At 41.8% G+C, this 72089-nt stretch overlaps 1 protein-coding gene across 1 annotated transcript; it reads left to right on the forward strand.

The window, feature by feature from the left end:
• Positions 1 to 3178: 3178 nt before the first annotated feature.
• Positions 3179 to 60471, forward strand: LOC134209558 (uncharacterized). Its single transcript, XM_062685555.1, has 3 exons — positions 3179 to 3408; positions 54106 to 54173; positions 54329 to 60471. Exons 1-3 carry the CDS (start codon positions 3179 to 3181, stop codon positions 60469 to 60471), a joined length of 6441 nt encoding a protein of 2146 aa, XP_062541539.1.
• Positions 60472 to 72089: the final 11618 nt, after the last annotated feature.

A 72089-nucleotide genomic window follows, 5' to 3' on the forward strand; every position in this document is an offset into this window, starting at 1 on the left:
TAAACTCATCAAAGATTTGATCCGTCTGCGAAATATCACTCGCAGGCAGTACCAACGTACTGGGCTACCTGGGCTTAAGACCCGGTGCAATCGCATGACTAAAATTATCCAGGCCAGAATGGTGGACCTCAGAAATAGTGATTTTTCCAATAAGATCCGCGCTCTCCCAGACTGTGCTAAGCCGATCTGGAAATTGACCAAAATTCTAAAATCCATGCTTCGGCCCATACCACCTTTGATCCCACTAGACAACAATGACTCTAAGGATCGGTTGATAACTGCAGAGAAGGCAGCCGAAATAGGTCGCCATTTCGTCACCTCACACAATCTTGGACAGAACACCATCAGTCCACATGAAGCAGCGTGCATGCGAACAACATCCATTTGATTCCAAACGACTTTTCGGAGGAGTTGAAGATCTCAGCTGGCGAACTGACGGCCTATATCAAATAATCAAAAAACATGAAGGCCTCAGGCTTCGACTGCATCCTGAATCTCGAGCTCAAATACATGAGTGCTCCATTCTTTGAACACCTTTCGCCGATCTTCAATCAGTGTATGCGACTCAGCAACTTCCCCTCGTCCTGGAAGTCTGCGAAAGTCATTCCCATCAGGAAGCCTAGGAAGGATCCTTTTTCTCCAAAAGCTATTGTCCCACCAGTCTTTGAAAAAGCAGTTTACCACCGTCTACTTGAGTCTGCCGAAAAATATAACATCTTGAGCGATGAGCAATTTGGTTTCCGACGTGGTCGAACAACCGTACACCAACAGACCCGAGTCACCAAAGTCCTCAGACGGAACAAGCATGTCTCTCACACATCCGCCATGCCCTTACTCGATGTCGAGAAGGCATTCGACAATGTATGGTATGATGGTCTGGTGTACAAACTACATCGCTACAATCTTCCCAGCTACCTAGTGAAAATCATACGCAGCTATCTGTCGGCTAGGACATTCCGGGTCTCAATCAGCGGAGCAAGTTACAATACGCACGATATCGTCGCAAGGCTTTCCGCAAGGTAGAATCCTCGGGTCCCTGTTGTTAAACCTGTTAACCTCCGACATGCCAGAACCTCAAGAAGGCGGCACTTTGTCACTGTTCGCAGATGACACCTCTATCGTCTACAGGGGATGATTCATACGACCGCTCGTGGCAAAACTCCAACGAGGCCTGGATGTCCTGACAGATTATTTCACCAGCTGGAAGATCTGTATCAACGCGGCGCAGACCCAGACCATCATCTTTCCCCGCTCGAAATCCTCCAGGCTTGTTCCAGCTGAGGACTGCAAAATCATTCTCAATGACACGACAGTGGAATGGGCCAACGAGGTTGACTACCTATGCTTGACCCTCGACAGCAAGTTTATTTTTCGGCAACAGGTTGACAAGACGGTGGCAAAGTGTAACGTTTTGTTGGAACTGTTGTACCTTTTGATCAACCGCCGGTCATCATTGTCCCCGAAAAATAGGCTTGCTGTCTACAACCAAATCATCCTCCCCGTGATCGAATACGGCATGCTAAAACCCATCACCAAACAGTGCAGAACAAATTCCTGAGGATGATCCTCAACACCCCTCCCAGGACACGAACTTCTGAGGTCCACTGTCTGGCAGGGATCAAACAACTTAACGAGCGCTTTGGTGAGTGTATAAAACGGTTTAGGGATTGTTGCATGGCGTCTGCCCAGCAGGCTATCCGGGACCTGTCCCGAAACTAGAATAATAAATTTAGTGTGAATATTGTAGTTAGGTTATCAAATTTTTAGTCTTAAGTTAAAAAATATTGCAATGCAATTGTTAGGACTAGATTTTCTTTTTTTAAATAATTAAACATCACAAAGATGAAGGACCTCATGGTCGAACACTTCAAATGTAAAAAAAATATGTAAACAACAATACCTGGAAAATAAAAATGAATTTTACTACTACTAGTCAGGCAAAATGGTTGCAGTAACTTTATACTGACTAAATATGGTCACATATAAGTTGTCGGAACCCATGTGGAGCACGAGTGCTGCTAGAGTTGTAACTGACCAAACATAATAAAGTGTTCACTGTAGATTTTATGATAAAGTGTGCCTCGAAAATACGTTGAGGAGTTGGATATTTAATCTCTAAGCCAAACTTTTACAAGTCCAGATTTTTTGAGTTTTCCATTAAATAAAAGTTAATATTTGGTTCTGTCAATATTTTTCTTCCTAAAAAAATATATAAAAATATTACATAATATAATTACATTATAATTTAACGCACTTTTCTTGTAATGTAATGTAATGCTCATTTTGTAGTTTAAAGTGATGAATTGATTGTGTACCAGGTTTTGCCCCATCTTAGTATAACGGGATTTTATTTTTGCTCCATCGCTTTGTAATCTTTTTCCGAGAAAAAATCGTAGTTTATTTTGGAATTATTTTAATATCCCATAATCAAAGTTCGTTTGCAGTAAGACCGAAATCCTTGTGCATGAGACACAAACTGAAAGCCGTCATTCTAGTATTGTATTGACTGCCTGATCCATCTAAAAAATGTATCATTTTTAGGCTAGGTAATTTTTTTTTAAACAAAGTTCACACAATTTTCTATTTATCGAACGGCATCCTGGTTATGCTTAGTAAACTTCGCAATTGCTATAAAGCTTGTGAAATTTAATTCTTGCGTTTCATATTCAAAATTACATATAGCAAAGGGATGGATTGTGCATTGAGCATTTGCCCAACCCTTGTACAGAATCCTGAATTACGAAAGAGTAGTTTTCAGAAAAGTCAGCGATTATTATGCAATTTCGCTCTGCAATAAAGTTATGAAGAGTTAAATCAAACAGTTTTCCAAAAAATGTATCCACAAACTCTAGTGCATCCATTTGCGTTAAATATAACGACAACGATCTGTTTGCTTCCATTGACTGAATTAAAAAAAAATCTATATTTTTAAGAAGATTCACAAGCTTCATATAACCGGGCAATGATCACAGGTTTGAACCAACATTTCTCTGTAGGGTTGTCACGGAGCGTTTAAAAAACGTCAAAATACGATTGTACATTTTCTGGTAGAAGTTTTCTATCCTTCAGGGTTTTAAATATAAACTTAAATATAAATATAAAGTTTATTATTATGGAGCATCTAAACGACTTCGATTAGGCTGATGATATTCCCCTACTAGCACAACGGCGCTCTGATATGCAGAGTAAGCTGAACAACCTGGCCGAACGTTCCTCAACGGCGGGTCTCACCATCAACGTCAACAGGACCGAATCGTTGGATGTAAACACAAACAATCCCTCCAACTTAACGGTAGCCGGGCAAGCAGTTGAGAAGATCGAAAACTTTAAATATCTTGGCAGCCAGTTAGCGTCGGATGGAGGAACCAAGATCGACATAGAAGACGGGCTGCTTCTGCGAAGCGAAATGTATGGAGATCCAATCAGATTTCAAATATTCAACTCAAACGTAAAATTTGTGTTGTTATACGCCAGTGAGACTTAGTGTGTATCAGCAGAAACTGCCAGTATTTATCAACCGATGTCTACGTTTTATAATTCGGGCCTGGTGGCCTCACAATTGGATCTCAAATGCTGAGCTTCATCGACGATGCCGTCAAAAACCGATATCGACAGAAATTTGAGAGCGTAAATGGAGGTGGGTCGGCCACACATTACGAAACAGCGGAGACGAAATCTGCAAGCAAGTGCTGGACTGGAATTCAGCAGGACATCGCAGCAGAGGCAGACCCAGGGGCTCGTGGCGGGGTAGCCTCAACAAGAAAATATTTACTATTATTTAAACATCTTAAATCTTACTATTTTACTTGAATAACATTTTTTTCTAAGACCTGTAACTGAAAATCTTTTCATTCGTGCCAAAAGATTGCAGATATTGGTTCAAAAGTTATGAAGGTCTGATTATTTTTTGAAATGCCGTTTTTTGACCACCGTATTCTGAAAATGTGGCCCTAAGAGCTAAACAAAAAAAATACGGGTCTTATTATTTTCGGTAGAGATCATTCATACACAAATTTTGAGCAAAATTGGAGACATTTTTTTTTCAACTCGATTCTATTTTCATGGAATCGCTGTGATTAGTAAAACGAAGATTTTGAATGATTCTATGATGGCTCAATTCAGAATATGTATACTTGGGCACTATATCAACCTTGATTGCTTTGAATTAGTTTCCACTGGACAACACGTCAACATGTCATTTTCTTTATCTTAAAAATAATTTCCTTCGTAAATGTTTAATGCAGAGCTGATCCTTTGACTCAATATGTTTTATACGGTGTTCCCATCTACTGCTGGCTGTCCGTCCATCTGTCGTTACTTATCTTATATCACTCCACTGGCGAGACAGAAAAAAAAAGAAACAGAAATCTCATCTTCAATTTAGCTTCTTATCGCCACCACCACATGAGGGAGGACATACTCGGAAAAGGGGAAAAAGTTTGACTTTTGGGTATACATTCTTGTTTCACAAGCGAATACCCAAAAGTCCATCAATATCCATTTAGCTTCGGTCCTTCTTGAGTAGTTGATACACGAGAATCTATTAAGAAAATGCAGAAACAATGTATAAATTATGAGCACGAAGATCCGTGTTGGACACTCGGGAAGACCAGTGGAAAAGTGTTAAGTAAGCAAGGCTAGGGAAGTGACCAAAAAGTCCATCAAGGAAGGGTCAACTTTGGCCGAGACCTGTGTAAGTTTTTTTTTGTTTCTGCCTTGTGTGGAGTTTATGTACGAAGAGCTACTGTATCTATACGCAGAACTATATTGCATGTATGCTGGGAAATAAATGGCTGTTATTTGTGTTGTTGCCCCGAAGGTATTTTTCCATCATTGATACAAACCGTCGGTGAACTGTTGTCAGGTTGTTTTTGTTTGTGCATCTTCGAATTCAGAGCAAAGAATAATTCACAATGTACATATTTTCTCCACGGGGTGCAGGGTTGTAACACGAATAGTATAAAATATGTTTCACAGAATGAAACATCACTTGCTCGGATGCAGATGCGATTTCTGCTGTAACGTTCTTTATGGAGGAGATGTTTCTCCTGATAATTTTTTTATTGATTTATTGTTTACAGTCTTGTTTAATTCATATTTCTTCAGTTGATCGCCTCAAATCTCTGTCTTAAATGAATGACAAAATGTTGCGTAAAGTTGAGAAAATATTTATTATGCAAATATGCAGAGGGCCATCCGTATACCACCCAAATAATACGGAACAGTTCGACAGCTTGTTTTAAACTGTTTTATTTTCTCGATTAATATGGCGAGTAAGTATTTTGAGATTCAGATTATTTTTTTTAAATTTCGTGTTGTGGTTGGAAATCTCATTCAGTCAATTGAAACAGAGATTAAAACATCACATAAATATGGATGGATATATTCAGGAGCACATATTGTAAAAATAAAGAATGAACCCGCGATATCAAGAGAACTCGAAGTTTATTGCGGATAAATTTTCACGCTGAGCTCAGACACAGACGGCATTATTCGGCAGCCCACTGAATGGCGCAAAGAAACAAAGTGAGTCAAAGTGTTTGCAATAGTTACGTTATACAAGCCGGTTCCTTACCATCCTCCATACACCCAACCAGCGGATGGCTGTATAATAATTGGGCATATACAATTTTGGAAGATTTTAATACAATAGTTGTATTGAATTAATACAGATTTGTATTATTTTAATACAATATTTGTATAAAAAGCTTACAGAATTGTATATGCCCAGATTTTATACAATAATTGTCAGATTTGTTTTTTGGGTGTATATACGACGGGATTACAGCAATAGTCATGCAATCCAACATCGGGCCAGCAATTGGAGCATTATAATAGCTCTGTTTTATTCACTTCGACCAACTCACACGGTAGGGAGTTGATTCTACAAGCAGCTACTGATTGGACACTTGGTAAAATTAAAAAAGGCAAAATGCAATTTACACGCCAAGCAAACCAAAAAAATGCTTCACCTACTCAATGTTGTGTTAATCTGACCTATTTTCGTTAAATATGGCACAAATCAAAAATATAGTGAATAAAGCTACATACATACTTCATTAAAGCTTCTGTCCGATTCACGAATAAAAATCAAATTAAATTAAAAAATGACAGTTTGAAAATTAGAAAAAATCATTCGGTCATAAGATCGGATGGGGCTACCCAGAAAGACCAATAAGCTATATCAAAAACTATTCAATATCAGTCAACAATAATCTTGCTATGCTTCGCTTCTAAATTTGATTTTATTTTAATTCGCAAATCGGACCGAAGCCTAAAATGACGATTTAGCATTAGCATTGTTACGGTGTAATTCGTAGATTGGACACTAGTGACACTCATGTTTTACTTTTGATATCCTTATCTAGAATGCTATAAGAAATCAAAAAAGGGAGTGCTCCTTGATTCCATTCTTAAACAAAAATAACAAAAGCATGATGATTACTACTCCTGGCCACGCCCATCTTCACCGTAACTAGGGAAAGGAAGAAAGTGTTGATGTGGTACTTACTTAACGAGTAAACAGCACTCACACAGAGAGGTACATAAAGTTTCTCGCATTAGTCGTAACAAAAATAAAAGAAGGCCATTCTTGACTTTCACGAAATCATCATTTCATTGAAGTAGATCTTTTGGGTACTCTATTTTTGTGTTATCTATTTTGCCTTTCTCGTATCCAGTATTCCGCGAGCGGTAATAGCCGCCAGCTTGCTTGCTAGTCTCTGACTTAACGTTTGTGGATGTCAACTGCACCCACCGTTCCGAGCATTTTGATCAATATGGTAAATAAGAAGGCGTCAGCACCTTATTATTGACCACATTGGTCATAATGCTTAGAACATCTAGAGTTGACCGTGCAGTTGACCTCAACAAGCGTCAAATCAGAGAGTAACCCACCGGATAGCTGGCAGCCATTACCGCTCGCGGAAAACCGGAAAGGAAAAAAAATCAAAAATCTTGATTTCTGGAGATCGTGATAGATCGTCGAAAGAATAAATTATATCAAGCCTTTTTACAAAAAAATGTCAATTATCGACGATAACATGATTTCCTGTTAGCTTTGCGAGCAAAGCCAAATACGTGAAACTGCCTATCCGGAGATGGCAAATACGATTTTTGGTTGTGCCTAGTATGTTGTCAAATGAGAAACATTCTCGGCTACCTGGGCATATAGGGGAACTGTTCCGTTTTCCATCTCACTGAACATATATTCATCTCATCGCAAAACAAAAAAATACAGCACCAATCTCGTTGCTTCTTTTTTCTAACAATCGGAATCGAACCCATGACCATTCGCTTATACTTAAGGCGAACGTGTGACCAACTACACCACGATACCCCCCCTTTACCCCAATTGTTTAGTAGTTCTAGTAACAACATCCGAATAATGTGATTGAAGGTAACAGCTGTATTTCGCATGATGCCAAGTTACGCAGTACTTACTGTACACGCTCATTCACACTCACACAGTCACTCATCCCGTATGAGGTTTACTAGGGTGCTCTCTATGACACAACCACACGCTCGCTCTGACTCTGATTCACCATATGAGTCTCACTTGGGTGCTTACCCTTTCCGCGCCATGTGAGACTAACTTGGATGCTCACCCTGCCACCTGATTCACGCTCTAGGACACCAATTTGAGACTTATTTGGGTGCTCACTCTGAGGATGTGTCAAGCGGTGGAGAAGTGGAATGCAGTTTCGACTGCAATCACTCAGATTGTCTGCAGTTTGTAGAAAATCTTGCACGCCAAGCTGTAGGGGAGACCGTGGGTGGTTGGCCGAGTTTTGCTTTTGGAATATCTGTACTAATTCTGGCTCGACTTTTCAAAAAATGGTTTTCACTGTCATAAATTTACAAGTCTTGGGCACTTTTGTGACAAATTTTCATCCATGAATACAAATTGAGAAAAAAATTATAACAAAACAAATGCGGCGGAAAAATTCGGCGAACCAACCCCAGGGCTGGGGTAGGTTGGCCGAGTTTGTTAAAATAAGTGAAACACATCAATCAGTGGGCAATGTTAAGAAGTGGAAATGTAGTGTTCATAGCTTTGTCATTTTGAGGCACGCAAAACAATCCTAACTTTTTACTTTTTAGTCTTTTTAAAACATTTTTAGTAAACTTTTTACAATTCTCGCTTTCATTTTCTCTGCCAGAATATACCTACATTTGATATAATTTTCTCGGCCAACCTACCCCACGAGATCTTTTCGAGAGCAATCACAATTTACAATTTACAATTTACCCAGAAACATTTATACCGTTTTGAAAGATTTTCAATACCCTCTCCAGCGAACCACATATTTAGAAATCTGATGAATATTGATTCTTGTTACAAATATGACATTACCTTAAGAAACATTTCCTGACGGAATCCGTTCAATTGTTCAGCGTTTTCGGGGCACACTACCTACTGATTCAGTTATGAGGCACAACTGTCATTTTTGTTGATTTAGCTTTGCTGCGTTGCAGCATGCGTGAAATAATAAAAATGACATTTGTGCGTTGTTTCTGTATCGAGTGGTGTGCCCCCGGAAACGCGAGCACTTTTATACTTGGATTCCGTCAGGAGTGACCTTAACAAAAATTAACTCACTCCCACCAAAACAGCAATAAAACGTGATCCTGGGCAAACGAAAACACTAAAATAAATGAAATTACATCCGTACATGGGCGATCTAATACTTCACCCAAATCATTATAATGAGCCTTAAATGTCCCTCAAAACGTTTTCACAAAAGCCACTCGGTGAACCTGCCCCTTAGGCCAACCAGCCCCGCTCTCCCCTAGTCGACAAGCACCACCTTACTATATACTGTATACCCAAAATACAAATCTGACAATTATTGTATAAAATCTGGGCAACTTTTTGCTTCCTCATACGAAGCATGTCCTCCTTTTGGGATACCTTTGCAGTCACATCCCGCCAGGATATAGGTATATAGATATCCATTAGCAAAACTGCCTACTGACAGTTTTTTAAATACGTGTTTGATATGCTAAAAACCTCTCATAAGTACAGCAGATGACGATACGTTAACTCTCAATGGGGCCGAATAGTCTTCGGCCCCTAGCTAAGGCTAGTTCTCCGACTGGCTGGCTGATCCACCGCTACGGCGTTGTCTCGATCCTTCCTCAGCGGTCGTACAACAAACTTCCTCACTCGAATCGTCGTGGGTGGTTCACCAGTTCCGGTGAAGCAAACTTATGCCCTGATGGTGCCCCGACTATCGGTGGATTTCGTAAGGAACGCTTCCACGCATTGCGCCGACTTCGTCTTCTGGTTGTGGATGACGTCCGCAGTGGGGTTGCCCTACTTATCCGAAGCGCTTAGTGAAATCTAATTTTGGACTGATATTAGCATTAGCATTAGCATTGAGCAGTTCGCACAAATTCGTAGGTGGTACAAGCCAAGACTATTGTATGAGAGTAGCATCCTCTTCATCCGTTACCACAGATATTGATTTGGGACGAATCTCTATCTCTTAGATGAAAGCAATGCACTCTCCAATAGTCGAGATCTGTCCTGGCCACGTCCTTGCGAATGTTGAGGAAGGGGAAGGATGGTTAGTTGGACACCTACTTGAGAAAGATGCAGAGAACTCTACGACCTGTCATAGGTGCCACGGAAGGTTTTGGAATTGTTAGTGTCGAAGGTTATAACAGTAGGAATCGTTTTGGTAGAACGTGAAACACAGAAAGAACTAGGATAGAAATATAAAGTAGGAAAGGGACGAGCCTGGAATTGAACCCACGACCTCCTGCTTATAAGGCAGAAGCGGTAGCCACTAGACAAATCTAATTTTGGACTGATATTCGCCATATTTTGGGAGAGCATCAATCTCACTGTTCAGGCCGGCTCACACTGTAGCACTTTTTTGATTTTTCATTTTCGGTTTTTGTAATATGTTTTTAAATAAAATTGTTTCTGCGTGTAAATTTGATAATGATCGAACATTGAGTTTAAGAGTTATAACGAGAATGGTCGTAGGAACCGTAAATCATTGGAGTTTTGGTTTTGGTCCCATACGAGAAAGGCACTGCTAGGTGAATTCATTTGAAATTCATTCATTTTCTTTCTTCAAAATTCCAAAAAGTGGAAACTCTGTATTTCGAGCAGTAAATAAGAAATCTTTTATGTGAATAGTAAATTGCGATTTATTCTAAGCATCATTTATTTTTGCTTTGTGCAAATCACGTTTCGTAAATGTTGATGAGTGATGCAGAGCAAAGTACGCTTCAAGATGTCAAACAAATTCAATGTAATAAATAATTTGATATCCATTCACACCACCTATCTCTTACCCGTACCAGTAGTAAGAGATTGTAAATTCTGCGGCAATAATTATTTTACTTCTCCAGATTGTAAAGGTCATTACGAACAGACGTTAAAACATAAAAATAATTTTCCTCGCTACACCCTTTAGTCATTCTCAGGCTTACTATTAGCATTATCCAGCAAGAATTACCCGAAGGACCGGCAAACACGATTTGAAATGTGCAATTGCGGGGAAAATAAGGACAAAGGGTCTTCCAAAAAGCATGCCGAATTGTTCGTTTGCGGTATGTTTGGTGTACAGTAGGGGCCGAAGGCAAGCGAACGCGAACGTGGTGGCAAGATGATTACCATCGTATTGCACACGCCATATCGACCGAGGTCATTAATAACGAAAGTTACGCTAAAAAAGGAAACCTATACCTCTTCCCATGAAATTCCCACATCCGTCGTCCGGCACAATAAACTTCAAAAACAAATATTTATGTACGACCGTCCTCAAAAATCATCACAAGGACGAGGGCACAGACATCCACAGAAGCGTGAAACGATGAAAGGGATCATTGATCATCGATTGCGTTACGCGTTTCCTTTTTCTACATAGTGATTGAAGCAGACTTCACCGCATCCAGCCATACGACTTACACATAGTACCATCACCCGTTTGATGAGTGGAGGCGGCTGTGTCAGCGAGGAAATGCAGGCTTCCATGGCTATCATTATTGTTAAATTAGATACAATTGCACAGCTAAAGCTAATTGACACGTGGCCACTGTCAAATCGCGCGCAAAGAAAGCGCCAACATGTACAAACATAATTTAAATAATAAATAACTGACGCGTGCCTTGTTTGTTTGTTGCTCTCGCCCCGAAGAAGAAGGGAACCGTGAATGATGATTTTATAGGTTTTCTCGTACATGTGATCGCAACCGGGAGAGGGGTATGTAACTTAAAGTCACTTTTGTGGATAATCGATAACCCAGACTATTCTCTAGGTATTGCTTGTAGTATCATGGTAATGTATAGATAAAACAGATTTTAAAATTACGCCTGGCCTTTACTTATTAGAAATGTATTTTACGGAGCTGATTCTGGCTGAGTTCCTTTTATCTGTTTTTCGCTCCTCAGTGTAGAGGCAAATGGTATGAAATTTTCAATTAAATGGTAAATTGAAAAATAGTTTGATTTTCATTATATTACTTTGTGATGGTAGCTTACTGAAGCCTTTCAAATACCACGAAAAATGGTAAAGAAGTAAAGAGAACGGTATTTTTGGCAACGTACCCGGCATCGAAATAAGGAGTATGATTGGAAACTTGGTACTTGGAATGTCAGGACCCTAAATGAACAAGGACGAGTTAGCCTTCTGGCTCGTGAATTGCAGAAGGTTAGAGTGAACGTGGCCGCTATATAAAATGTCTGGTGGATTAGACCCGGAGAACGTGAATTCAGAGACGTGGTTCCCACGACCAACACTGCCTTCAAATATAACATCTATAATGGTGAAACTTGCAACCAGATACGCCATGTTCTGGAAGACGGGCGGAATTTCTCGGATGTTATCGAGGTCCGAACATTGACTTTGATCACTTCCTCGTTGTCACAGCGAACGAAGCATTAGAATGTACAGCGATTGTTGGTAGAAGAAGTATTGGCTGAATACCGTTCGAAGCTCGAAGAACGGATAAGTGCAATTAACGTTAGCGATAATATCAACTATCTCTGGGAGTCCATCCATGGAGCGTCCATCCATGGGCGATTGCATCGATCGCAGCCGACACCACTACATCCGATCATCAAGCATAGAATTACAAAAAAATGCGCCCTCTTCTTTCATGCACACCCACCGGAAGCTCTCCTGTTGGCGATTGCATGCTGTGTAGGTAAAAAAATGCGAGAAAAAATGCGCGAAAAAAAAAGCACGTCAGTACGCGCTGCTGTCACAAACTGTAATGACTCGCACACAGAAGGCACTCCTTTTATGCACAAAAAGAATGGCACGTGGCAATGCATTCAGATGTCCGTGTTAGGAATGCACGAGATTGATTATATGTGACATTTTTATTGGCCTTGACAAGAATTGAAATTTTCTATCGCTTATCGTTAAAAATCTTAAGTTTCAATGAAGTTGGCAAACTGCTGGAGAGTGTCCGAGTCGATTGATATATAAATCTTAAAAATCTATCAAAAGATAAATGCGCTAGTAACGTTCGAAATCTTCCCTTTCAGCGTAACGCTCTTGATTTCCAAAAATCTAAATGACACCCAGTATAGTAAAGAAAGACGTAAGTCCTACGTCAAAAACATTGTATTATCGATTCCGTAGAATATAAGCGTTTTTCTCCAAAACTATTTCCCTTACCTGATAGAGGAAAGCTTATTCTGTCTGATTCATTCATTTATTTAGCTCACATCTAAACAGATACCATTGAATCAACAATTGGACGCCACAATACACGGTTCAAGGACGCATCTCTCCATCGTCGAATGCGCCCCACGCTCGCCAAGTCGTTGTGTACCAGGTCAGCCAACCTCGCTTGCTGTGCTCCAAGGCGTCTAGTACCTGCCAGATCGGAAACGAACACCATTTTTGCAACATGCGCTGCCTATCGTATCCTTCCGGCTTTAGCTACCTTCTAGATCAGGGCTGCCCAACGTACGGCCCGCTGGCCGGATGCGGCCCTCAGCTCCATATTTTGTGGCCCGCGTCGTGTAAGAAAAATAAACTCAGATTCGGCCCGCCAGCTTTTCTATCTGGCTCAAGAAGCTCATTTTTATTATTCACTAGCTGACCCGTCGAACTTCGTCTCGCCAAAAGTTAATTGAGATGATAAAGTATTCAGAGCGGGCAAATGTAAATGCAGAGCATACGTCAAAACTTTTGTTTTTTCCACATGCCAAATTCGGTTTCATTTGCTTGATTAATTCTTGCGTAATTCAGATTTTTTTGTAATATTTGTATGGAAGCCTCCCCTTCTAGAGTGAGAACGGGTCTCAAACTTTCATAGAAACATTTTTTTTGTAAACAAAAACTTCCGCAAGCCACATTTGACCCATTTGCTTGATTAGTTTTCGAGTTATATGGAAATTTGTGTCTCATTTGTTTGGGAGAGAGATCTCGAACCATCTTAAGAACTTTCCCCGGCCCCAAAAACCTCTGCATACAAATTTTCACGCCGATCGGTTTAGTAGTTTCCGAGTCTATAAGTCAGATAGACAGAAACTCATTTTTATGTATATAATTATTAACCTTTCCGTCCCCAACGTCTGTTTTTAAGGGCTTTCAAAAATTCAAACTGCTGTAAAAACCGCATTTCTTGACCGATTCTTTCGCAACAAGTTGCATTCGATCCGGATGGATCCCAATTTTTGATTAATACTAGTTTCGAGGCTATCCACAGTACGGTTCCAGAATTATTCCAGATTCCGTTGGGGTCAGTTGTCCCCGGAATAAGTGGCCATTTACAATTTTAAGTCAAAACAGGTCGTGCGACACCTCAAACTTCATGATTTCACAAAGCAATGATGCGAACGATATTTTTGGGGTTCCTGGCCCACTCGGACTCAATCTGGCCACATCGGTCAGAATCCGGGGTCCTACGGAATGGCCATTTTCAAAATTGATTCAAAATAGGTCGTGCGACACCTCAAACTTCATGATTTTACAAAGCAATGATGGGAATGATATTTTTGGGGTTCCTGACCCACTCGGATTCAATCCGGCCACATCGGTCACAATCCGGGGACCTACGAAATGGCCATTTTCTAAATTGATTTAAAATAGGTCGTGCGACACCTCAAACTTCATGATTTTACAAAGCAATGATGGGAATGATATGTTTGGGGTTCCTGGCTCACTCGGATTCAATCCGGCCACATCGGTCACAATCCGGAAACCAACGGAATGGCCATTTTCTAAATTGATTCGAAATAGGCCGTGCGACACCTCAAACTTCATGATTTCATAAAGCAATGATGAGAATGATATTATTAGAGTTCCTGACCCACTCAGATTCAATCCGGCCACATCGGTCAAAATCCGGGGACCAACGAAATGGCCATTTTCTAAATTGATTTAAAATAGGTCGCGCGACCCCTCAAACTTCATGATTTTACAAAGCAATGATGGGAATGATATTTTTGGGGTTCCTGGCCCACTCCCCAAGTAGCACATTTCTATCGAATCTGGTTACAGCAACTTGATTGTGACCGACCTGGAACATGTGTGCTACTAGGGTTGGATTCAATCCGGCCACATCGGTCACAATCCGGGGACCAACGAAATAGCCATTTTCAAAATTGATTCAAAATAGGTCGTGAGACACCTCAAACTTCATGATTTTACAAAGCAATAATGGGAATGATATTTTCAGGGTTCCTGACCCACTTGGATTCAATCCGGCCACATCGGTCACAATCTGGAGACCAACGGAATGGCCATTCTCTTAATTGATTCAGAATAGGTCGTGCGACACCTCAAACTTCGTGATTTTCCAAGCAATGATGGGAATGATATCTTTAGGGTTCCTGACCAACTCGGATTCAATCCGGCCACATCGGTCACAATCCGGGGACCAATGGAATGGCCATTTTCAAAATTGATTCAAAATAGATCGTGCGACACCTCAAACTTCATGATTTAACAAAGCAATGATGAGAATGATGTTTTTGGGGTTCCTGGCCCACTCGAATCTATTCCGGCCACAATCCGGAGGACCTACGGAATGGCCATTTTCTAAAAGGATTCAAAATAGGTCGTGCGACACCTCAAACTTCATGATTTTCCAAGCAATGATGAGAATGATATTTTTAGGATTCCTGACCCACTCGGATTCAATCCGGCCACATCGGTAGCAATCCGGGGACCAACGGAATGGCCATTTTCTAAATTGATTTAAAATAGATCGTGCGACACCTTAAACTTCATGATTTCACAAAGCAATGATGAGAATGATATTTTTAGGGTTCCTGGCCCACTCGGATTCAATTGCGACCACATCGGTCACAACCCAGGGACCCAGGAATTCCACCGATAATTTGTACAGAAATTATACCGTAAATGAAATCAACAATGGAATTTTCGGAGGAATTCCTAGATTAATTCCCAAAGAAATCCTGATAGAATTCCGGTGGAAACTTCAAGATTTCTACTGGGACATCCTCCAGGAGTATTTCTGATGGGATGATGATCCCTGGGGACGGATGGTACGCTCCGCTCCCCTAACAGCCCTGTGGCTCGGCACAGCGGCTTGATGGCTTCTTCTTCTTTGGTTATTTGTAGCAGTCCGGCTGGAACGGCAGGCTGGCCGATTGGGATGCACGGCATCCGACTAGGCAGCACGGGTTCGCTGGGATGTTCTCCAAAACGATGAGCCGAAGAAGAGATGCGATCCAGTGTCCCACTGATGTCAGCAGCTTCCTTCTCTTCGAAGTCCAGAATTCCACTCCAGGCACCATCCTGGTCACGGCACCAATGTTTCGTCCAGGGTGGGACGACCCTACGTTGTGTTGTTTTTGATTTGGGTGATTCTCCGGGCGACGAATGAAAAACTACTGCTTCTGAACTGGACTTCTGATTTATTGCCTCCGAGAGGCAGCGTGCCAGCTCGGAGGTTACTTTCGAGACACTGTACCAGACATTCAATTCAGAGTCGCCTTTTATAGGCGACTCTTAGTACGGAAACAAAATACAAATTATTGGGGACGTGCGCACAAACATTCAAATTTAAATCTAATTAGATTTGCAGCGCGCCAAACGCTACGTATATAACGCGAGCAGTTGGCGCGAAGCAATAGAACAAAACGATCACACAATTGAACGACAACTGCACGCACGCTTCTCTGCTGGGCTGAACCACGCTACGATGATGCGATGCGATCGAACAATATATATAGAAAATCCTCCAGAAGCTCCACCGAGAATTTCTCTGCGAGCTCCTGAAGGTAATCTCCGGGAGGTTCTCTGATGATGATGATGATCCAGCTCAGCTACATACCCCTAGAAAGGTTTCAGCTAGACGAGATTTGTGTATAAGATGAATTATCCAAGAATTTTTTCGAGCATTCTTCTGGTAGTTTCACTGGCAGTTCCTTCAGAAATTTAGCTGGAAATTCCTCCCAAAGTTCTTCCAATAGTTTCTCTGGGAGTCCCTCTAGGAATTCTGCTAGGAGTTCCTCCTGAAATTCCTCCGGGAGCTCTTTCGGCAGTTACTACGAGAATTCTTCCGAGAGATCCACTGGCAGTTTCTATGAGCATTCCTCCGGAAGTTTCTACGGCAGTTCTCCCGAGTGTTCCTCTAAGAAGGAACTCCTGGAGTAATTTCCGAAGGAGCTCCTGGAGGAATTTCTGGAGGAATTTCCGGAGAAATTATCAGAGGATTTTTCGGAGAAACTTCCGTCGGAACTTCAGGAGGAATTTCTTAAAGAACTACAAGAAGAATTTCTAGAGTAACTCTCGTAAGAACTGTTTGTATGAACTCCCAAATGGACTTTCGTAAGAATTCCAGGAGGAACTCCTGGAAAAGTTCTCAAAAGATCTCCCAAAACAACTCCCAGAGAAATTCTCCGAGGAACTTCTGGAGGATTTTGTAGATAAATTCTAAAAAAAAATCCTGAATGTATTCCCGGAGGAGCTTCTGCTGGAACTCCCGGAGAAATTTTCAGAGGAACAGTCGTTGGAATACCCAGAGTTGAATTTCTAGAGGAACTTCCGAAATCTTATTGCCCGTGAAATTCCTGCCATATATCCTCCTGGATTTCCCTGTGAAGTTCTTGGAGGGATTCCCAGAGGAACTCTTGGAAAAACTCCTGGAGGAGATCCCACAAGCACTTCCGGAAAAATTCTAACAAGGAAATCCTAAACTAATTCTTGGAGAAGTTCATGAAGGTATTTCTGTATAAATATCTGAAGGAATTCCCGGAAAAATACCAGGAGAAATTATTGCAGAAATTCCCAGATGAAATGATGAAGAAATTATACCGGAAGAATTTCCGGAGATAGTTCTGAAGAAATACTTGGAAGAACTCTTGAAAGATATCTTGGAGGAACTCTCAAATTATAATCCGAATGAGATTCTGGAGTGAATTTCTAGTGAAGTCCGGAAAGCATTCCAGGACAATTCCGCGGAAAAATTTCGGGAGAAATTCCTGAAGGTATTCCTGGAGAAGTACCTGAAGCATTTCCCGGGAAAATACCTGGAAGAATTTCCGAGGAAATATATGGACGAATTCCTGGATAAATTTCTGAAGAAATTTTTAGATGAATTCTTGAAGGATATTCTGAAGTAAAAGCGGAAAGAATTCCAGAATGAAATCCTAAAGGATTTCGCTATTAAATTTATGGAGGTATTACCGGAAAAACTTCTGAAAGTTATCCTGGAGGAATTAAAGGAAGAGTTCCTGGAGGAATGCCCGGAGAAGTTCCTAGAAGAATTTACGAAGGAATTTCTTATAGATTTACAAGTGAAATTGTGAAGCGAAATCGGAGGATTTCCGTCATAAATTTGTGAAGAAATTTCTTGCGGAATTTTGGAAGGAAATTCCGTTTGTATTCTTGAAGGAACTCTCGAATGTATTCCTGAAGGAAATGCCGGAGTTTTTTTTAGAAGAATAGCCAAAGAAATGTCTAGAAGGAAAAATTAGAGAAAAAAAATCTTCAAGGAATTTCCTCATGAATGTCTTAAAAAACAAATTTAGTGAGGGGTTTCTAGATAAAGAGAAATTACAATTATATAAGAAGGATTTTCGAACGATGTTCAAAGGAATTTGTGGATTGCTTTCCGGAGGAAACAAGAAGCTGCCAGGGGAGCTTCTACAAGGATTCCAAGGAGAATTCTTGAGCCCGAAACTTTTCGAGTTGTTTTGCCCCAACCTGCCCACTCTGGCTACGCCCTTGTATCATTCCCATCATTGCTTTGTAAAATCATAAAGTTTGAGGTGTCGCACGACCTATTTTGAATCAATTCTGAAAATGGCCATTCCTTTGGTCCCCGGATTGTGACCGATGTGGCCGGATTGAATCCGAGTGGGTCAGGAACCTTAAAAATATCATTCCCATCATTGCTTGTAAAATCATGAAGTTTGAGGTGTCGCACGACCTATTTTGAATCATTTTCGAAAATGGCCATTCCGTTGGTCCCCGGATTGTGAACGATGTAGCCGGATTGAATCCGAGTGGGTCAGGAACCCTAAAAATATCATTCCCATCATTGCTTTGTGGTATCATGAAGTTTGAAGTGTCGCAAAACCTATTTTGAATCAATTTAGAAAATGGCCATTCCGTAGGTCCTCCGGATTGTGGCCGGAATGGATCCGAGTAGGCCAGGAACCCTAAAAATATCATTCTCATCATTGCTTTGTAAAATCATGAAGTTTGAGGTGTCGCACGACCTATTTTGAATCAATTTAGAAAATGGCCATTCCGTTGGTCCCCAGATTGTGACCGATGTGGCCGGATTGAATCCAAGTGGGTCAGGAACCTTAAAAATATCATTCCCATTATTGCTTTGTAAAATCATGAAGTTTGAGGTGTCGCACGACCTATTTTGAATCAATTTTGAAAATGGCCATTCCGTTGGTCTCCGGATTGTGACCGATGTGGCCGGATTGAATTCGAGTGGGCCAGGAACCCCAAAAATATCATTCCCATCATTGCTGTGTAAAATCATGAAGTTTGAGGTGTCGCACGACCTATTTTGAATCAATTTAGAAAATGGCCATTCCGTTGGTCCCCGGATGGGGATCGATGTGGCCGGATTGAATTCGAGTGGACCAGGAACCCTAAAAATATTATTCCCATTATTGCTTTGTAAAATCATGAAGTTTGAGGTGTCGCACGACCTATTTTTCATCAATTTTGAAAATGGCCATTCCGTAGGTCCCCGGATTCTGACCGATGTGGCCAGATTGAGTCCGAGTGGGCCAGGAACCCCAAAAATATCATTCGCATCATTGCTTTGTGAAATCATGAAGTTTGAGGTGTCGCACGACCTGTTTTGACTTAAAATTGTAAATGGCCACTTATTCCGGGGACAACTGACCCCAACGGAATCTGGAATAATTCTGGAACCGTACTGTGGATAGCCTCGAAACTAGTATGAATCAAATTGGGATCCATCCGGATGGAATGCAACTTGTTGCGAAAGAATCGGTCAAAAAATGCGATTTTTACAGCAGTTTAGATTTTTGAAAGCCCTTAAAAACAGACGTTGGGGACGGAAAGGTTAAATACCAGCAGACCCGACGAACTACGTATCGCCTCAAATTGATTTATGATCAGAGACAGTTATCCAAAAGTTGTGTTCCATTTGTATGGGAGCCCCTCCTTCTAGATCGGGGAGGGGTCTCGAACCATCTTAAGAACCTTCCCCGGGCCCAAAAACCCCAGCATGCAAATTTTCACGCCGATCGGTTCTGTAGTTTCCGAGTCTATAAAGTTCAGACAGACAGAAATTCATTTTTATGTATATAGATGTACGTTTTAACATCGCGTTTTCAATAAAGATTAGCCACAGTAGTTTACGTTCACGTTGAAAAAAGGAAGGACGGTTTGCTTAATTTGCTCGGAAAGCATCAAAGCATTCTATGAAATATGATATTTGAAAAGTCTCAGGTAGGAAACAAAAGTTGATAGAGCTTCTAAGGTAGGTTGCTCAATTAATTTAAATTTCCATTTATTGATTCAAATTATTGGTACAGTGGATTATAAAAACAACAAACTCTCTTCACTCAAGCAAATACGAAGTCAGAAAATGCAATACGGGCCAGTTTTGCTGTTGGTAAGATTTTGGCAAAACGGATGAATCCTTTCCAGGACGGAGAACTTGTTAAGGAAAGCATTTCGGTTGTTGTTAACATCGTGTGTCCTAAGTAGCATTAGTTTGCGCGGAACTCGGTGAAGAGTAAAAGCCCTCGCAAAAGATTTGAAAACTATATTACGTGAAAAAGCCGCAAACTCTCTCTCGCAAACGATGAAAATACTGACATGAAAAAAGGGGCAAAGACCGTCACCTTCATAAGAAGAATGGATGGTTATCTTCGAATGACAGATAAATTGGCAGCTTTGATCCCAATGCAGAGAACAATTAACGGGAAAACCCTAAAGACTGATCTGATATGACCTGTGTAATGGAACTTTTTTCTCCTTCGAAAACTTAAGTGACCTTATGATTGCTGGAGTACCAGCAATGACAGGAAATAACAATGGCATTGTGAAATTTTAAGCAAGAAAAAGCAATCACACATGTATTTCCCTGCCATTGCACATTCACCAAAAGAATTGATATGCGAAAACGATCAATATTTCTTAAGTATTGAAGCTTGTTATTAAGACAATCAACTTGATCAACGTTAGGGAACTCAACCACCACCAATTATAAAAATGATGTTGACGGAAATGGAAGCCGAATACGAAGACTTGTTGTATTATTGCGAAGTTTATTGATAAAGCCTTGGTACGATTTCGAAAAGAAAATGGCACTATTTTTACAAGATAAACGTAAACCACGAGCTGAATGATCATGAATAGATGAGTGACTTGGCTTTTCTAGCAGAGATCGCCAAACATCCCAATGACTTGAATTTCAAGCATTTTGGCACAATGGGTTGGTGAAATCTAGTACATTTCTCTCATCAGTTCATGGAAATCTGTTCAATATGCTGGTAAAGTAACGAGATTCCCATTTTATCAACACCGTTTACCGATGTGAATGATTTACCTGAAATGTTTCAAATGGACCCCTAATGCAACGACGAAAACAAAATAAACAAAAAAGATCGATCGAATTAAACGCAACAAAATCGTGTTAAGTTTTTTCTAGAAAATGAAAAAAAAACACTTATTATTTTGAAAATATTCAAAAAGTTATGTACTAAATATTTCCTGGCCCACCAGCAAGGGTGAATCCTAAAAAATGGCCCGCGGCTTGAAAAGGTTGGGCAGTCCTTTTCTAGATACTGGGTTCGTCGTAGAGGTGGGCGAGCTCGTGGTTCATTCTTCGCCGCCACACAACGTCTTCTTGCGCACTGCCAAAGCTGGTCCTAAGCACCCGTCTCTCGAATACTTCGAGTGCTTGCAAGTCCTCCTCAAGCAATGTCCATGTTTCATGTTCGTAGAACACTACCGGTTTTATCAGCGTTTTGTACATGACACAATTGGTGCGGTGATGAATCTGTCTTGGCCGCAGTTTCTTCTGATACCGTTTTGTAGAAGTTGAAAGAATCACTTCGGCTCAGTGGTGTGGCATCGGAGAGCGAAATTTTGAAACCGACATTTTTATTTTCTACAATTGGATCAATTAGGAGTAAAATAAGTGATTGGAAAATATTGAGTATTGTGAAAAATAAATGGGAGACTTTTTAAAAATTATCAATCTTAAGCCTACGGCTTCCAAACAGTGTAAATCATTAGTTTTCTGTGCAGTGAGCCGGGAACCGGGTCCATAGGCCCAAGTAGTGATTTACCCTATTGCGAAGAGTTTATCACGGTGTTTTATAAAAGCAAAATTTTTCTGATCAAATTCCATGATCGCCATGTTGAAAACGGAAAAGCATTTCGCAGTCAGTGAAATATATCACTGAAATGCATGATTTAACGAAATTTTCACCGCTTGTCATACTTTTTCCGATAAATAATTTTATTAATTAATAGTTTGGGAAAAATACTAATCGATTTAGTAGACATCCTAGATGTTGTGGTAATCAACATTTTCGATTTATTTCCCAGAACTACACACTTAATTTTTTTTACCGGGATCTCAGCAAAATGATGAACTTTTACCGAGATTCGCACAGCCGTGCCCCAGCAAACTTGTTTTTTTGCCGAGATTTCTGTCAAAATTGCTGAGAATCAGCAAATATTTTGCCGAAAATCAGCAAACAAACGCCGTTTTTGCTGAAATATCAGTTTTTTATTTTGCTGGCGCACGGCTGTGTGGATTTTTGCCGAGCTGCAGAAATAAAAACTAAGTGTGTACGTTATATGGCCGGCGCGTGGTGTTCAACCTTATTTTTTCCACAACATTTGACCATAAAATCGGAAGTGCACTTCTTTTTAACGATAAAGAATCGAAATAACAACCTGAAATAAAATATTATTTTGTTGTCATCATCATAATTTTCATCAACAATCCATTTTGTTATTATTTTTCTGCAAAGATTTGTTTCTCTTTTTTCAATGCATCATTTTGACAGCTGCCGCAGCCAAATACCTTTTTTTGGCGGGTGGTTTAAAAAGGGTTTCTAAATGCTCTTATAATAGGTTTATAGTGGTTATCTGGAGAGGGCCACTTGGCAATATCTTACTCTTATAGTGGTCATCAGAAGGTTGCCGTGTATTACTCAGTTTTATTGTTAGATCTTATAAATTGATCTTGAAAACCATTCTTAGAGCGGAATAAAACTTAAAATGTTACTTGGGATGTGTCCTGTCAGTTGTCTAGGTGTTAAGTGTTCAGTCTGTACGACCTCTGGTCGAAGACGGTGTTCTTGTCTTTTATTCTACCAAATATTGTGAAAATCCAAAAGATGATACATGTGTTTCACCCTAATTTTTCGTACAAAAATAATACTATCGTCAAACAAAAGTGGACAAAGATGGACAAATGAAATACTATGGATTTGATGGGCCTGCATGTATATTTTCAGACTACGATTGAAATTTTTGCTAATATTTGCTACTAACTGCAGTAGAATATCACTTTTTCATGAAAAAACGCTTATAATATGCTTGAAAATGAAGCTATCAACCATCTTATATAACCAAAAGATGCGCCATCCAAAGACCGTGAAGCGATGCTAAGACAGTTGTTGAAAATAATCTGAATTGATAAAAGTGGAAGCTAAAAACTATTTTTTCGGGACCACCCTATCTAAATTTAGCAATTTTGTCATAAAACATCACCTATATGAGATGAAATAAATGTTTATTAAGCAAAAATGCTTAGAATTAAAATCTCTACAACTTTGTAGAATTATATGAACTCCTAACTCAAAAGTGTAAAAAAATACATTTCCAAAAAAATTCATCGATGGGCCACTCTTATGACAACTTACACCAAAAATAGATCTCTTCTTGTAGATCATTTCTTCTGAAGACGTCAAAACTCTAGCACTGATGGTTTTCGAGTTATCGATTTATGTCGTGAAATTTGACTTATTTGACCATTGTGGGTTGGTCAAATTAGGCACAAAGGTGTCCAAAACCGGTACACTTACCCTACTTTGAGCAGCCTTTATTCCGTACGAAAAAGTGACATTTCTCTCATACTGAATCAGCTGACAAATTTACTTTGGTAATTTGATCACATTTTCCGTAAATCCATTTTATATAAAGCAGCGTACTAGGTTTTAGGAAAGAACTCGTCCAATGTAATGTCAAATCTGCTAACGTTTCGCGCAGCCGAGCTGCGTCCGAGTTGCGTTGCGTTTTTATCTAGATGCAATGTTTTATTACTATTATGACGCGTTCCAAAAATGCTCAAATTGTCAGTTTAATTTTTGCTTTTGATTTTGTTTGAGATAAAACTAACGGTTATAATTTAACGAAACTTCAAGTTGACCCCACGAAAAAAAATATTTAAAACTTGTGCAAATCGAGATATTGATTAAATATATCCTTGTAAAAAATGTAATTGGTAAATTTTTAATAACTTATTTGAGTTACTTAGTAAGTATATCAAAGTAAACCCTTTTTAATCTTTCGTTTTGGAGGAACATGAAGTTCCGAGATAGAAAAGTTTCTGTCATGTCTCTAAATGAGTAAAGAACAAAATCTCCAAATGGAAAAACAAATGGATAATGACAAAATCAATATTTCGTTTTGTTTCCTTTAACAGGGAGTACTAGTGCGACTCTAGGGGATGAAGCATGTGCTTGAAGAGGAGCACTCCATCAATGAGGGTGGGGAAAACTTTTTTTTCGTATTTTCTCTCGCTCTAAATGTTCATTTGTGTTTTTTCTTCCAATGACACACATAAAGACAACGAAAGTTTTTCTTGCTGAATTGTTTTCCCTCCGCTCCGCCTGGTCAAACAACTGAGGAAAAAGCCAACGAAGGGAAAAGTCTTGTTATGTACAGCATTTATACAATGGAATACAGCAAGCGACAACGTGTTATCATTTGATATCGTAAAATTAACCGAAATAAAAACAGAAACGAAGAAGATGGAAAAATGTTTACCAACACTTGCTCAGTCGAGTTTTAGTTTAGCCTCCGCGAGTTGGGCGGTAGATGGTTTGATGGCTGAAGCAAAGCTACTGTTTCGAGAGAAGATGACATTGTCGGAACAGAAAACACATAAAATGTTATTACAAGAGGGATGGATACAATCGTCACATAAGTTTGTTATGGGTAATCAACTTTTTTAGCGATTGAATAATAAAACCACTGAGCATTTCTCTGATTCTTACAACAGTGTATTTCGCTATAGATATTTTTTGTAATTGATATACAGCTCTTGAGGTGTACGGATACCACAATTCTAAAGGGTGTTGGGATCCAACCCTTGAAACAAAATAATCAATAAAATGCTTATGCATTGGCTTAAAAATGTAACAATCTAAACTTTAGAACTTTTTTGAATTCCCGCTAAAGAAACCCCTAAAGGGTATCAATGTATCATCATTTGATGAATTTTATGGATATTTACTGTGAGTTAAAGTTTTTCCGTTCATCAAAGATCATTTTGCGGCCAAATTAATTACTTTCAAATTTAATTAATAAACGACCGGTTTCGCGTGATATTTCCAAACGAACCATTTTCGTTTCAGAACCGTTGAGCATATTCCTTCTGTCGCAATTCAGAACAGCGTTGGACACGCTTTTCTACAAAACCACCCTCTAATACAGTCTCGTTACCCCTCATCGAGAGGAATGCAACAACGGTCCAGTACTAAGCGAGCAAAAGGAAAATAATTAAAAAAAATCAACCCTCATTATTTAACATTATCTTATCACCTTGATTTAATCATTCATTTCATTAGGGCAAACCCCTATAGCATTTTGCTACGCGCAGCCTCCTTTTTATATCTCCATTAGCGTTTCCCTAGTTTTCGTCCCTAAGTCGCTCGCTTCCGTTGTTGATGGTACGAAGCATTCGAGTGTGGGGATGAATGAAACCAGGATGAAAAAGATACTCTCCGCAAACATTGGGCCAGAGTCCGTATCCGTGTCGATACTTATAGACACACTCCGCCTGATCTAATTTAGATGCCGATAAGACAGCAATAGCAGCCTGTGTCGACAGCAGCTATACAGATCTGTCTACAGCCGATGCTGGCTGTTGTGCTTGAGCTGGTAGCACGAGAGAAGATGGCTGTATCTTCTTTCCGTCAGGAGGCACTTATTTCGATAGGCAACATCCCATCATCATGATGTGAGCGTGGTATAAGCCGTGTGAACTTGAGGGATGTCAAAATTGAGACAAATTTCAATTTGTTGGGGAAATTCATAAAAAAATTGCGTACTTTTTTTTGAAAGAGATATCTTAGTGTTTTCGATGGAATGGTTGATATGTTTCAGAATTGGCTCCCTATGAGAACACATTATATGTAAGTTGCCAAATTTTGTTTTCCTTAATTACATCCGATCAAGTGTGTGGGCTGGTTTGGCATCTCACTGGTTCTATATTTGTCATATTAGAAGTTATGTTGGGACCTGATACTAAGGGTTATTTTGAAGGATTTGCCAAACGGAAAAAATAGGACTATTGTCGAGCAGCAGTTAACGAAGCCAATGTGATAACTTCCTACGGGTGAGAAATAACGAAAGATGATCTGGGATATTATTTTGAAGGTGCACTCCAACTTGTGATCTTTTTTGTAGTTGTACTTGCGGTTCAGCTGCTGTTTGGTGGTCTGGTTGGCCGGATGGTGGCCTCGGAGGTTGACGAGCGGTTGATCAGGCCGCCCATCGGATCGCGTTGTGGTTCGTTGTGGTTTGTCATGGCATCTTGGCACATTGGTTTTGGCCGGAGGATGTTTTTGAAGATGGCGTCGTCGCTGATAATGGTCGACGGGATTGAACTGGCTTTGGCCGGCAGACGGTCGGAGAAAGATGGCGTCGTCGCTGACACCGAACGAGGGCCTGGATTGGACGTTCACTCAGACTTCTTCTTGCTAGGTCTGGTTCACTGCGCGTCCGGAAGTTCCATTCTATCACACCACCCATGTCATTGATGAGGTGCTGCTCATAGTCGAACGACTTTCCAATAGGGTGTTTTGGGTCGAAATTGCGATAATGAATTCGGGAGAATGGAACTTGTAGTGGAGCAACAAGGAGGATTTGTAACCGACGGTTACATTTCTTACTAATATCAAAATCATTTAAGTAAACGCGTAGCAGCACATGTTCCATGACCCCATATGTTGTAGGGTGAGTAGGTTGCAAAAGGAGCGTCTAATAACGGAGTTGTCTTTGAGGCATATTGATGTGTACTTTAGCAAGAAGAATGCTACAGTCTACATCTCCGGCAAGAATTTGAAGAAGTTAATCAGCATGCACCGATCTTTGATGGGAGGCAATCTTGCCGTATTTTTCCAGGGTTGTCACGGAGAGCATACCTGATGAAGTTTCGTTGGATATCTTCGATTCTGTTACTAATTGTCGTATGGAAGGGTGCTCAAACAACAACTGCATATTCAAACAGATTGCGGAAGAGAGCATTATACTGCGCTTTAAGCGCGTGTATGTCCTGGAGCGCATTTTTGTTTCTTTCCAAGACTGCCTGCAAGGCAAACGCTTTGGCTGAAATCATAACTCCCAAATCTTTAATCGATGGCATAATTTTCACCTCCATACTATTCAATGAGCACTATCGTAGAAGAAAATCAAAGACCTTTTGAAGATAACAGCTGTTGAGATCTTAGATATTACTTTAAATCGTCATCTGAATCCCTAGAGGAGCAAAAACTAGTGCACAAGCCACTAGAGGAATGACAAAATTAGCTGAATTAACTCCGTTGATGCACGCTATATATAAATGGGTTATTATCGAAGCTTCATGTATCAGAGGTAGCATTTTTTCACAGAATGTTAGGCCAGGTGATTAGAAATGAGGCACGGGATGTTTTAAAATATTTCATTGGCAATTTTTTGGATGAAGTCGTTTTTATTATTTTCTTCTCCAATATTCGGTATAAAAAGTCAATCGATAACTCAACAATGGATGAATCATAGTAATTAACCCTCAAAATTGGAAATACGAACATTTGTAGTTTTTTTTTGTATAAAGAACCAATATTTTAACGGATCTAAAATGATAAAAAATCATATTTTTATGTAATTCAAGTGTCTCTTAAGTGTTATTTGCGTGAATTACAATCTTTTCCCAGCAATTATCCTCTATTTCCGGCATCTATCTTGTTCTCTCTTAAACAAAATATCGGTTATTCTATCTTCCAACATTTGCGCTAGATGACCAGCCCACTGCAGTGCGCCGTATTTTATAAGATTTATGACATTTCCTTTTTTGAACATCGTAACTCATGCGCCACACGCTTTTTACTGGCCTCTCACTGAGTATTGTACGTAACACTTTCCTCTCGTAAAATTCGGAAGCCAAACTCAATCCTAGAACTGATTACGTAAGCTTAAATGCTTCACAGGAAACGTCATAATCGGTCTCTCCAAGAATTTGGATGGTAAACATTTTTCCAACACCTTCAAACACAATCCTTCAATCACTACCTCAGCACAAACAACACGAACTTATCTCTGTCTCTACAGAGTTTCTACCAGAGACAGTGTCTCTACAGTGTCTCTACCAGAGACAGTGCTGGGGCAGCAGGGACTTTGTCCAAGGGCTTGACGACCCCTCCCCATGGCCACTGCGAGTCAGACCGGGACCATTGTCCCTAACCCCTAATCCCAAGGCGTCAAGCGACCCGTGCCGAGGGGATGCATGGCCAGGGGGTGAAATAATAAGCTAGGCCTTTAACGGAGCCTGTGGGGTACCTGGGCACCCTCCACAGTAATTGTCCCTTACCGCGTCATGCTGGGCTCTGGCGTGGTGGACCTCTTTTCCCGAGCAACTCGTGGGACCAAAATGGAAAACCAAGGCAATTCTTCAACTAGTGGTAGTAGTGTAGGCGACAACCCCTTCGCAAGAGGTGGGTTGTTCAGGTCTCCGCCTAGGAGGCCAGAGGCAATAGTCGGCAGCTCAGTGCGCAGCGCCAGCGTGGGTCACTCAACCTTCCTCTCGGCTAAAAAACGCCGGTAGAGGTTATTGACGGCCCATGGCTTGTGGAGGCGATGAACCGCAAACGCGATGGGCTTTCGGCCTTCGAGGTGGCGACGGAACAGCTGGACGCCATCATCGACTTTGCGTCATCGAAGCATAATATCAGTAAGGACCTCAAGAGGAGCTTGCAGAAACTTCGAAGGTCGATGTTGGACGCCAAGCTGGAAAAGGCGGTCGGGACGGCCAAGTGCGAACCCGTGAAATCCATGGAGTCAAGGTTCACCCAGCCTGAGGCCCAAGAATTCGCGGATTTGGGCAAGGTCGAATCGACCGAGGACGTGCCAGCGAAGACGGTGGTGCCAAAGTCTGCCCAGACCGAGGCTCAAGTATTCGCGGGCACGTCGGGGGTGGCTGCTCCAACGGAGCAGACACAAAAACGGGGGAGACAGTCTGCAGGGGATGAGCTCCCTGGGGGCCGCCCCAAAACGCGGAGGGTTACTACCCCGAACAAGGGTAGTGGGGCTGGGAAGCCGAACCCCGGCCAGGTACCTCCAAAACCGGGGGAGGAAGGACCTGGAAAGGTCCGTCCACCCAGGAAAGACGGTGGTAAGGGGTTACGGCAGGCTGAGAGCTCTCAGCCGCCCCAGACCAGGGAAATAGAGGGGGATGACGCCTCCTGGACCCTGGTCAAGAATAAGAGGAAACCGAAGACGTCAAGGGCCGAAATGAAGGCCCAGGCGAATGAGGGTAGCAGAAAGTCTAGGGTAGGCGCCAATCGCTAGGGCGATGCCCTAGTCATCAAAACGGACGAGGCTAAGTACTCGGACGTCTTGAAGGCGATGAGGAGTGACGTCAAGCTCGGTGAACTCGGCGCCGACGTACGTCGAATAAGACGTACCCGGACGGGCGAGATGATCCTCGAGCTAAAGCGGGGCGTCTCGCAAAAGGGCGCCGCCTACAAGAAGTTGGCGGAGGAAGTCCTAGGCGAGACGGTCAAGGTGAGGGCACTCACGACGGAGGTGAGCTCGTCACGGCACTGCGGCGACAGTGTGAAGTGGAGGCGTCCACCGCAGCCGTTCGGCTACGGAAAGGTCCAGCAGGGACACAGGTAGCATTGGTTCGGCTACCTGCAGCTGACGCCTCCAAGGTAGTCAAGTTAGGGAGCGTCAAGGTGGGGTGGTCGGTATGCCCTGTGGGCATATACGAGCAACCCGAAGTTTGCTTCAAGTGCCTGGAACCGGGGCACAAGCAATGGGACTGCAAAGGCCCTGACAGAAGCAAGCTCTGTCGACGCTGCGGATTGGAGGGACATAAGGCACAATGCTGCACGAACCCTCCCAACTGTTTGATCTGTTCCAGCAAAGCTGCGAACAGCAAGCACCCCATGGGGGGTTTGAAGTGCCCGGCGTTTAAGCGTGTTGCAAAATCACAGTGCAGGTAACGCAGCTAAACCTGAACCACTGTGATGCAGCCTAGCAACTGCTGTGTCAGACAGTTGCTGAATGGGGGACGGATATCGCCATCATAGCAGATCCTTACCGGGTACCCGCCAGGAACGGTAATTGGGTCACCGATGGGTCTCAAATGGCAGCGATATGGACAACGGGGAAATACCCAGTTCAAGAGTTGGTGTCTTCGACACACGAGGGCTTCGTCATTGCCAAAATCAACGGGGTCTTCTTCTGCAGCTGCTATGCGCCTCCTCGATGGTCGATCGAGCAGTTCGGTCGAATGCTAGATTGTTTGACGGCTAACTTGATGGGGTGTAGGCCGGTGGTGATAGCGGGGGACTTCAACGCTTGGGCCGTGGAATGGGGAAGCCGATCCACGAATCAACGGGGGCAGATCCTGCTGGAATCACTGGCCATGTTGGATGTGGACTTGGCTAATGTCGGTACCAAAAGTACCTACAGCTGGAACGGCGCCGAGTCGATTATCGACGTTACGTTCTGGAGCCCTGGCCAAACGAGTAGTTCGAACTGGAGGGTAGATGATGGCTACACTCACAGCGACCACCTGGCGAGGCCTAGTCCTCGTATGTGGAAGACATCATACTTCGACGACGAGGTGTTTAAGGAAGCGCTCCGCCGCGAGCACAATACTCTCGGTCTGAGTGGCGAGCAGCTGGTAACAGTACTCTCGCGTGCATGCGATGCCACCATGCCTAGGAAAGTCCACCCTAGGAATGGGAGACCACCGGCTTACTGGTGGACTCAAGCAATTGCGAACCTGCGCCGCGCCTGCCTACGGGCAAGGAGGCGGATGCAGCGAGCACGCACAGAAGAGGAACGTGTTGAACGACGGTGGCGTTCGTGGCTGCTAGAGCCGCTCTGAAGACTGATATTAGATCAAGCAAAAAGCCTGCTTCGAGGGCCTGTGTCAAAGTGCCAACGCGAATCCATGGAGTGACGCCTATAGGGTCGTAATGGCTAAGACACGTGGGGCGATGGCCCCTACAGAGCGGTCTCCAGAGATGCTGGAGAGGATCATCGCGGGGCTCTTCCCACGTCACGACCCAAGCCCCTGGCCTCCCTTCGTGGAGCTGCCAGGAGCCAGGGTGGCCGACGAGGGAAGAGTAACTGTGGCGGAACTTGCGGGGATTGCACAGTCCCTTAGTGTAGGTAAGGCGCCAGGACCGGATGGTATTCCGAACCTGGCCATTAAAGCGGTCATTGCCGAGGCTCCCGAGATGTTCAGATCTGTCATGCAGAGATGCCTGGACGAGGGAGTCTTCGCTGAAGCATGGAAAAGGCAGAGCTTGGTCCTATTGCCAAAGGCGGGAATACCACCGGGGGATGCGTAGGCATATAGACCAATATGCCTGCTTGATATGGCGGGGAAGGTGCTCGAGAAGATCATCCTCAACAGGTTGTTGATACGCACGGAGGGTGCGGATGGTCTATCGAGTAACCAGTTTGGCTTCCGAAAGGGTAAGTCGACCGTAGACGCTATCTTGTCGGTTACCAAATCCGCGGAGATAGCTATCCAGCGTAAGAGGAGGGGAGTTCGCTATTGTGCAGTAGTGACTCTCGACGTGAGGAATGCTTTCAATAGTGCCAGTTGGGCAGCTATTGCAGATGCGCTCCTGCGTCTTGGGATTCACAATTTATTTATTTATTTCGTCAAACATAATGTAGACTACATTAAAAAACTTATAACTATGTTCTATTGTAACTAATGTTCCTAAAATATTTTCTTAGGCTCATACGAGGCATGGCTAAATCAATTGCTTCACAATACTGATTGTAAACAGACATCATTTGATTCATTGGACTAAATTTTGCATAATTTGTTCGATGATGACAGGTGGCAAACAAGTTTCGATTTCTCAATTGCCGAGTAGGAGTGTAAAAATTTAAACAAGACAATAGTTTGGTGGAATCAATGCGGTGCGAAACAATATCATTCACAAATGAGATCATGGCAAATTCACGACGCTTTTTTAATGATTGGATATCTATAAGCATACATCGCGCCTCGTACGACGGAAGTGGGAATGTTGTCCACCCTAATTTGCGTAAGGCATATAAAAGGAATTGCTTTTGAATTGATTCTATTCGATCATCATGTGATTTCATATACGGAGACCATACAATGCTACAATATTCTATAATTGATCTGACATACGCAACGTACAAAGTTTTAATTGTATAAGGATCTTGAAAGTTATAACTAAATCTTTTAATAAAACTGAGCATATTTGTTGCTCTATGGATAATAGTGTTGTAGTGGTCAGTAAAGGTTAGCTTAGCATCTAAGATTACACCCAAATCTCTAACCCTTTCACATTTTTGTACTGGTTGATTTCCTAGAGTTACAGTTATCGATGGTGTGCTCCGTTTTCTACTGAAAGTGATCAAATTACATTTTTTGACATTAAGTTGTAGTAAGCTTTTGTTACACCAGTTATCAAATATGCGTATTTCGTTCAAGTAGATGTCATTGTCAACAGTATTTTTGATTTCCATAAATAGTTTCATATCGTCCGCATAAATAAGGATTTTAAGATGCTTAAGAATGAGTGATATATCGTTTACAAACAATATGAATAGAAGAGGTCCTATATGCGAGCCTTGGGGAACTCCAGATGTTACATTGACTGGAAGCGACTGTTTCCCTTCAAATCGTACTATTTGTTGGCGGTCAGTTAAATACGATTTAATCCATTTAAGGAGTCTCATCTCAATTCCCAATTTCTCAAGCTTGAAAATCATCATAGGAATATCGAGTCTATCAAATGCTTTGCTAAAGTCTGTGTAAAGCGCCTCAACATGACTACCTTTGTCCATAGCATTCAATGAGTAATTTACAAATTCTAAAAGATTGGTTGTAGTCGAACGTCCTTTAAAGAACCCGTGTTGTGCATCTGTTATTATATGTTTTATTTGGTTGAACATCCTTCTATTGATGATTGATTCAAAAAGTTTAGGAATACATGAGATAATGGCTACTCTACGATAATTTCTAATAGCAGATTTTTTCCCTGATTTTAAAATGGGTATTAGAAAAGACTTCTTCCATTCTTTTGAAAGCTACTGGTTTCTAAAGATAACTTGAATAACCAAAATAAAGGTGTCGTAAATTCGCTTGCCAACTTTTTCAAAAACATAGGTGGAATTCCATCTGGTCCGGATCCTTTTGAGACATCTAAATTCTGTAGAGCTGCCAAAATCTCCGTTGCATTAATTTGGTTTACACCAACACTGCTTAAATAGTCAGGAAAATGTGAAAATATTCATAATCACGATCACTTTCGGAAAATTCGTTATATGTCTCTTGAAAAACGGTTGCAAAAAGAGTACAAATTTCATCAGCATTATCTCCTAATTTTTCATCTAAAGTCATTTTCGATGGAAAATTGCTGGATTTTAGCTTGGTTTTGGCATACTTGAAAAAGTTTTTTGGACATGATTTGATTTCATTTTCGGTTTTAGCATTATACTCCGTAAGAGCCGAAGACATGGCTAAACTAAGTTGATCGCAAATATTCAAATAGTTTTCTAAATTTTCTTGACTTGTGTATTGTTTATAAAGTTTATGAGCCTTTTGCTTTCGGTTTTTCAAATTTTTGATTTGTTTGTTGAACCATATTGGGTGTTTTGAGTTATAATTGCGACGTTTCCTCACGAGTGGTACTTCATTCCGAACAATGTCTAATAAAATTGCATAAAAGTCTGTAACAGCACATTCAATGTCAGTTTGATTTTGTAAAATTTGTTGCCAATTAGCTCTGTTCAATTTTTTGTTTAATGTTGTCAAAATTTGCATTTTTATAATCGAGAATATTTTCGAAATCATAGCCATAAGGATCATGGTTCCGATGCACAAATACAGAGTATTCTATTGCTGTGTGAAATGCTTCATTTTTCCATAACGGCGATAGAGACTCATTTACACAGAAATCATCGAGAGTGTTTGTGAATAAAAAGTCCAAATAGCAATTTTGTCGATTTTTCACATGATTGATTTGATTCAAGCCTAAACATGCAGTTTTTTCAAAATAAATTGTAAAGTCTCATTTTCACCGACAACTGGCAGCAAAATACTTTCATTCTCAGAATCTGGAATGAAGTCTGCATTACGTTGGTTGAAATCGCCGTAAATGTGAACTTTGAATTCAGGAGGAAAATGGGAAATAATTTCATCGGCATTATGGAAGAACTTTTCATATGAGGATTTACAAGCTTGATCGGGAGGAAAGTACACTGTTGCAAAATGTGAGTTTCACCATCAATATGCGTCTTTACCCACACATGCTCAAATTCATTAAATTTGGTAGACTCAATGAGCTCCGAATTATGTTTTGAGGAAATTGCGATGAGTACACCTCCGCCAGACATTCTTTGCGCTAAGACGAGATCTCGGTCATCTCTAAAAACATTATAATCACTACCAAAAACTTCCTCGCTTTTAACGCTTTCTGACCAACTTGTTTCAGTTCCTAAAATAACCGAGAAAGAGGAACTCAAAATTTGTTTATGTATTTCGTTCATTTTGATAGCACTTTTCATACGATTGAAGTTCTGACAGTATACAAGTAGTTCTGTTGCCTGTGCGTTTGATGAAGTTTTTGGTAGTTCGTCAATACCATTACAATTTTCTACGACTTCCTCCAATGAGTGCGTTAAGTTGATCGGAAGTACTATTTGTTGGTCACATTCTGCATTTCCTGACTGCGTCAATTCCTTTAACAACCCGTCTGTTTCCAGGGGCATGAAGAACCATTGCTTTCCTCTAAGGAGTTCGTCAATTCTGGCAAAACACTGACAGACACAGGGCCTCGGCGATGGAGATATTGCGTTGGTTGTTCTTGAATGGTTAGCAGCAAGGTATGGATTTAACACCTCTCCTCACCGAAAAGCGATGGTTGGGCGGTACGGGTGTTGGCTTGATGGTGGTGGCGGTCGCGAAAAGTGTTCCTTAGCCGCCGCGAGCAGCTCTCTATCGCGCGGAAGTATAGGTGTATGGCTGTTTTGTTTGTCACTGCGCCACGGTGGGTAGTATGGTGGTGTTGATCAGTCTTATTGTTACAATAATTCCGTTTATGTTTCTGCTTATCACGCGATCTGTCTGTTTTTCTGCTTCTGTCGACGAATGCATGCATCAAACTCCGACCAGTCCTGTTTCCATATCCACCTCCCTTTCCAGCGCCATAGTGGGTCATAATCGCGCGGTTCCTTGTACTTTGCGTGGAAATTTAATTCGTCACGTGTCTTTTCTGGAATGGGCGAGGCAGATTCAAATCAGGTTGATTATTTGATTCGAGGGACTGTAGACCATTAGTGTTTTTAGGTTCGGCAGCCAATTCCGTTTCGAGCGATTGCAGTGGGCTCTCGTTGTGGCATCCCATGATGTTGGTTGAAAGCGTTTTCAATTCATCTAGAATGTCAGTCCCCAGCCACGGGTTGGAGCACATGGTTACTGTAGAAGATAAATCCAGGGTGAGGCTACTAATTCGCCTCATTTCTTCGTTTAAAATTTTCATTTCTTTGGAAATGTCAGTTCTCATCGACTCCACTGAATTTGTTATAGTCACTTGTGCCATGGACATATCCAACGATTGATTAATTACAGAATTTCCAATAGAATCGTTGATCTTCTTGGATGTCAGCAATTTTTTATTTCGCCCAGGTGAGCTTCGAGTCGATCAATGGCTTCATGAATTATGCCATCGCTTGTATTATTTACCGCTGCGCGATGAATCACTTCAGTGTTTTTATTAATTTGGTCTGCCAATTGCTCCTGTTGTTGCACTAGTGCATTGAATTCAAAGCTACCAGTAACAAGATTTTGGCATGGGGCACAACACGGCAACACATATGAAGATGTATCCGTCACCCTTTATCTTTCCTCCGTAACGAACTACGCTGGACAGCTACTCCCACGCAGGCGGCATGGAAATTACGAGGACATCCAACACAAGTCCACATTACTGAATCCTCGGACGAATCTAGCGAGCAAATTTCGCAACTCATTATCACTATACGACACCGACGCGCGACAATCAAAACGTATGCAAAAAGTAATAAAAACAAAAAAAAAAACAAAAAACGACTACGGTCGCTAGCAATTAAAAATACGTCCGACCCGATTGACGATCAATTGTGATGCCTGCACAAGATTCTCGGAAGCTACTTCCAGAATCGAGTACTGGTATACGACACGGAGGCGGGTCGGAAGTGTGTTGACATAACCTCAGGGGTTCCGCAAGGTTCCATACTGGGTCCGGTGTTATGGAACGTCATGTACGACGGTGTCTTGAGGTTGAAGTTCCCGGTGGGCGTGGTAATCGTTGGCTTCGCTGACGATATTACGCTGGAGGTCTACGGCGAATCGATCGAAGAGGTGGAGTTGACTGCAGCCCACTCGATCGCAATTGTGGAGGAGTGGATGAGTTCCAGGAAGTTAGAACTGGCTCACCACAAGACTGAGGTGGTTGTTGTTAACAACCGAAAGTCGGAGCAGCAAGCGGTGATAAGGGCAGGCAACTGCACGATCACCTCTGAACGCTCAATCAAACTCTTGGGGGTAATAATCGACGATAAGCTCACCTTTGGTAGCCACGTCAATTACGCCTGCAAGCGTGCCTCCACAGCTATAGTGGCATTGTCCCGGATGATGTCCAATAGCTCTGCGGTTTATGCCAGCAAGCGCAAGCTTCTGGCTAGTGTTGCTCTGTCCAGGTATGGAGGCCAGCTTGGGGGACGGCCCTGCGTATCAACTGCTACAGAACGAAGTTGGAAAGTACGTATAGGCTCAAGTGCCTAAGAGTTGCAAGCGCGTACCGTACCGTGTCGCACGATGCACTCTGCGTCATCACCGGTATGATGCCTATTGACATCGTTATCGGTGAAGACATAGAGTGCTTTGAAATGCGCGGCACGAGAGGCATCCGCAGGACTGTCAGGTTGGCCTCAATGGTCAAATGGCAGCGTGCGTGGGACAGTTCCACTAAGGGTAGATGGACACATAGGTTGATACCGGAGATAGGTACGTGGGTCAAGAGGCGCCATGGGGAAATCACTTTCCACCTGACCCAGGTCCTTACAGGCCATGGTTGCTTCAGACAGTACCTACACCGGTTCGGACACTCGGCCTCGCCCGAGTGTCCGGTGTGCGTTGGTTTAGAGGAAACGGCGGAACACGTGTTGTTCGTGTGCCCGTGTTTTCGCACAATGCGTGACCACATGCTTGCCACATGTGGTCTGGACACTACCCCGGACAACCTAGTTCGGAGGATGTGTAAAGATGAAGTTGGCTGAACCGCCGTTTTATCGGCTATCGTCCAAATCGTCTCGGAGCTACACAGAAGGTGGCGCGTGGACTCGAGGGATGGCTAGTTCAGGCGCAAATAAGAGGTGGTCCAAGGGTTCGGAGTCGGCTTCATGGGTCATACCGGTGCCCTGTGGTCGAACTCGATCCTTTTATCGAACAAGTGGCCGCGTGAAAAACAACATGGTATCGTCGCTTTCGCGGCGTCGGTCTACCGGGCGGGTTCCGAGCCCGAGGACGGAAAGGGGTCCTCGTCAAGGCTGGGGCAGGCGTAGGCACCGCGTCGGCAAGTCCCTCTGTGTGATGGCGAATAGGCCCTATCGCAGAAAGGTCAATTTGGGGTGCACGCGGCATCATCATTCTTGATACCAGTCGTGCAGAGGGAAGCAGGCGCGAAGTCGACCCTGCCCACCTTCCGAGGACATAGGGCGGTAAGGCCACCTGGAAAGCCGGCAATGCGCTGGCACGATACCATGGTGTTCTTCTAAAAAGCGAGTCACGATGTTCGATGCTGCAAGGACACGCAGCTAACCTCGAGGGTGCGTTATGCACTGGCCCCCTTTGAAGCATTACTTTCTGGTTGTACCGAAGGGACGATGGGCTTGGCGGCAATGGAAACGGTTTAGCTGGTCGGGGATGCAGTCCTGCCTCCCTCATTGGAGGTGGCCCCTAACCCAGCACTTCCTGGTCAACCCAGGATGTCTGTTGAGCAGATTCCCCCTCCATTGTTTAGGAAGAAAAAAAAACCAGAGACAGTGTCTCTACAGTGTCTCTACCAGAGACAGTGTCTCTACAGTGTCTCTACCAGAGACAGTGTCTCTACAGTCAGAGCATTAGTGATTAATCATAGATTTAATCATGATTAATGAATAATAGGCTATTTAATCATTATTCATTAATCATAGTCATACAAAAAATAGGATTTATTCATTGATCACTAATCGTTAATCATAGAATTTTACATTTAATCATTATCCACTAATTATATTCATAATTGTTTTTAGGTTATTCAATAATCATCAATTTTAATCATTGCATACATCGCTTTTATTCATTAATCTTTAATCATAATCATATACCTTTTATACTTTTTAATAACCCAATTGGGAAGAAAGTTACTTGCTTATTGATCACTATGTAAATCATTCAATTTGATTATTCATAATCATTAATCATTAATCATATCGATCGTTAATCATTAATCATACACATATTGTGTCAACATTTAATCACGATCGGTAATCGTTAATCACACTCCAAACTTTTTATTCGTTAATCATAATCGTTGATCATTGTGAAAAAATAATTTAATCGTTAATCATAATCATTAATCATTATCAAACACGAATAAATCATCATTCATAATCTTTATTCATAGAGTTGAATGATTTAATTTAATCATAACAAATTTAGGCGTCAATGAGGTCAATAATTTTAAAATAACACTCAGTTAAATTATTTGTCCACGTAGATCGGCAGTGCTGGCAGTTTAGACGATTTTTTGCATATGGTTTGAACAATCAATCTTCAAAGCTGAACTCAGGTGAAAGATTTGGGGGTTATCCTCGACTCCCAACTCACGTACAAGCTGCACATCTCATATGTCGTGGACAAGGCTTTATTCTTATCTTTATTTTTCACACTACAAAGGACTTTTCCGATATTTATTGTCTGAAGTCCTTGTACTCCTTGCTGGTACGTTGTATACCGGAATACGGCTCCGCAGTGTGGAACCCGAACTATAACAACGGTTCCGACAGAATCGAGTCGGTGCAACGCCGATTTTTACGTTTCGCACTACGTAGACTTCCATAGAGGGATCCACAACGTCTTCCAAGCTATGAATCGCGATGTCAGTTGATACATTTGGAACCGCTTCGACACCGTAGGGAGACAACTCGAGCCCTTCTATTGCTAACATCTTGCAAGGCCGAATTGACTATAGCTCTATCCTGAATCAAATTAGCATAAACGTCCGTCCCAGAGCACTACGAATCGGCGCAATACTAAGAATGCCTTTCAGCCGAACTAACTACAGCATGCCTGGTGCTATCAGCGGGTTGCAGAGCAACTTCAATCGTGTCTGTTCGACTTTAACATTCCCCGACAGACGCTGCGCCGCCGTTTCTACCAGTTCTTTTCAGCACAGTAGACTACGTAAAGACTGATATGTTTTTGTAAATTGTTTTAAATGTATAACTTTTAGTTTTGTTTTATGTTCGCCCAAATATTTTTTTATCATACCATCCTTGGGACAAATTAGTCTGTTGATGAAGCAACAATAAATAAATAAATAAATAAATAAAGCGTTATAACTTTTTCCATGGACGTTCCAGCAACGTACCTGCGTCAGCGAAGTTTTTCGGCATCCTGTGGGGTTATACTTCAACGCAATATGCCATTTGGCTCACGATTAACTGAAACCTCTATAAGTAAAAAAGCAAAAACATACATTTTTCCATACCAATTGTCATGCAAACTTCAAACGCGATGCGGAAAGAGAGAAAGCAACCAATAGGCCCCAAATTCTGCACAGTTGTTTGGGACCCAGAATGGTTTCAAAAAACCATTCATTGGAAAAATGGCCATGACGCCCCACTCTTATGTACATCGTCGCATATGCTCCTGGGTTTTGCAGACGAAATCGAGCTAATTGGAAACGATCGCAGAGGAATGGTGTATTCTTTTATCTTACTGAAGATTGAAACTATAAGAATAAATATAAACATTCACTCTACCAATAGGAAGTAGATTGTTGCGGATAGAAATTGAATAAGAGTATATGTTGGAGATGTGATTGGAGGTGTTGTTTACCTTGGAAATTGTTTACCTTGGAATGCTTGTGAAGTGGGCCAATGATCCCTAGTAATATTCTCATAATGGTTTCAAAGCACACTTGAAGAGTAAATTTTCAAGAACATTATAAAGCCATAATTATTACTTGGGATGTTTCCCGCAAAGTTATGTCTGCTGTGAAAATGGGCTTTAAGGCCGTCAGTAATCAGTTTACTGCCTATGAAAAGATGAAAAACCCCCGCTGATATGGAACGAATCAAATATGAGATTGTCGAGAGTGTAGCAGCAGTTTAGCTTCCGTAACATACATACAGAAATGAAATTCGCTCTATATAAAACTTAAGTTCATCAAATGATGTTCAAATTATGAGAAGCTTTTGTGGTTTTCAAGCAAAATGTGATGTGTACCACAGAAATTATGGGACAGTGTATCAAGAACAAATTTTACGAATTCTGTAAAATATGGCAGACTGACAATGGGCTGGTTATCTAGTACGAATGTTGGAAGAAACAAAAAATGCAAATACAATATTGAGCATAGAACTAGACGAAGGCTGAAATAGATAATAATTGCTGGAAAAATATTAAAAAATATTAAAACTAAATACCCAAAAAATACATTTAAACCGCTTAAAGTACAGAAATAAATGATTTTTCAATATTTTTGATTCATTTAAAAAATGGTTTCCTATAAAGAAATGCTACAAATGTCACTTTTGAGGGTTTATTACCGTAATTTATCCATTGCTGAGTTATCAATTGATTTTTTATATGGTATACTGGAGAAGAAAACAATAAAAATTACTGTTTTTGAAAAATCGCCGAAGAAGTTTTGAAACACCCCGTGTCTTATTTCTAACGACCTGGCCTAACCTTCTGGGAAAAAATCTGAGGAAAAAGGAAAAAAAAAATTTCTATAAAAATCAAAATTTTACGCCGTGTGATGTCTGATCTGGAATCAATTCGTTGCTCAGTCAGAAATTCCCATGTTCCTCATCTTATCGTTAGCAAGTACATGTGGATCAGTTGCTCATTTGCTACCGTCGCTGGCAGACGTCTAGCAGCAGGTTGTTCTCGAAAAGTACCACAAAGCGGTAGCTATTGTTTTCAGTTTGTTTTCTAAATTTATCTCGTCCGTATGCCATGTGCGAAATGATTTGAATCTAGGATTGTATACTGTGCTGTTTCGTTTACCACCTTCAGCTCCCCGTCCGACATGGGTTGAGATAGCAGCCTTTGTTCGACAACTTGGCACGGATTGTGTGGTACTAACTAAGATGATGTGAACATTGTGACGTGTGCTGAATATGACATGATAAACCTCCATGCATATTAGGGTGGTTCAAAAAATCGATTTTGCTCCACAGTGCTCATCTGAATCTTTACCATGTTCTGAGTGGCCTCTGAAAATTTGAGCGCATTTGGATGAAAACTGATTTAGCACAAGCCGTTTCAAGTTTGCATGCAGATTAGTATGAGAAAATTTATTCTTTCGTTATATTGTTAATGACGCTTCCCCATTAAACGCAGGTTAAAAGAAAACCTACATAGCTAAAAGGGATACTCAACAGCTTTCACCCAACGAAAACCGCATGTTGATTAATCGTCCCAATATGTTCTGTTATCGGACGTTTTTGAAATTGATCATTAGAGAGATTTTTACTAGAAGTGAGTCAAGCAGATAATTATAGTGAGTGGGTGGAGGTTTTGGTTAGATCCTGAATCAGGTATGAGAAAAAGCGAATCGTTTAGAATTCCATGTGCTAAAAGTTGTATGTCCAATTAGGACCCATTATAATAAACCGCTAAGGATCGATTCACCTTCTTCCCTCCCATTGATTGGGAAGTGTGAAAACTGCGTGGAGTCGCGGTTCATAGAGTCCGGAGGTAACGACTTGGACGGCATCAGAACGGTATTATTCCTGAGATTGGTGAGGACAACTGTTGCATCGAAAACCCGTGATTCGCCCAATATCTCCTAAACTGCTCTTGGCATCCTTGTATTACGTTAACAGAGTCACTTCGAATAAGTACCGGGTACCCATAGTTTATTGATCCATCCAGACAGGTAATGTGAAAAGAACACAACACGATACACACACCCACACATCGTTGTTAAATTTAGGGCTATATACATGAGAATTGTTAATTTGATTTACTCCTACACATCCGAGATCGAATTATCGAAGTAGAGGTAAATTCAGCCGACCTTGAGACCAAAGAGGTTCTCCAGGACGCGCTAGCCAAGAAAAGAAGTCGTTGGAACACCCAATCCCACACGGCAGGCCATTGCTAAGTCAAAAAGAGGTCGTTGGAACACCCAACGCCTTTGTCCTGGCAGTGCACGTGCTGCCCATCCTAGCAATCACAAAGACAAATTGCCAAAATGACACCGAACGGGAATTGCGGGAAGGAACAGAAAAATCTATTCAATTCAGGATATTGGGTGAATCTATTTCACCAAGTATTTTTTTGCTGCGAAGGTGGCATATAGTCTTTGTCGATAATAATGTTTCGAAATTAAGAAGGAGACAGCGATTTTCATACAGTGGAAGGCTCGTAGAGGGTTGTTCCATCACCACGGTAGATGGAACAAACCTCGGCGATCTTCCACATAAAGAAGGGATTACATCCACCATTCCCTGGCAGCAAGATGCACATCGATTCGGTTGCAGCAACTCAAATGTGCATATTGGTCATATTCAATTGCATATGGGTCACATAAACTTTTGTGTAACATGTGTGCAGCTCGGGTTACTTCAATTAGGACAATCACCTGCTTTTGAGGAGGAGATCAGATCTTTCATTGTCTCTTTCTAAAAAAAGGGATCACATCCAACATTGCCTTAATCCATTGCTATACTTTTGAAGAAAGCATCATATCCGACATTGCCTTATGCCGAGCAAATGCCTACTTTTAAAGAAGGGATCTCATCCACCATTGATTTATTCTGGGCAATCGGCTACTTTTAAAGAATGAATCACATCAGCCATTACCATATACCGAGCAAACGCATACTTTTAAAGATGGGATCACATCCGTGTTGGTCATTGCTTTATACCTGGCTAATCATGCTTTCTACGAAAGGATTAGTTCTTACTACTATTATCATCGATCTGTGTTATATTCCCAATTCCGTTTTTTTCAGTACCACTTAGTCAAGCTACTAATTTAGTGAACACAAAAAAATGCTCCGTTATGCCACATGACCCTCACTTTTGTTGCACTGCGCAAGTATTCAAATATAGTACACCCAGTCCACCCCGTTTTAGGTTACACATGATTTGTGTCTCCTTTAAGTTCTTGAAAAACCACTGAACAAGTATTTCTTTCACTAATACTTTCTGAACAATCTTTAAGGCACCCTTTTCGGTTTGATGGCATTAGAAATATGAAGTGCGGTTTGAAAGTTTTCTCGAATCTGTAGGATAGAAATCAAGTATTTCCAAAACGAATGATCACCGTGTTTCAATAACTGACAAACGCCATTCCACGAAATAGTATTGGTGGACAATAAGCTTAGCGCAAAATTTAGAGTTGAAATTCACAATATCTTAAAAAGAATAGACTGTTAAATACTTGAAACAAAAACAAATGTGAAAAAAAAAATTCCTGAACATCCCTTCTGTAGTGTAAAATTTTCAGAACAAAATCATTGACACGTTCGTCCGCTTCCTAACACCCACCCACCCTCAAAGTGGGTGGATAAGAGGCCATGGTTGTTGGTGGTGTTTCGCCCTACCGTCGAAACTAGCCGAACAAGTTTTATTTGTAGTTGAGAGTGTTTGTTCAAGCGACAAAATGAAACTTCTGTTTTGGGATTAGACCGCCGCCGATGGATGGTGGTTGCCCGTTGGCAACTGTTTAGATTGACAAAATCAGTTTTGTTGATTATTATCTTCCGTGGCAGTTTTCTAGGGTGTTTACACGAGCATCTTTAACAGAAAATTGATTTTTAATTGTGATTAGTTGGTTTTTGTATTCTGTTGCTCTTGATGTACTTATTTTCCAGGTAGTATTTAATCATATAACATACATAGGGGTCTCCAGTTTGCCTTGCCCACAAAGGCGTACCCGACTAGAAGGTCATATCAAAATTATATCATCCTATGTTATTATGTTAGACTAAATTTTTATAACAAAATTTGTTAGAAACATGGTGCAGGATGTTGTTAAAATATCTAAATTTCTATCAAAAACTACACTACTGGAAACAAAAAACTATCAAATTTTGTTACAATTTTATCATAAAAATAACATATTTTGTTAGAAATTTATAACAGAATCAGATACAAAATATATTGTTTCTGTGCAGTTGTAAATTTTACAGGTCGTGATGGGTTTCCAGATTGTGATCAACAATCATAATTTTTTGTTTTTGTCTGAACAAGAATATTTTTCGAGAACATGAAATTAACAACATTACAAATATAAGGCAACCTTCTCAAATTATATCAGCGTTGTGATATCTATGGCTGGGAGACTTTGCTACATCTATTTTAATTGCCTACTGTTGGGCAATTCGGTGTTAAGAAATTTTTAAATCATATTATGATATAATCCTGTTACAACATTTAAAAGATAATGGCTACTGAGAACAAAATTGTATCAAAATAAGTTATAAATATCACAATATGTTAAAATTGCGTTTAATTTTTGTTATGCTGTTCTAGTCGGGTAGGCTTACCGATCCAGAGATGGCAAGTTCGATAAGCTTTTTAAACAAGTTCGAAAAACTTTCAGTTAATAACTGTGGAAATGCTAAAAAAATACTAAGTTGAAAAACAGGTCAAGTTCCAGTTGAATTGTAGAACCATAGAAGAAGAGATTGGTTAAAATGTTAGAACTGTGAATTTTGCAAAATCATCGATTTTTTTAAACATATTTTCTATTATCTTCACTGTTGGCGCCGTTACTCTATTTTAGTAAACTTAAATAGTATGTAAATCCAAATTTCTATCTAGTAAACTTTTATTGGTTTTAGTGAATATAACAACGAACGAGTTGACGTCCACTCATATCTATTGCTTAGACTAAAAGTGCAAAACTATTTGTGATGTTTTTTTTTTGTATTTTTTTTTCTCGCATACGATTTTTGTTCGCCAACATCATTCGAGGGGCACGAACGAGATACATGTTTACAGTAGTGGAAATGCTGTTTGCTATACATAACGACGTATGTAGCACATGGGAATAGAGAATACATTTCGAATCACATCATGGTGTTTGCAAAAGTAGCAAAGGTTCCTCGAATGGGAGGATGCTGCTGCTGCTTGGATCGAGTTCCCTTCCTTACAGTTTGAGTTTAGGTCATGTACTTAGGATGCAACGGATTCCAAATTGAACAGAGCTGTAAGAGCATGGAGGTTGCTACTGGTTGATCCAGGAAGGTCCCCCTCTCGTTAGAGCAGCGCCCATCGTTCTACTGACTATGTTGCGGTCCAGGGCCATGCTACTGATGCTGTTTCTGCAGATCTGTACCGTGTTCGGCATCGGGAATGTGCATGGAGAAAATGATAAAAGGTTGGGACTTAACTTTATATTATTGAGCTTTGTTCAACAGAATTCTCTTTTGTAGACATCCTAGTTCTAAAGAGCGCCATATGTTGCTCTCGAAGGTACAAATGAATGGATGTAGAATAGTTGGCCCCAATCGTACATGATAGTGAAATATGTGCGATGCCTGGGAACGATTTAAATTGGACGAGCAGCAAAGTTAATTTTCCCTCCATGATATTAACAAAATGATTTCGTGGGAAACAGATTTCCTCTATCAAATCAGTTTTATTGCTCTTCCAAACAGAATGGCCACTCTGATTTACTGATAAAAAAATCAATCTAGCGGCAAATGACTCTCGTTTTCCCATCATCCGGCATATTGTATTTTTCCCTGGTACAACTACCGTGTCAATTTTACGCAAGAAAGATGTCCCCTTCTAATGCTATGTATCGGATGGGTCCAGCAGGCAAAAAAACTTAATCGGATTTGATTTCTACTGGACAATGATATCTAATGTATGGACATATTGATTTCGTTTTATTGCGATGAAGCCCATTGGGGACCATTTTTTGTTGGCGAAACTTCTTCTCAACAAATCCCTTGCTTCGCCTTGTCATGCGTCTTTTCGGACTTTTGTATGTGCGACATAACTTTTGCTGAGATGGAAAATGCGTTGTCAGTGTCCAATAAAAATAAAATTATGTACTTAGTACACAATGATGTTTCAAGAGGATCTCTCTTTGTGCTTGATAAGTTATGGTACCAAAACTGGTTAATCGACACAGAAATATACCTTTGTTATCTTTAAATCTGATTATAATGTCTTTAAATTGAAAATTGGTTGTAACGCAAATACCTTGGCCAGTGGTAAAGGATTGAGAACGCTTAAATAATAAACCCTCTCTAAAACCCAAAAACCATACAAATGTTACTCAAATTCAATCATCTATCTAACGGATCTGTTTACACATATCTTCTTATTGACATTACATCCCCACTGGGACATTGCCGCCTTGCAGCTTAGTGCTCATTTAGCACAGTCATTAAGTGCGAGGTTTCCAAGCCAAAGTACCATTTTTGCATTCGTACATCATTAGGCTAACACGATGATACTTTTATGCCCAGAGAAATCGAGACAATTTCCAATTAAAAAATTGCCTGGACCGGCATCGGGAATCGAACCCAGCCACCCTCAGCATGGTCTTGCTTTGTAACCGCTCGTCTTACCGCTAGGCTAAGGAGGGCACCTCAAGTATATCAGTGGTATAAAAATGTGATTAGTTTTCGAGAAAACAGGGCGGGATCATGTGTCCCCGGCAGGGAATCAATTTTTCTTGAATGCGCATACGAAACAAGCGTCAAAAGAGAACCAACGACAAAGCTTTGTTTTTGTCGGAGATAATAATGACAAAGATCTGAAATTTTTTGTCAGCAACAAAAAAGAAGACAATTTTGTTGCTAGCTTTTCATCCCGTTATTTTGCATTATCTTTACAGCAAATCTCGGTTTTAAGCTACCATAGATTCTGCTTTTATGGAAATATTCGAGAATCTAACTTTGATTGCAAAATTAGCATCGTATTTCCGGAAATATCAGAGCATGCAAGCCAAATGATTCTTGTCATATTGTGTTTGAGTTCTGACAAAGGCTTGTTGCGAGGTGCGTTTGTCAGTAACAAACTCTGTTGACGACAAAGGGTATATTGTTAGGCGTTGCTCGAATATTGATTCCCTGGTCCTCGGGGATCTGTGTGCCAAGTTTCCCCTACCACATATCACATTTCCAGCCGTGTTGGTACTCTACCACCAGGGTTTTATAAAAATTATTATTTTTATTATTTTTGACAAGAACATTAATAGAAGATAAAAACAATCTAGAAAAGACTGATTTACACCAGTTGAAAATATAAAAAACAAGAACTGGTTGTGATCAAATTTAATTGTAAACTGTAAAGTGAATTTCTTCCCAAATATAATTGAAACCATTCAGCGCTTTTTTTTCTCTTCAATCATGTCCGTTTTGTTCTTTTTAATTCACGAGAAAGGCACCAGTACCGGTAAGTGGATTGATCAGGATTTTCCAATGCTTCTTACAATTGTCTTCTACTGCAAGAGTTGATCTTCATCCTTCCAACCTGGTGATAATCTTTGCTTACTACCGTTACTGTAAAAGACAAAATGCTTATGCATTGATTAACTTTCAATGATTTTAAAAGTGTTGATAAATCCTTTCTTCAACTTTATTTAGATTTTGCTCCTAGTTTGTTGCACTCAATAATTTCAGTATACTCTCGATTTTATTGTAGATTTTAAAGAAGCGTGAAATTAAATCCCTGAAAGATCAATGTTTGGGCTATGTTACGTGAACCAGGAGAAGCTAGGTAGGATTGGATTTCTCTCATAAAAATCATCTTTTGAAAATATTGTGTCAGATTCAAGATTACCAAAGTTTTTGTCATGTTCGTGTTGTGCCATTTTTCCTCTTCTTTGACTCGGTGTTGGCAGCTTTGGTGTTTATTATGCGTACCGAGGGAGCTACCGTTGGCGAAGGAGAAAATTAAGATTATCAGCCTTCTGAGTTGTTTCTTCATTACTTCCTCGCAAGATGCTGCCAAAAGCGTTCAGTTGAATAGACTGAAAAATAACTCAATCACTGTTTCTCGAGAAAAATAAAAAAAAGTCCTCCCATGCATGAATGAGAAACGAAGCGATGGTGGTATAAATCTTGACAAATGCTCGATGCCAGAGCAAAATATGAAACTTTCTGCTTCGATGAAGTTGTGGAATGAAGAGCAGTAAGGCAACACAAAAAAAGTTAGTCATCAAGGCACAAAAGCGATGCCTTTTTCTTGCTTGCACAAATTTTAATAATTCAAAAACTACAAACGACACAAGCGGGTGAACAACAAACGATCCAGAAGGAAGCGAACAACCCGGCTGGGGAAAATTATGACAAAAGATGTCGATCGTCGCAGGAGGTCGCTCTTGTAAATATGTCAAAAGTCAGGCGAATAAAATAAATATGTTGATTTTGCAATCATTTTGCATTCGTGAGCCGGCAAAGAACATGGATTCTTTTTGTCATGACAATAAAAGCGGAGAAAAGCATTTAGCTACATTCAGTCCATCGAGTGACTTCGCTTAAATATATGTATTGAACGAAATTTATTGTCTTTCAAAAATTGTGTTCTTCGCCATACGTGAAGTCGCGTGATAAGTTCCAACCAGGGTATTTGATCCATTATTAACACGCTTTTATGTCAGTGGTATTCGCAATCGGGAGACATTCATGAATTCACTCCTTCAATGCCCTATTGTAGGTAAGTGAACTCTTTTTTTTTTTTTTTTCTTCCTAAACAATGGAGGGGGAATCTGCTCAACAGACATCCTGGGTTGACCAGGAAGTGCTGGGTTAGGGGCCACCTCAAATGAGGGAGGCAGGGCTGCATCCCCGACCAGCTAAACCGTTTCCATTGCCGCCAAGCCCATCGTCCCTTCGGTACAACCAGAAAGTAATGCTTCAAAGGGGGGCCAGTGCATGACGCACCCTCGAGGTTAGCTGCGTGTCCTTGCAGCATCGAACATCGTGACTCGCTTTTTAGAAGAACACCATGGTATCGTGCCAGCGCATTGCCGGCTTTCCAGGTGGCCTTACCACGCCCTATGTCCTCGGAAGGTGGGCAGGGTCGACTTCGCGCCTGCTTCCCTCTGCACGACTGGTATCAAGAATGATGATGCCGCGTGCACCCCAAATTGACCTTTCTGCGATAGGGCCTATTCGCCAGCACACAGAGGGACTTGCTGACGCAAGGCCTACGCCTGCCCCCAGCCTTGACGAGGACCCTTTCCGTCCTCGGGCTCGGAACCCGCCCGGTTGACCGACGCCGCGAAAGCGACGATACCATGTTGTTCTTCGCGCTTCCACTTGTTCGATAAAAGGATCGAGTTCGACCACAGAGCATGACCACCGGTATGACCCATGAAGCCGACTCCGATCCCTTGGACCACCTCTTATTTGCGCCTGAACTAGCCCTCCTTGAGTCCACGCGCCACCTTCTGTGTAGCTCCGAGACGATTTGGGCGATAGCCGATAAAACGGCGTTCCAGCCAACTTCGTCTTTACACATCCTCCGAACTAGGTTGTCCGGGGTAGTGTCCAGACCACATGTGGCAAGCATGTGGTCACGCATTGCGCGAAAACGTGAGCACGAACACGAACAAGACGTGTTCCGCTGTTTCCTCTAAACCTGCGCACACCAAACACTCGGGCGAAGCCGAGCAAGCCAGCTGCTTTACCTGCACTTTGATTTTGCAGCACGCTTAAATGTTGGCACATCGAGCCCCCATGGGTGCCTGCTGTTCACAGCTTTGCTGGAACAAATCAAACAATTGGGAGGGTTCGTGCAGCATTGTGCCTTATGTCCCTCCAATCCGCAGCGTCGGCAGAGCTTGCTTCTGTCAGGGCCTTTGCAGTCCCATTGCTTGTGCCCCGGTTCCAGGCACTTGAAGCAAACTTCGGGTTGCTCGTATATGCGCACAGGGCATACCGACCATCCCACCTTGACGCTCCCTAACTTGACTACCTTGGAGGCGTCCGCTGCAGATAGCCGAACCAATGCTACCTGCGTCCCTGCCGGACCTTTCCGTAGCCGAACGGCTGCGGTGGGCGTCTCCGCCAACTTCTTGTAGGCGGCGCCATTTTGCGAGACGCCCCGCTTCAGCTCGAGTATCATCTCGCCCATCCGGGTACGTCTTATTCGACGTACGTCGGCGCCGAGTTCACCGAGCTTGACGTCACTCCTCATCGCCTTCAAAACATCCGAGTACTTAGCCTCGTCCGCCGTGATGACTAGGGCACCCGAGCAGCACACATGTTCTAAACAGATTGCTGCAACTTATATATGACCAAATTAAGTCACAATCAAGTCGCAACAACCACATTCTCTTCAATTGTGTTGCTTGGGCATCGCCCCTGGAGCGATTGGCGCCTACCCTAGACTTCTTGCTACCCTCATTCGCCTGGGCCTTCTTTTCGGCCCTTGACGTCTTCGGTTTCTCTTGTTCTTGACCAGGGTCCAGGAGGCGTCATTCCCTCTATTTCCCTGGTCTGGTGCGGCTGAGAACTTTCAGCCTGCCGTAACCCCTTACCACCGTCTTGTTTGAGTGGACGGACCTTTCCAGGTCCTTCCTCCCCGGTTTTGGAGGTACCTGACCGGGGTTCAGCTTCCCAGCCCCACTACCCTTGTTCGGGGTAGTAACCTCCGCGTTTTGGAGCGGCCCCAGGGAGCTCATCCCTGGAGACTGTCTCCTGTTTTTGTGTCTGCTCCGTTGAGAAGTCACCCCCGACGTACCTGCAAATACTTGAGCCTCAGTCTGCAGACTTTGGCACCACCGTCTTAGCTGGCACGCCTTCGGTCGACTCGACTCTTGCCTGAGTCCGCGAATCCTTGGGCCTCAGTCTGTAGACCTCGACTCCACCGATTTCACGGGTTTACACTTGGCCGTCCTGACCGCCCTCTCCAGCTTGGCGTCCAGCATCGACTTTCGAAGTTTCTGCAAGCTCCTCTTGAGGTCCTTGCTGATATTATGCTTCGATGACGCAAAGTCGATGATGGCGTCCAGCTGTTCCGTCGCCACCTCGAAGGCCGAAAGCCCATCGCGTTTGCGGTTCATCGCCTTCACAAGCCATGGGCCGTCAATAACCCCTTCCGGCGTTTTTATAGCCGAGAGGAAGGTTGAGTGACCCACGCTGGCGCTGCGCACTGAGCTGCCGACTATTGCCTCTGGCCTCCTAGGCGGAGACCTGAACAACCCACCTCTTGCGAAGGGGTTGTCGCCTACACTACTACCACTAATTGAAGAATTGACTTGGTTTTCCATTTTGGTCCCACGAGTTGCTCGGGAAAAGAGGTCCACCACGCCAGAGCCACGCCAGAGCATAACGCGGTAAGGGCAATTACTGTGGAGGGTGCCCAGGTACCCCACAGGCTCCGTTAAAGGCCTAGCTTATTATTTCACCCCCCTGGCCATGCATCCCCTCGGCACGGGTCGCTTGACGCCTTGGGATTAGGGGTTAGGGACGATGGTCCCGGTCTAACTCGCAGTGGCCATGGGGAAGGGTCGTCAAGCCCTTGGACAAAGTCCCTGCTGCCCCCAGGTAAGTGAACTCTTCACATCTCCATATGTTCACCTTACCACGAAAGACAGCAATACAGCACCGATCTCGCTTCTTTTCCATAACATGCGTGTTCACTGCTGAAAAAATCACAAAAATGTGACACAAATAAATTTTTCTTTCATTGCTTTGTTTTAGTTGGGATGAACATAGGAGCTATGAGATGAACTCTATATGTATAAAGAAATATACTTTACCTGGCAGAGCGGAGTTAGGGGCAAGTATGCCACCTTGAGCAATTTGTGCTGTAAAAAAAAAATGTTGGTAAGTAAGTTTAGTGTTGGTAAGGTTCCTTGGAACTTCGTGTTCTTTAGCCGATTCACCCTTTTTGCTTTTTTTTGGTCACGTGCCGCATTGTCGCTTCCATTATGGTTAATGGCCAACTTTTTCTTTCAACTCTGAGAAAAATAAGTTTGTTCAGCAATTGACAAAATCATGAGTTTGATCAGCTATTACGATACATAACAAACATAGGGGTGCCATTCTTGTCCTTACTAGTGATGGCACTTTTGACCCAACATTGACAAGCTTCAGACATTATTTTTTTTCGTGAGAAAAAAAAAAGTTTTTCACTGATACACCGCGTCGCACTGCAATACACACTTCCTCAATATTTTATTTCTACGTAATCTGACAGCTTTTTCGAATCGGTTGAAAATTTATTGAAACTGATCATAAAAAAGTTAAATTTGACTATTCTATTTAAAATTTCGTACGCTACGTCTGATAATACGAATCTCTTTGATATTTAAATTCAAAACCTAGCCATTTCACATACACGGGTAAAAATCTGATCCCAGAAATGAGAAAATAATTCCTGATTCCATGAATCCGTCGTGTTTTCATGCCATGAAAATACACCATGAATATAAATCATGATTTCATGAGAGAAATCATGATTTAGAAAGAAGAATCATAAGAAGAATCATAAGAAAATCTAACATCTGCGGGTTGGCTGCTTGGGTTTTCGAGCATCTTTTAAAAGCTCGCTTTAGATAGTTTATCGATACATTTTTGATTTACTCGAGAAAGGTAGAAAGAGTTTAGATTTGTTTAGATTGTCTTTCAGTTTTACTTCTGGGGGTTAGACAGTACTTAACGTACTCCTCCCAACAGAACACGATTCACGGTGCTTATATTCGATGTTCTGATCCCTTCGACTCCATAGTTCATGCACTTTTGAGCAACAACTCTTCCACCTGGTCAGCATATTCATAGATCTGCGCAAGTCCTAAGTACTTTCACACTTCAACGGGTGACCGGGCGAGCGCTGAGGTTGGTGTAAGGATTTCGGTTGGCGATACCAGTGCACTAGTGCTATGATGATCAGAAACCGGTGCATTCGCATGACCCAATCTACTCAACTAGACCCTGACGGTAGGCCTAGGCTACTCCTTTTAACCGATTTTCAATGCCCTTGAGCCATTCAGCTTTTAACTTAGTCGTTGAGTCATTCAGCTCGCGATTGCAAACGAGTTGGATAGACTTGACAATGGTTCTATCCTACTCCGACAAGAAGTTTCACGACAACGGGAACTCCCCTGCAACCGGACGTTAAGCTGGCAGCAATTGCGACGTTGGTAGTTCGCGCTAGGGCTCCCGTTCATTATCGTCATCTATTTTTCGCAGCAGTGTGCTTTGACGTTCATGACCCGTTTTCCTATAGGCAGCCTATTGTTGCTCCGTGCACCAATTTCGTTCAGGATTAACTTCTACAGTAGCTTCCGTACAGTATCTATTAGACAGATTGGTCTGTACGCTTAGGGATCTCCTGGTGGCTTGTCAGGTTTCAGTAACAGGACTGAACACTGTCTATCCCATATATCCGAGAATATCAGCACGTCCAGACACCTCTGCATGGCTAACCTTCTACCCTCGCTGCTGGTGGTCAATGGGTTGGACCGTGGTACGGAAATTGTTGGCGACGCAGCACATTCGGCAACCCTGCCAACTACTGCCAACTGTTAAGGGATGAAAATGAGAGAAAACCGTCAGCCATTGTAGATAGCAATATAATATGCAGTAGGTCCATGAAGGATATTTTTTTATGCAGATGCGATATTGCAACTATTACACTAGTTTCCGATTATTATAATTAATCTTGCCCTTATAAAGTTATATGCCAACAGTGAATACAAGTGGCAAAACAGTGTGGCTTTGTGAAGTGAGGCTTAGTGCGAGGTGCTAATGTTCAATAGAGATCGTTAGATTTCAGGTTAGACCACCGATATCTCTTTTGTCAGGAATACAATTCTTAAAGATTAATCTATGTCTCCATAGAAACCCCAGAAGCCCATCCTAACGCATACTCCAAACCACACATAGATGAACTTGATTCACGGATTAAGTATATAGTGATAAATACCCTTATTAAACACTTAAAAAGATGATTGAATTTCTTGTAGGGCAAACCACAACGGTAATAAACCCATTTGTTCGCGAGATCTATCAAACATTAGGGTGAACCGAATCTGTAAGCTAACATAATTATATTTGTTTGAAAATTGAATTAAAATAATGAATAAAAAATCATTGCAGCTTTAAGCATCACGCTCTAAAGAATCGGTGTTTTGTTTTCGCGAACAAAACTTAAAGAGATTCGTTGACAAATGTCGAATATTTCTTCAGACATCGATGCATCATACGGATGTGCGGGCTGCGATCGCCCTGACTCTGCCGACAACATCGTACAATGCGACAAATGTTCTGGCTGGTGGCATTTCTCCTGCGCCAGTGTTAATGCCTCCATAGCTGATCGATCCATTTGGATATGTGAGAAGTGTTTGACTCCTCCACAACCACCACGGTCTGTCTCCAACCTTACGACGTCTTCTAATCGTAGAGCCGTGTTAGCAATCAACCTACAACGTCTAGCAGAAGAACAGGAATTGCGAAAAAAGGAATTGGAAATCACGATGGAAAAAGAGTTTGTAAAGGCAAAGTACGATCTTCTCGAACAGTGTGCGTTAGACGAGGAGAATGATGCTCGCAGCGTACGCAGTCGTATCCAGGAGATCGAAGCACGAGATCGAGACAAGGACGTCAACGTCTGGGTGGGTCAAGTAGCAGCGTCGCTCCCAGAGAACAAATCGCTCACTGACCCGAAGACCCCTTCTTTTCCCGTGAGCGTAAATAGGAGAGTGAATACAGCCGATCGTTTCTCAGAGAAAGGGGAAAAAGGTGCATGTATGGTCAAAACAAATACTGAGGCCGGTCAGTCTATGTCTACGCCAATTTCTCTTGACCGCAACGACGACGTCATTGATTGCAAAGCGAGTAGAATGAAGGATGGCGATGTAAACAAAAATTTGTCCAAGCGAGTGGCAGTAGTAAAACGGGATCTGAAAAGAAGTGAAGAAAAGCATGATGAAGTCAACGAGGATTTTGCACTACTGAGGTCGGAATTGCAAAAGTGCCAAGAAAGTACAAAGATTGATCGCCAAACCATGCAGGAGCTTCGAGACCAACTGAAGAGGTGTCAACTTCAACTACAGCAGCGTAATGCAGAACCACTAGCGCCGAATGGACAGTCACTATGGCCATTGAGAGACGTGTCAAAAGGAGCTGTACCCAAAAGTAAATTGCCAACCACAGCGGCCCCTTTGTTTCCGCCCAGTGTAAATCTTGCTAGGGAGCCAGATACCGATTGCATTTTGGATAGACGTGGATTCAATTTGTTGAGTAGTCAGGGCCCTCATGAGCAGATGCGTAACAACTTCGCACGCTTGAATGAGATAGGTCCTAGCAATAATCAGCAAACCATACGAGACGCTGGCCGTAACCAAGAAGTGGACATTCTGTTCCAAGAAGTTCGTCGGCCATCACCAGAGCAACTTGCAGCGAGGCAGGTAATGCCCAGGGATCTACCCGACTTCCACGGTGACCCGGAAGAGTGGCCACTTTTTATAAGTAGTCTACGTAACACCACGTCCGCTTGTGGATACAGCAGAGTAGAAAACCTTGCCCGATTGCAAAGGTCCTTGAAAGGAAATGCACTCAAATCAGTGCGCTATAATCTGTTAGATCCAGATTCAGTACCGGAAGTGATTCGGACGCTTCAAACGCTCTATGGACGTCCGGAAGTCATCATAAGTAGGCTGATCAAAACCGTTCGTGAGGCTCCAGCCCCAAAATCAGAGCGGTTAGAAACTCTCATCGATTTCGGAATGGCGGTCAGGAACTTGGTAAGCCATCTTATTGCGGCTGACCAGCGGAGTCATCTCGCCAATCCAGTCCTTTTACAAGAACTGGTGGAAAAACTGCCAGCTAATGTAAAGATGCAGTGGGCTCAACACTTGGTTGAATTTCCTGATATGACGCTGCAAACTTTTAGCAGCTTTATGTCTTCAGTGGTCGAATCAGTAAGCAAGGTGGTATTGTACAGCAGTAGCCAAGGTTCTAGGATGGACAAAATGAAACCAAGAGACAAAGGATACGTGCATTCACATGTAGAAACTGTAGATACCCTACCCCAGAATAAGCACAAAACTGAAGCTTTTAAATCCTGCATTGTATGTGGAAAAGGTAGCCATCGGGTCAAAGATTGCTTCACGTTCAAAAACGGTAACGCTGACAGTCGGTGGAAGACTGTTACTGCTTTGAATCTCTGCCGCTGCTGCTTGGGACAACATGGACGGAGATCTTGTAGAAGTTCAATGCGGTGCGAAATCGACGGGTGTCAGCTTCGGCACCATCCACTGCTGCACTCAGCAACAAAGTCGGCCACTAACAGGATAGAAGGCCACAACTATCACCACTGTGGACAATCTGTACTTTTCCGAATACTTCCAGTGACCATATCCGGCCCATCAAAATCTATCGATACTTTCGCCTTTCTGGACGAGGGTTCATCGGCTACTTTGGTGGAGCAAAGCTTAGCGGACCAGCTGAATCTACACGGTCCAATGGTCCCTCTCTGCTTGAAATGGACCGCTGATATGTATCGCTCCGAAGAAAACTCACAAATGGTCTCGGTACAAATATCGGCGTTAGGAAATAGGAAGAAATACTGCTTGAAGAATGCTAGAACCGTAGAGCGTCTGAATCTGCCCTCTCAAACACTCTGTTTTGAAGAACTTCAGGAGAAATACCAACACCTAAGCGGCTTACCGATCCGTAGCTACCAGAAGGCTGTTCCGCGATTACTGATTGGACTGCGTAATCTATCACTGGCAGTGCCACAAAGGATCAAAGAAGGAAAGCAAGGCCCAATAGCAGTGAAAACACGCGTTGGTTGGTGCGTATATGGGAGTATGTCGGAAGATCCAGAAATAAATCATTTCAACTACCATATTTGCGAATGCGATAACGGAGAAAAATTGGACAGTATGATTCGCGAATATTTTAACGCAGAAGAAGCCGGACTACAGAAGATGCAAACGTTAGAAACAGATGACGTAAGAAGGGCTCGATGTATTCTGGAAAAAACCACTCGTAGGGAAGGTAACCACTTCGCAACAGGGCTGTTGTGGAAACACAATGAAATTGACCTTCCTAACAGCTTTCCAATGGCTTTACAGCGGTTGAAGTGTTTAGAGAGACGCATGTCTCGTGACCCTGTGCTCAAAGAAAACCTGCACAGACAACTGCAGGAATATCAGAACAAGCATTACGCACACCCTGCCACGGAAGCGGAGCTTAACGAAGCAGATCCCAGACGAATATGGTATCTTCCATTAGGCGCTGTTGTCAATCCAAAAAAACCAAAGAAGGTTCGACTAATTTGGGACGCAGCAGCCAAAGTTAATGGAGTATCCCTAAATACGTTTCTTCTCCCAGGACCCGACCTGCTTGTATCGCTACCCTCCGTTCTATTTCGATTCCGTCAATACCCGGTGGCAACCTGCGGTGACATTAAAGAAATGTTTCACCAAATCAAAGTCACCACAGCAGACCGTCATTCTCAGCGATTTCTTTGGCGAGCAACAGAGGAAGAACCCCCAAGAATCTTCCTGATGGATGTATTGACCTTCGGTTCAACCAGTTCCCCTTCATCCGCGCAATTTGTTAAAAACAAAAATGCGAAGGAGCATGAAATCCAGTTTCCTAGAGCGGCTGAGGGAATCATGAAGTCCACCTACGTTGACGATTATCTCGATAGTTTTGAGAACGTAGAAGAAGCTAAACTAGTCGCCGATCAAGTTCGCCGTGTATACGCAAACGGCGGATTCGAGATACGAAATTGGTCCAGTAACGAGGTAAAGGTTTTGGAATATCTGGGTGAATGTCCGAAAGTTTCTACAAAAGATTTGATGGCCACTGGGGATGAAGAATCTGAAAGAGTGCTCGGTATGCTCTGGCTAACAGAAACGGATATGCTTAGCTTTTCTACGATGTTTAGGACAGACATAGAAGAACTCATACGATCGAAAACCAGACCAACTAAAAGGCAGCTACTGAAGACCGTGATGAGCTTGTTCGACCCACTTGGACTCCTTGCATCGTTCTTAGTTCACGGCAAAATTATTATGCAGCAGGTATGGCGTGCCGGAACAAAGTGGGATGAATACGTGGATGATCGGATAGAGCAACAATGGCAGAAATGGATCGCGTTGTTCAACCGTATAAGTGAAATACAGATACCTCGCTGCTATTTCCAGGCAGCTAGCAATGAGCAATACGGAACACTGCAAACACATTTGTTCGTCGACGCCAGCGAGGCGGCCTATTCCGCCGTGGTATACTTCAGGATCATCGATATGGAAGGCAACCCGCGATGTTCTCTCGTGACAGCAAAAACCAAGGTAGCTCCACTGAAATATGTGTCTATTCCACGCTTGGAGCTGATGGCGGCCGTTTTGGGAGCTCGCTTGCTACTGTTCGTGGAAGAAAATCACACAATACCAATTAAACAACGGTTCTGTTGGTCTGACTCCAACACTGTTTTGGCCTGGCTTCGTTCCGAACATCGCCGTTATAAACAATTTGTTGCATGTCGCGTAGGAGAGGTGTTGGAGCTAACAAAAGAGAACGAATGGAGGTGGGTTCCCAGCAAATTGAATGTCGCAGATGAGGCTACCAAATGGGGCAAAGGACCATGCTTCGACGTCGGAAGTCGTTGGGTACAAGGACCGGAGTTTTTGAGTAAGCCACAGGAGCTGTGGCCGAGAACTATAACCCCAACCATCTCGACAGAAGAGGAATTACGACCATGTCACTTGTTTCACGATGTGATAACACCACTATTCGATTTCGAACGTTTTTCCAATTGGAGCAGATTGCTGAGAACGGTAGCATTCGTTTTTCATCCTTTCACGGTTTACAAAGCCAATAAAGCAAGTTACAAGGTGGGAAAAGAACCAACTCACGAAGATTTAAGAGCAGCAGAAATTCAAATCTGGAAGACGGTGCAGTGGACCGCCTACTCGGATGAAATAAGTATCCTAACTGAAAATAAGCATCGGTCGGAAATACAGCGCAGTGCACTCGATAAGTCAAGTCCTATCTATAAGCTTACGCCCATGCTTGATGATGTCGGAGTTCTACGTATAGATAGCCGCACGGGAGCGGCACGTGTGGATGCATTTGACCTCAAATATCCTGTCATACTTCCCCGAAAGCATCATGTAACCTATTTAATCGTGGATTACTATCACAGGAAATATCTCCACGGCAACGCCGAGACTATCGTCAATGAACTCCGCCAGAAATATTACATTCCACGGATTCGCGTTACGGTGCGGACGGTGACAAGACTGTGTCAATGGTGCAAGGTATACAAGTCGCAACCAGCTGTGCCAAGAATGGCTCCACTACCTGAAGCTCGATTATCACCTGGAGTACGGCCTTTCAGTTACATCGGGATCGACTACTTCGGACCGACACTAGTGAAAGTAGGTCGGTCTAATGCTAAAAGATGGATATGCCTCATAACTTGTTTAACGGTCCGAGCTGTACATGTTGAAGTCGCTTATGACTTATCCACTCAGTCTTGCATAGCATGCATCCGCAGATTTATATGCAGGAGAGGAGCACCGTTGGAGATTTACTCCGACAATGGGCGAAACTTCGTAGGAGCCAATGGAATTCTTCAAGAGCAAATGCAGCGCATCAATAAAGAAGCTGCAGCAACATTTACAAATACGGAGACGAAGTGGTTCTTCATACCTCCATCCGCTCCTCATATGGGGGGCTCATGGGAGCGTCTGGTACGCTCAGTCAAAACAGCATTGATGAGTATACCACAGGACCGAAAATTCGACGATGAAGCTTTGCTCACACACCTGGTGGAAGCAGAGTCAATAGTTAATTCCCGACCTCTAACATACTTGCCACTCGATTCACCGGAACAAGAGGCGCTAACCCCCAACCACTTTATTTTGGGCAGCTCGAGCGGTGTCAAACAACCTCCCGTAGATTTGGGATGTCCAAGCCGAGAGCTTCGCAACACCTGGGTACTTGTGCAAGAAAACTTGAACTATTTCTGGAAGCGTTGGATACGGGAATATCTTCCTACACTTACAAGACGGACCAAATGGTTTGGTGAAGTCAAACCCATAAATTCGGGTGACTTAGTAGTCATCATTGAGGACAACAAACGCAACGGATGGACGCGTGGACGAATTGTGGACGTGATGAAAGGAAAGGATGGTAGAGTTCGTCAAGCTGTAGTACAAACGACGAGAGGATTATTTAAGAGACCTGTGTCTAGGCTGGCAGTACTGGACGTCGCAGGAACCTGTAAGGCTCAGCATAGTACCAATCCTTACGGGGAGGGGAATGTTGGCGACGCAGCACATTCGGCAACCCTGCCAACTACTGCCAACTGTTAAGGGATGAAAATGAGAGAAAACCGTCAGCCATTGTAGATAGCAATATAATATGCAGTAGGTCCATGAAGGATAGGTTTTTATGCAGATGCTATATTGCAACTATTACACTAGTTTCCGATTATTATAATTAATCTTGCCCTTATAAAGTTATATGCCAACAGTGAATACAAGTGGCAAAACAGTGTGGCTTTGTGAAGTGAGGCTTAGTGCGAGGTGCTAATGTTCAATAGAGATCGTTAGATTTCAGGTTAGATCACCGATATCTCTTTGTCAGGAATACAATTCTTAAAGATTAATCTATGTCTCCATAGAAACCCCAGAAGCCCATCCTAACGCATACTCCAAACCACACATAGATGAACTTGATTCACGGATTAAGTATATAGTGATAAATACCCTTATTAAACACTTAAAAACATGATTGAATTTCTTGTAGGGCAAACCCCAACGGTAATAAACCCATTTGTTCGCGAGATCTATCAAACATTAGGGTGAACCGAATCTGTAAGCTAACATAATTATATTTGTTTGAAAATTGAATTAAAATAATGAATAAAAAATCATTGCAGCTTTAAGCATCACGCTCTAAAGAATCGGTGTACTTCAATTATTGTATTCAGCCTAAGCTTGAGCCTCATTGGACATCGCTCAGGAGGAGCCAGTGCTCTTTTTGTTGAATCTATGACAAAAGGTCGAAAAAACAAAAGGTCGAAAAGACAAAAGGTCGAAAAAACAAAACGTCAAAAAGGACAGAATGTCGAAAGGCAAAAGGTCGAGAAGGACAAAAGGTCGATCAAGAACAAGTTGATAACAAGTTGGTTGTATTCCAAAATAATTTATGAAGTGCATTTAACTTCAGGCAGAAATAACACACTCATCACAGCAATCAAAGTTGAAGAATGAGCAATTTTCAAAGAAGGAGTAATTGCTATGAAACAATATTATGAATATCTAGATAGTTTTGTTAGAGATACAAAAGATTGTTGATTTAGGAAATGAATAAAACTCGTATAGCGCGAGACAGAGTTGTCCTATACAGTTGGCAAAACAGTTGCTCTTTTATTTTAACTATTTTTAGCATTTCAATAAAAGTCATTCAATGAGTGCAAATAATAGATGAATATCTAGGTTTTCTGAATGACACTTCGATCTGTAAAAATAGTGCACTCCGCAGCCACCCAGGCGCACGTATTTTAAATACACCGGCGTGTAATATACGCCGGTGTAATTGATGTGCGTCGTGCACCATTTTGACAGATCGAAGTGACATTTAGAAAACTCAACATCCATCTATTAGTTGTACTCACTGAATGAATTTCATTTAATTGTTAAAAACTGTGAAAAACAAAAGAGTTTTTGTTGACTGTGTAGGGCAACTCTGGTGCTAGACTGACTCTCCCCGTTTCAGTTTCTTGTTCATTTTCGACCTTTTGTCCCGTTCGACGTTTTGTCCTTTCGACCTTTTGTCCTTTTCGATCATTTGTCCCTTCGACCTTTTGTCTTTCGACGTTTTCTCCCTCACTTTTGCCGAGTGTACTCTTCACATTCTCCCAGTATACATGTGGCCTTCAATTACGCGGTTGCGCCTTTCTCGGTATGGTAGCGTTACAGGCTCGTGACAGACTCGCCACCATTTCGTCACCACTCAGACTTCCGGTAGTTTCCTGCAGACCCATAGTTCCCGTTATCCGTGGAAATGCGGTACAAGTCCGCCAGGATTGCGAGCGACGTCCGTGCGCTCGCTTCTGCTACCGACTGCCATAGAAACTACACGGCTTCCTCGTATTCCCACTCAACGGGCAGCTAGGCGGATTTGGGCAAATTGCAGAAATAAAAATTAAGTGTGCACGATTTGCGTCTTGCTTCGAGGCAGCGGAAATAGCAAATCGTCTTCCACCTGATCGATCAACCTTGCTCGCTGCGCACTTCGCCTACTTGTTCCCCTTGCCGGATAGTTGTCATGAATCATTTTTATCGGATAACGTCCGATTTTCGCAGTGTTAACGGTGGATGGTGCTCTTAACAGCTGACGTAACTCGTGGTTCATTCGCCTCCTCCACGTATCGTATTATTCGTGTCAATCCCAGCCCTTTGTATTACTCCTTCCAAAGTGGTGTGGAATAGCAGAGACGAAAAATGATCCGCGCGTTTCGAAGGGACTCGAGAATGCCCCTGAAACTCGAACAACGCACATCACCCGATCCATGTATCAGTTTATCAGCCGTTAGCAAGGATCCGAGGTAGACGAATTCCTCGACCACCACGAAGGCCCGAAGGCCCCCCACCCCGTCTATCGTAGCACTGCTTCCCAGGCGGGCGCTGTCGCGCTCGGTTCCGCCCACAAGCATGTACTTTGTCTTTGACGCATTCACCACCAGTCCAACTTTTGTTGCGCCACGTTTCAGGCGGATGTACAGTTCTGCCACCTTTGCAAATGTTCGGCCGACAATGTCCATGTCATCAAATAAACAAAATAAATTGACTGGATCTGTTGAAAATCGTACCCCGGCTCTTCGCATGACACCTTCTAGCGTTGAATAACAGGCACGAAAGTACATCACCTTGTCTTAGTCCCCGGCGCGATTCGAACGAACTATAGTGTTCGCCCGAAATCTTCATACAGTTTGCACACCATCCACCGTTGCTTTGATCAGTCTGGTAAGCTTCCCATGGAAGCTGTTATAGTCCATGATTTTCCATAGCTCTACGTGGTCTATACTTTAGTATGCCGCCTTGACATCAACGAACAGATGGTGCGTTGGGACCTGGAATTCACGGCATTTTTGAAGAATTTGCCGTACAGTAATGATCTGGTCCGTTTTCGAGCGGCCGTCACCGAAGATGGCTTGATAACTTCGCACGAACTCATTCACTATTGGTGACAGACGACGGAAGATGATCTGGGATATCCCTTTGTAGGCGGAATTAAGGATAGTGATCGCTCGAAAGTTCTCACACTCCAGCTTGTCGCCTTTCTTGTAGATGGGGCATATAACCCCTTCTTTCCAATCCTCCGGTATCTGTTCAGTTTCCCAGATTCTGACTATTAGTTTGTGCAGGCAAGTGGCCAGCTTTTCCGGGCCCATCTTGATGAGCTCAGCTCCGATACCATTCTTACCAGCTGGATTATTGGTTTTTAGCTGTTTGATGACATCCTTAACTTTCCTCAAGGTGGGGGCTGGTTGACTTCCATCGTCCGCTGAACTGACGTAGTCATATCCTCCGCTGCCTTGACTTTCACTGCCTATACTCTCAGCGCCATTCAAATGTTCCTCGTAGTGCTGCTTCCACCTTTCGATCACCACACGTTCGTCCGTCAAGATGCTCCCATCCTTATCGCTGCACATTTCGGCTCGCGGTACGAAGCCTTTGCGGGATGCGTTGAGCTTCTGATAGAACTTGCGTGTTTCTTGAGAACGGCACAGCTGTTCCATCTCCTCGCACTCCGCTTCTTCCAGGCGGCGCTCACATTCATACCAGTCGTTTCTCTGATCAGGGGCCACCGTGCCTAGTGCGGCGGTTGTGGTGCTTCTGTTGTACACCGTTGAAAGTTATGAGCGAAGGTATACTGCAACGAGGTAGTGGCCGGATTCAATATTCGCACTGCGGTATGTGCGGACGTTCGTGATGACGGAGAAGAATTTACCGTTGATTAGAACGTGGTCGGTTTGTTTTCTGTTTCTTGATTAGATGATTTCCATGTGGCCCTGTGGATATTCTTGCGGGACAAGAAAGTGCTTCGGACCAGTACTTAGATTTTAATTTTCATTGAGAGAGGGTACACGATATTTACATTTTATTCTCTCCGGATTTTATAGAAAAGATAAACAATGAAAGGAATTCCGCTAAATCTTCTTCGGTTTTAATTTCATGAAAGCGCATCAAACTATTGTAAACAAGCTGTTCCTTCCTTAATAATGTTACAATATAATCTTTTAATCCACTAGTCATCGTTATTTGCACAGATCTATTGCATATATTTAGAAATTAAGATTTCAAAAGAAAGCAACATTCCCATCATGACTGCTTGTGATGTTACAGGTTACCGGGAGCGCGCTTCATTTTCATTTGTTTATTTATTTATTTAAGATCTACATCAACAGACTACTTATGTCCTAATGAGGGTATTAAAAAAAAGTACACATATTAAAAAAAATGGACACAAACACTAAAACAGCTATCTACTGCGATGTGAAAAATTCTTTGAATCTTCGACGTAGCGTCTGACGAGGCCGGTTGAAGTCGAATATTGTAGAAACCCTGTTGAATATACGCTGTAATCCTTCAATACTACCGTTCATACTGTAGTTAGTCCGACGAAATGGCATTCTTAACATAGCGTTATTTCGAAGTATTTTCGGCTGTACAAATATTAATCTGTTCCAAAATGTCACTAAAATCTATCCCGCCTTGCAAAACGTCTGCAGCAAGTACAGCTCGAGCGGTGTTATGGCATTCTCTTAGCGGCTCCAGATCGTTAAGCCGACAGCGGTTTTCATAACTTGGCAGGCGTAATGATCTCTCCACGGTAGTCTATGCTGTGCAAATCATAGGAAGCGTCGTTGCCCGGACTCAATTCGTTCTGCACCGTTCCACTATGGGGAATCAGGTGGCCGAAAATAAAAAAATCGACTTTCTCTGATTCGTAATTCAAGTTGACCTACTAAATGCTAATGCTTTGGAGCATTAAACCCCAGCATATCAGCACTCTAAGCCATATGGTTATCAAGATATAGGCATTAGAGCCAGACACTTTTAAGTTCTTGAAAATCAATGCATTATTCAACTGTCAATATCTTCGGCTACAGTAGCTCTTTTTCCAACTCTTTAAAAAGTTTCTGAAGGCTTGTTTCATAGACTTGCGAAGAACGGGTTATGGGAAAATAGGCTGTGAAACATCCGAAAATGACCCGAAGAAATTTTTTTTTTTTTTCTTACAAAAAGTTCCATACAAAAAAAAGTTTCTCAAAGTTTCGCTTAGCGACTACCACTACGACTTTCTTTGGACCTCCCAGAAGGCATTAAAACAAATTCCAGCTGCTTATGGCTGCAAATCTGCGATTCCGATCACTTTTTCGAAAAAAAGTCATTAATTGTGAAACATTAAATGTAATTATTCTCATAATACACGGCAGACTGTGATGGGCTGGATACAAATCCCATGCGTATGACAAAAGAGCATCAAGAACAGTTAAAATAGAGATAGTAGATAACACGAAAAGTGTCGTAGGCTTCGTGGTAGGCCGTGTACACGATAGCTTATGCAGCTATATGATACTCCATTCGGCGTAGGCTCACCAAGAGGAGGCAACTCATTATCTATCAAGTATCAAGCAAAAAAAAAGGAAAAAAAAAAACAATATACTCTTGAGGGTTACGAAAATACTCTAGGCTTCATTTGAAATTATTTCATAAAAAGTAAAATTTTGATATTGGTATAAAATTCCTGCTACGGTGCATAAAGTCCTTGCCCATGCTGGGGATATAATTATTCATTCACCAGCACCACTTGGAATGTTGGCTGAAGAAGCAGCTGAGTGTCAACACAAGCACTTAAAAAAAAGTCGGACTCATCATGCCAGGAAAGCCTCAAGAGAAGAAAATTTACATGACGTTTTCATTCGTGCTATGAACTCGTCGGATCCTTTGATAAGCTCCCTCAACTTAGGTAAGCGACTTCAAAATAAATCTAATCTGGAATATCCAGAAGATGTTCAAAGTGTTTTAGTGACTGAAACTTCTTGCAATACAACAGATTCGAGTACAGAAAAATATACCATAGCAGATATTTTAATCGATCTTGAAGAAATAAATGATAAATTTGTTGAGGATGTTCATGTACATAATGAATAAATAAATGTTGTTGCAGTATACTTATATATCTTGAAGCTTTTATTGCATGGAGTTCGTTTAGCTTTAATAGAGCTTTATATTGTATTCCCTTTACTTGTTTTACGGGTTAAGAGCCTGAACCAATCTGAAAAATCCTACAAAGACAACCTGTTACGTATGTAGATGCAATGGCCTGTATTTGACGGAGTCCTTGTGCAACTTAGAACATGGAGTCCCAAAGATTGTTCTAAATGTATTGGTAATCCAAATAGTTCAGGGATTTTTTTTAGAAATTGAAAAGAGACTTAAATTATGTGTTGCATGAAACGGAGTGGACTGTATTTACTGTGTGGTGTCGAGTTTCATGCTTTCCCAATCAGGGCTCTTCGATCAATTTATCGTGGATACGACGTAGTTTTTCGCTAGTATTTGTTAGTATTTCTGGATACTGTCGAAAGTTTAGAGTTAGTTGCCCCTTGGGCGGAGCAATACTCCAGTATCGACCGCACCTAGGATAGGATGTGACAACTCAATTGAGACTGCCTTGTTGTTTTTTAGTCGGTTGTTCTGACGAGGTGGTCGCCAGTGCAGCCAAAGTAATTTGGAACAAAATCTTCCAAATATCATGTATCAAAACTTGATGTTTTTCTTCCCGTTCCATCCATTATTCATGTAGGAGAAGCGAAAGACTAACAGAGAGAAGTTTTCGCTAATGGTATTATGACTTTGAGATCAAAAATGACAGAAAGGTGAATCTTAAAGCTTAAAATCAACAGTTTCAAACCTTTACAACCCTTGAGAATAATTAATATGGCGTTTTCAATTCAATATAAATGTGTTTTTACCAAAAAACTGGAACTCAAACATTTTGCTTAATATTAATTTTACAAACCTGCAACACGGCCAAACTAACAACATGCTGCCCTACGAAAAACGCGCCGCCACCAATCGAAGTAATCGATTGTCATTTTCAACCAATCAGCAACCGGTACGAATGTGACAAAAATCGGTACGATTTTTACTGACTACTAGGCACATCCTATCCTAGGACCGCACCAGTGAGCAATACAAGGACTTTAGACAGTAAATGTCAACAAATTCTTTAGCCATCCGAAAGATAAAGCCCAGGGTTTTGGAAGCCTTACCTACAACGTATGAAATATGCATTTTGTACGTCATCTGAGAATCCAAAATTACGCTCAAGTCTTTGACATGGCTCAGACGTTCGCGTGTAGTCGAATCTAACGAGATTTTAATCCGAGAAAAAGTGATCATCGAGCATTTTGCCGGATTGACTATCATACGGTTGACGTTGCACCAATTGGCAAAGGATTCTAACTGACATTGAAGGAAATAGCAATCGTCGATAGATTGGATTTGCAAGAATATTTTCAGGTCATCAGCATACGATAGGCGGGGAACTTCGAGTACAAAATGTCCAAAACTATGAAGCTAGTTCCCAGGCTTGTGTGATTTGAGCGGCAAGCGGTCGCTTTGGGTCTGCTTGTGGATAAAAGTTTAACACAGCCCACTGTTGAACTTCACCACATCCTACACAGGCACCACAACTCGCAGTTGTCCTGGGGAGGGATCGTCGAGCACTTGGACATAGTCACTGCTGCGCAGGGTCGGCGTAAGCCAGAAAGGAATCAACTTGCCCTACTCCTATCTTGTTGGGTAACCCGTTCGATTGGGACGGCGTGCTCGAATACCTTCTACGGTTTTTCGGGGCCCATCCACCATTTCAAGACGGTGTCAGCTGACTTTACACAAGGAGTGGCATGACACAACTGTCAACCCTTGACCATCGTTTTCATCTCGATTTACGCTCCTGTCCCAAATGTCAAACATCATTGGCCAAATCCATTTGTAACCTGTGCTATCCGTTCCACCAAGTTTCATTGGTCGAAATTGTTAAATATTCATTATTATTGACAGAGGCGCATCCACGTTCCGAGTCGTGGGTAGGACAAATAGGAAATGCGGTTTGGGCAACAGTTCTGGTATTAACAGTAGCATTAAGCGATTCGCAGGCGTTACAAGACTACCCGACCAGTAGATAGTAACAGATTTATATCAGACCTTGTTATTCTGTTACAGTAGTTTTTCATAACAGCAGTTGTTATAAAACATGTACCATTAGTAGTTAAAATAACAAAAATTGTAACAAAATCTCTTCTAGTTTTAACAAAAACATTACTAATTATGTTATTTATTGAACAAAAATATAACTTGTTGTGTTACATAAAAAGTGGTGGAAATAGCTTGTACTACAACAAATTATGTTCTTGAAAAGATTATGATTATCCATAATGTAGGCAATTAACTTTGTCCAGCTGGCTCAACTTTGAATGTAGGTTCGAGTTATACTGTAGGTCAGCGGTTCTCAACCTGGGGGTACCTTCGTTGGCCCTATGGGGTACCTCGGACAAAAATGCGTAATGGCGGACGTATTACAATTCCAATCAAAACTCATTGATATAGTTTTGATTATTGTGTATTTTTATTACAAAAATTTATATTGTACATAATATGCAATGCAATCAATAAATCCCAATTGAATTCTGCCTTCCACAACCCGCCCAATGTATAAAGGGAAAAGAAACAAAAGATCAAACGGGCAAAACGTAGAATAAACAAAATGATTATTTTTAAATAATAATCGGTTGCTTCGTTGCAAGAGGATTAGTAGCATCCTTCTACGCATCTCGGAAGCCTTCTTCCAAGCAGCTTGAAGGCCTTCTTTCAAGAGGCTCAAAAACCTTCTTCCAGGCTCAGAAGCCTCTTTCCAAGAGGCTCGGAAGGCTCCTTTCAAGAGGCTCGGAAGCCTCAATTTAAGAGGCTCAAAAGCATCCTTTCAAGAGGCTCAAAAGCCTCCCTCTAAGAGGCTCTGAAGTGTTCTTTCAAGAGGTTCAAAATCCTCCTTTTCTAGAGGCTCAACATATTCTTTTCAAGAGGCTCCTATCCTTTTAAGAGGCTGTGAAGCATGCTTCCAAAAGGCTCGGAAGCCTTCCTCCAAAAGGCTCGGAAGCCTTCCTCCAAAAGGCTAGGAAGCCTTCTTTCAAAAGGCTCGGAAGCCTTCTTTCAAGAGGCTCGGAAGCCTCTTTTCAAGAGGTTTGGAAGTCTCCTTTCAAGATCCTTTCAAGAGGCTCAAAAACCTCCTTCCAGGCTCAGAAGCCTCATTTCAATAGGCTCAAAAGCCTCCTTCCAAAAGGCTCGGAAGGCTCCTTTCAAGAGGGTAGGAAGCCACATTTCAAGAGACTTAAAAGCATCCTTTCAAGAGGCTCAAAAACCTCCTTCCAGGCTCAGAATTCTTCTTTCAAAGGCTCAGAAGTCTACTTTCAAGTGGTTCGGAAGCCTTCTTTCAAGAGGCTTGGAAGCGTCGTTTTAAGCTGCAAAGGAACCCGACTAGAACAGCATAACAAAAATTAAACGCAATTTTAACATATTGTGATATTTATAACTTATTTTGATACAATTTTGTTCTCAGTAGTCATTATCTTTCAAATGTTGTAACAGGATTATATCATAATATGATTTAAAAATTTCTTAACACCGAATTGCCCAACAGTAGGCAATTAAAATAGATGTAGCAAAGTCTCCCAGCCATAGATATCACAACGCTGATATAATTTGAGAAGGTTGCCTTATTTGTAATGTTGTTAATTTCATGTTCTCGAAAAATATTCTTGTTCAGACAAAAACAAAAAATTATGATTGTTGATCACAATCTGGAAACCCATCACGACCTGTAAAATTAACAACTGCACAGAAACAATATATTTTGTATCTGATTCTGTTATAAATTTCTAACAAAATATGTTATTTTTATGATAAAATTGTAACAAAATTTGATAGTTTTTTGTTTCCAGTAGTGTAGTTTTTGATAGAAATTTAGATATTTTAACAACATCCTGCACCATGTTTCTAACAAATTTTGTTATAAAAATTTAGTCTAACATAATAACATAGGATGATATAATTTTGATATGACCTTCTAGTCGGGTCAGCGTTGTGTTATCTATGGCTGGGAGACTTTGCTACATCTATTTTAATTGCCTACTGTTGGGCAATTCGGTGTTAAACATTTTTCAAATCATATTATGATATAATCCTGTTACAACATTTGAAAGATAATGGCTACTGAGAACTAAATTGTATCAAAATAAGTTATAAATATCACAATATGTTATAATTGTGTTAAATTTTTGTTATGCTCTTCTAGTCGGGGATATAATTTGAGACGGTTGCCTTATTTGTAATGTTGGTAATTTCATGTTCTCGAAAAATATTCTTGTTCAGACAAAAACAAAAAATTATGATTGTTGATCGCAATCTGTAGCCCTATCACGACCTGTAAAATTCCAGCTGCACAGAAACAATATATTTTGTATCTGATTCTGTAATAAATTTCAAACAAAATATGTTATTTTTATGATGAAATTGTAACAAAATTTGATAGTTTTTAGTTTCCAGTCGTGCAGTTTTTGATAGAAAATTAAATATTTTAACAACATCCTGCACCATGTCTCTAACACATTTTGTTATAAAAATTTAGTATAACATAATAACATAGGATGATATAATTTTGATATGACCTTCTAGTCGGGAAACTACCAAAAAATCGCATGATTGTCAAAAAATCTGTTTTCGGAGCTCAGAACCCTTTGAGAGCGATCTTCGGTATGTTTCTGGTTCCTCAGATTTCAATAGATCTTTTGAGGTTTGAAGAAGACTTTTTCCGTGGGCTTTTAATAATCCATTCAATCGTGCTTTATCATAACTTCTAAAATATTGAATTAACCGCATTTGCAGATTTCAACAACTTCTATTTCACCTCTGTAAAACCTAGACATCTTTAAGCGCTTTAGAGATTTTAAAGTGCCTGAAATCCTTAACAACAATCAGTAGTCTATTGCTTTAGGATCCCAAAAACATCTATGATTATTGTGCTGAGTCTGACTTTAAAATCATCTTCTGCCAACACACAAATTCTTGTCATCCAATGACTTCATATGTTCTTATCACAATCATGGGTAGGACAATGCTTTGACTGTCCCACCCAGGAAAATTCATGCGTAGGACATGTCCTACCTGTCCCACCCACTCCCGGCGCCACTGATTATTGATATAATTAGGTTAATGAAAAATTCATTTATTGCACTGCTTTAAACATTGTTGAACACTTTTAAGTACCCGAGCAAAATGAGGAACTTTAAATAAGTGTATAGTAAATTATTTTTTCGCAATAATTTGGTAAGAAGTATTTTTTCACCTTATCTTGCCATGAAGTTTTCCGCAGCGAATGAATTCGAGTGTAATACGAATTACCAGTCAATCTGTATTTTAGCTTCAAACAAACAAAGTTTAGCCTTTCGGTACGCTTAGTGCACGAGAAAGGCAATAAGAGCCTCCACGGGTGGCACCAGTTTCAAATAGCCGTATAAAATTGTGACATCAAGAGTGGCTCTCCCTGAAGCAATAAAGCCACCTACATTTTCGATTTATTTACTGTCCGTGTCCTGCGATAACGACTGGGATCTTTTTTAAACTCAATAAAACATTGTTAAATATCTCTAAATCAAACGTGATGATTTATACGCTTTCTTTTCTGACTCCCTCTTGAAGCATAGTGGCGGAAAGTAGATTTCGTTTGTAAGCATCTTTCTTGTTTTGGCTACCGTCCTTCGATTGCGGCCATAAATGGAATGTGCAAGACAACGCAGGGATCAAGCTTGTTGTGATTTCCGCTGCCGTTCGTTGATTTAATAAGGATATTAGCTCAA

Source organism: Armigeres subalbatus, chromosome 2 (assembly GCF_024139115.2).
Source record: "Armigeres subalbatus isolate Guangzhou_Male chromosome 2, GZ_Asu_2, whole genome shotgun sequence".
Classification (NCBI taxonomy): domain Eukaryota; kingdom Metazoa; phylum Arthropoda; class Insecta; order Diptera; family Culicidae; genus Armigeres; species Armigeres subalbatus.

Coding starts and splice junctions, on each gene's coding strand:
- LOC134209558 (XM_062685555.1), top strand. CDS start 3,179: ATGCAGAGTAAGCTGAACAACCTGGCCGAACGTTCCTCAACGGCGGGT. Junction 3,409..54,105: donor CTGCTTCTGCGAAGCGAAAT/GTATGGAGATCC, acceptor AATTTCTTGTAG/GGCAAACCACAACGGTAATA. Junction 54,174..54,328: donor CATTAGGGTGAACCGAATCT/GTAAGCTAACAT, acceptor ATATTTCTTCAG/ACATCGATGCATCATACGGA.